Genomic DNA, 70804 nt, shown 5'->3' on the forward strand with positions numbered 1-70804 from the left:
GTGCTGGACAGGGCACTTCCCCGGGCCTGGTGGCAGGTGTAAGGTCCACGGTGGCACCTAGTTCAGGGCCTCGTGTCCGATGTCTGGCCCTTCTAAGTGCCCACTGTGAGCCAGCGCCAAGGGTCCCCGTGACCGGCCCCTCCCAGGGTCACGCTCAACGCTGCCCAAGGCCCCGGGAGGTGCAGTCGGTTCCTGCTGGCTGCTGGAAGGAAGGAAGGGACCACGCGGTGGGGGTGGGCAGCGGGGCGGGGGACGGGGCAGAGCCGGGCTGCCCCCTCTGCTCCTCACCTACGGGCTGGGTGGCCGGGGCCGATCACTTACCTCCTCTGGGAACTGGAAGCGCATCGCCTACCGCCCGGGGCTGCTGCGGGGTTAGAGGAGCCCCTGCGTGTGACATGCAGCTCGGGGCTGGCGGCGTACAGGCTCAGCAACCTGGGAGCCAGGGCCCTGCCTCTCGGCCACCTCCCAGGACCCATGCCGTCCACAAGGGACCAGGACAGCGGATGGCCCACCGCCACCCCGCAGGAACCTGGAGACCACCCCTTGTGTGCAGCCCCCCTCTCGGGGGTCCTCGCCTCCCTTCTCGGCGGGCCCGACGGGACACCCCGGAGCCCAACCACACCGGGAGTTTCAGGAATTTGCAGAAGGTCCCACGCGGGTGGGGACGGGCCCCGGGGGGCCAGGGTGCTCCCTGGAGCAGGGTGCCCTGCCTCCCGCTTTCCCAGCCAGGAGGCCTGCGATTCCCACATTACCACATGAATGGGGCACAAGCCCCGCTGCCCACTCGAGCAAACGATTTGGCTAGCAAATTGACATAATTACGAGCGACAGGGAAACGCGCGCCCCCTCCCCCGCGGCCCCCCAGCGGCAGCCCCCGCCGGGCTCCTCCCCGGCTTTGTGGGCCCGGGCGCTCCGAGCTGATTAGAAACCTTGTGGCCTTCTCAAGAGCCCTAAGTGATTGGTCCCCTTAATCTGATTACAATTTGCAGAGCCCCTCCAGTCGCCTCTGAAGGGCTGCTCTCAAGCACCCTGCTCGATGGAGCTCACGCGTCCACACACACACACTTGGCACCCACTTGGGCCTGCTGGAGGGGGCTGCGCCACTCGCTCGGTCTGGGAGCCTCAGGGACCCCCAGCCCTCCCAAACCTCAGACACACACAGGGGACACACGCTGCCCCCAGCACACCGGGCCACCCCCCTTCCGAGTGCCCCTGCAGACACAGCACCCAGGCCGTGGGCACACGCACACGGGTGTGAAACCACACGGGTGTGAAACCACAAAACACACGTCCCCCGGGCACCCTGGACCAGTCTGTGCCCTCGCTCTCATCCGCGGCCTCGGGAGTTTCCGGGGCTCCTCGGGCGCAGCTCTGGGCGGGGCATCAGGCCCCGGCAGGTGGCCTGGCCACAGCTCAGTGGCTCCAGGGAAGTCAGCTCCAGGGGTCACTGGCCTCAGCCCTCTACGTCCACTCGGACTGAGCCGCAACGGCCCCTTGTCCCCTCCTTGTTCCGGGCTCTCATGGGTCCGGAGCAGAGGTCCCTAGGGACAGCGGCTCAGGGTGGCACCAAAGCCAGGGCAGAAGGGGCCAGAAGAGGATGCAGAGAGGAGCGTGGGGTCAGAGGGGCGCTGCCCTTATGAGCCACCACCCGCCCCCAGGGGAGAAAGTCAGCCGGCCCGCGGGGAAGGGGGTGTGCACAGGGCCCTCCAGGGAGGGTGCTCTCCACCCAGGAAGCCCGTGCCTCTCGCCCACCAGACCTTCCTATCTGGACCCGGCCGGGGCCACGAGCCGGTGTAGGCAGCACGCAGCAGCAGCTCAGACCTGGGCACAGGGGCACCTGGGCTCGTCTCACCTGAGCTCCACCTGTAACTCCACTGTGACCCTGGGCAGGCGACTAGCCCCTCTGGGCCTCAGTTTCCCCACATCATTTGGGCATGACGCAGGCCCTCCGTGAGCTGGGGGGTGGTTGAATGCCGTGCCGAGCACTCAGCTGAGTGCGCCAGCCTCCACGCGGGGAGCTCCTGGGGTCCAGCCATCACCCATGGGGCCGGGCCAGCCCCCTGCAGGAGAGAAGCTCAGGCTCTGCAGGCACCGAGCGCCTTCCCAGCTGGGTTTCCCACCCTGGAACCAGTGGGCCACCTTTGAGGCCCGCCGCCTGATCCCGGTTCCGGAGCCCATAAGGGAGACAGGGGCGCGGGCCCTGGCGAGGGGCTGGGGCTGGGCTCCCAGGCAGACACCGCCAGGTCCCCGCCCTGGGTGCCCGCCCTGCGCAGCCCCCAGGCCCTGGATCTCTGATGGGGAGGGGCCCGCTCCCAAACCCTCCCGGCCTGGGTGCGGCGCTGGGTGCGTGATGGTTGGCGCGATCCGGGTGAGGGGGGGGCTCCCCGCGCGGGTTCCAGGCCCTCAGGGGCGTGCCCAGCCCGGAGGGAGGCTGGGGCGGGGAGGGATCAGCTGAAATCAAAGCCGCGGCTCCTCTCCCCGCCACGCCGCACCCCTGCCGAGCCGCGCGCACCTCCTCTTTTGTCACAATGTTTTTCAATCCGGTGAAGCAAACTGTCCAATTAGAGCCGGGGCCTCTGGCTTCCATCTTTGCCGACGTTTAATTAACATGCTCCTCTTGGCAGCTGCTGACAAGTTCCAGAAACAGGTTGTAAAGGGTTTTTGTCTTTACCCAGCATGGAAAATGAGGGGTGTTACATCGCGGGAACATGAATAGGTTGCATTTCAGCTCCCTCCTCCTCGCCCCCCTCCTCTGGTAAAGGAAATGAGGCTGAGTGTGTGTGTGTGTGTGTGTGTGTGTGTGTGCACTGCAGGGTTGGCAGGCAGGGCGAGGGGGATGGAGGCAGGAGAGACCTTCTCCTGCCCTCACCTCCACAAAGGCTCTGGATTCTGCTGCTGCTTCTCCAGTTGTTACACTTTGCTTCACTTCTCTTCTAGCCCTAGCAAACCTCACCACCTTAATTCCTGCCCATGGGCCACTGCTCATGTAGTGCCTCTGCCATCCTTCTGGTAAACTCCTATTCAGCCTCCAAAACCCTGCTGGGGTGGCCCCACTTTAGGCCCTGAATGCTTTTCCAGCCACTCTTGTCAGAGTCCAGAGTGGTTATTGGGTGCCCCCTAACTAGACTGCAAGCCCCCCCGAGTAGGAACTGTCTGTCTCTCCGCCCACAGTGGTGGCAGGCAGGGCAGAGGAGTCCAGCAAGTGGGGAGATCGAAAGTGAAGTCTTCTCCCACTCTGGAGGGAGTGCAGGGCTGGCTTGGCAGGGAGGGGGAGGAAAGGGCTGGGGGGCTGAAGGTGCCCTCCCTGGCCCCACCCTGCCGGAGTGCCCTTATAATTGGGAGGGGCCCGTTCAGGCAAGGAAAGGTCATGTGGAAACATCCCAGCCCAGGAGCTGAGCCCTGCCCGGGGTCCCGGGCTGGCGGCAGGCTCTGGGATCCCGGCTCTTCCTCTTTGGCCTGGGATGGTCTGCCTTGCAGGGAGGGCTGCAGCTTGGGTTTGGGGGGGCGGGGAAGGTGTCAGACCTGAGGCAGGAGGTCAGGTCTCCTGGGTCCTTCTCTCTCACCACCCAGCCCTGTCGGAGCATTCACAGCCATGCTACAAAGAACACCACGGCTGTTTATTCACAGAGGGCACCGCCTGCAGGACGCAGCGAGGTCTGGGGGCCGGGAGGTGCTGGCTTAGGGGCAGGCAGCAACTGGCAGCCCAGGTGTCCCCTCCGAGGGCTCGGGTCCCTCTCTGGGCTCCCGCCTCACTCGTGGCCTTCTGGTCTCAGGACGTGGCCACCAGAGCCCCTTTGGCAGGCCTTCTGCGGCCAGCAGCTGGGCGGATGCCCACTCTGTCTGCGGCTCTTCCTTCTCCAGGCCCCTCGGATGAAGGGAAGGCGAGGCACGGAGGCGCCGTGGGCTTGGGCCAGCAGGCGGCGCTTGCTCTGGGGTCCCCAGCCCGGGCAGCACCAGCTCCACGTTTCCTTTCCTGGAAGGGGTGAACATTAGAAGCTTTTCTCTTGCCTCCACCCCCAACATCCTGCCGCATCACTCGGTTTCCTGCCTCAGACCCAGCTGCTTCCAAGCTCTGGCTTCCAAGGGGGACAAAGAGCCATGCGAGCAAAGCTATGGGTTCAGACGCCCCTTCGCCCAGTTGCCAGCTGTGTAGTCTTGAAAGGTGGGACCCTCTCTGAGCCTTACCCTCCTCATCTCCTAGAAGGAGGGAGTAACTGCACCTGCCTTGCAGAGTTTTGGGAGGATGTGACGAGGAAGCACGAGAAAGGGAGATCCACAGAGGAGCTCAGGAAATGTTAGTTGATGGACAAAGGGAGATGGGAAGAAGGAAGCTGGATGCCAGCACGGAACCAGGCCTGTCCCCTCCACTTTCACAGATGAGGAAATCCAGGCTCAGCCTCTGGGCGAGCAAGCAGGCAGCGCCGGGCTCTGCCGGGCTTCCTCCGAGTTCGTTCTTCCAGGCCAGTGCGCATGCGTGGGACTCCGAGGCCCCCTCCCGCCAACCCCAGGGTGCCCCCGCCCCCCAGGAAGGAGGAGTGGAAGCTCCCTTCGTGTTTTTCAGTTCTCGATGCCTTGTCCCTTTGGTGGCACCCGATTCCCAGAGGTGGGTCCCCGCCTTGGAGACCCTCTCAGCCACCCCACCGTGGACAAGCCCCACCCATGCTCACGTGCCGCTCAGCAGCCCCAGGAGCTCAGGAGGCCGAGGGCTTGAGGGTAGGGTCCTCGTGGTGGTAGAGAGCGTGCTCCTGGTCCTTGGGCACCTGCAGAGAGGAGACAGCTAAGAGGGCCCTGCCCAGGCATCCCCGGTGGGACGAGAGCAGCCCTTGGCAAGCCAGGAGCGGCAAGTGGTGTGTAGCGGGCGCCACCCTGTGGTCACTGTGCAGATCGCATGTCGTCCTTCGCGATGTATCAGGCCCTTACTTCGCACTAGGTCTTGACTTGGGTGCTGGGCATGGCAAGGACCCAGAGTCCTCGCCGCACTAGAGCAACAGGGAGCTGTTCAGGTAAAACACGCAGTGGCAGTAAGAGTTGTAAATGCACATAAGGGACTGATAACCCGGCCTGGGGGATCTCAGGAGGATATACGGAATCCATTCTCTCTTTTTTTTTTTTTTTGAGGTACAGGGGCTTGGAGATTGAATCCGGGACCTCGTATGTGGGGAAACTGGTGCTCAACCACGGAGCCACATCCGCTTCCCTGAGTTGCTTTTGTCTTTTGTTTTGCTTGTTTTCTCCGGAGGCACCAGGAACTGGACCCCGGATCTTCCTCGTGGGAGGCAGGAGCTCAACAGCTTGAGCCACATCTGCTCCCCTGAATCCATTCTTGACAGATGAGGTGTGAGTCAGGGGAGAGCGATCTCCAGGCCTAAGGAGGAGACCGAGCCAGGTCCGGAGGTAAAAGGCAGCACGGCAGGCTTGCTGTACTGCAGGCAGGGGAACGTGCAGGGCAGGCAGGGGCAGGAGCTGGAGTGGATTGGCTCTGCCTTGACCTCAAGATTTAGACTTGGTCCTAAAGATGGCCTTTAACTGGGGTTCTCTGGGAACATCGGTCTCATCCTTCTCCTCCAGGAAGCCACCTCGTCCCCCAGATAAACCACCCTAGAGGCTGGGGGCTGCGGGGATGGCCTGATGGAATATTCTTGCTCCCAGCCAAGTACTGCTGCAGGATGAAAGCTGAGAGAAGGTGTGAACTTTGAATAAATTATACAGAACTAAGAGTGAACTTCTGCATGTGGGAACTGGTAACATTTTGGAGTTTATTTCATTAGCATTAAATATGTGTTGTTCTCATTGTGGTGTCTAAAAGCATTTAAGTTCTGACTTTAAATATAGAATGAAAGCAATTATGCTGCTGTAAAAGAAGAGAAAATTTATTAAGAGTGTAATAGCACAGAACAATTTTAGTGATAGAGGGCTAAAGAGAAAGCGCAGGAGACAGGCTCGGGTGTATAATATAATTGCAACAGTGTAAGAAAAATCTGTCTATAAAAGACTAGAGGGAAGAGGATTTGGCTCAACTGATAGAGCATTCCCCTACCACAGGGGAGGTCCAGGGTTCGAACCCGGGGCCTCCTAGCCCATGTGCTGAGGTGGCCCACGCGCAGTGCTGCTGCGTGCAAGGAGTGCAGTGCCACAAAGGGATGCCCCTGTGTAGGGGTGTCCCACATGCAAGGAGAGCCACCTCGCGTGGAAAAAAAAAAGTGCAGCCTGCCCAGGAGTGGTGCCACACACATGGAAGCTGACAACTGCAAGATGACGCAACAAAAAGAGAGACACAAGCAGACGCAGCAAGATGACGCAACAGGAAGAGACACAGATTGCCAGTGCCGCTGACAAGAATACAAGCGGACACAGAAGAACACACAGTGAATGGACACAGAGCAGACAACAGGGCTGGGGCGGGGAAGGGGAAGGGGAAGGGGAGAGAAATAAATAAAAATAAATCTTTAAAAAAAAAAAGAGGGGAAGCGGACTTGGCCCAGTGGTTAGGGCGTCCGTCTACCACATGGGAGGTCCGCGGTTCAAACCCCGGGCCTCCCTAACCTGTGTGGAGCTGGCCCATGCGCAGCGCTGATGCGTGCAAGGAGTGCCCTGCCACGCAGGGGTGTCCCCGTGTAGGGGAGCCCACGCACAAGGAGTGCGCCCCATAAGGAGAGCCGCCCAGCGCGAACGAAAGTGCAGCCTGCCCAGGAATGGCGCTGCACACACAGAGAGCTGACACAAGATGACGCAACAAAAAGAAACACAGATTCCCATGCCTCTGACAACAACAGAAGCGGACAAAAACAAGAACACACAGCAAAGAGACAGAGAACAGACAACTGGGGCGGGGGGAAGGGGAGAGAAATAAATAAATAAATCTTAAAAAAAAAAAAAGAGAGACACACAGATTCCCTGTGCCACCAAGAATGCAAGCAGACACAGAAGCACAGAAGAATACACAGCGAATGGACACAAGAGAGCAGACAACAGGGGACTGGGGCGGGGGGGGGAGAGAAAAAAAAAAGACTAGAAGGAAATATACCAAAAATGTTAATAGAGTCTGAATTTGGGTGTGGGACTTCTTTCTATTTTTCTCTATTTCCATATTTTCTTTAATGAGCTTCTATTCATTTTATAATTTAAAAAGTAAAATGAGTGAATTTAAGACACTTCTTAATTATTTACATGAAATTGGTTTATAGGAGATATTAGTTAAAATTATCCTGAAAACTTCTGGTATGGTTTTGAAATTACAGGGCCAAACGAAAGGCCGTGGTGGGTGGTCCCTCTTCCAGGGGGCCACAGTCAGGGGCTTTTGTCACCCTTTTGACGAGGTGGCAGTGCAGGAGGCAAGAGGCCTCGGCCACCCTCTGTCATCCAGTGTACCTGCCTGCTGTACCTCCAATGATTCATGATGATGGAGACCTGGCCGAGATCACAGAAAGCCCAAATGTGGCATGTTTTTAAAGAATCAAGCTTGGTGACATTCCACTACTTTCAGCAAAAGCCAACTAGACAAACACTCCCCAGTTTCTGTGCCAGACACACCAGGGAGCTTGCTCCCATGCAGAGTCCCAGGCCCGACTGAATTAGAATCTCCAGGGTGGCGCCCAGGAAGCTGCATTTTAACAAAGTCTCCAGGAGGTTCTTCTGGAGACTGAAGTTGAGCACTTCTTTGTCGTTCTTCACCCAGGCTGTACGTTAGAATCACCCAGGAAGCTGAACGGAATGCTCATGCCCAGGCCCTGTTCCTGAGCAATTAAACCCACAGCCTAGGGGCCAAAGCCTGGGCCTTGGGATGCTTTTAAAGCCTCCCAGATGAGTCCAGTGTCCATCCAGGGTTGGAAACTTCTGGCCCAGGGCAGTGGCCATCAGAATCAGCTGGAGGACTTGTGAAATCCCAAGTTCCTTTCCTGAGTTGTGGATCAAGTGGTCTGGGGTGGGCCCAAGAATCTGCATATTTAACAAGTTCCGGGAGCTGCTGCTGCTGCTGCTGGGCCGGGGACACACTTTGGGAATCACTGGTCTAGAATAAAGCAGGCTAAGGCTTTCAGGGACACAAAGAAAGGCCAGCGGCCGCCCTGACTGTGACCGCTTCTGTGAGCCCTGCGGGAGACCTGTGCACATCACTCCCTCCAGTCCTGGGATCCCCAGGACAGGGGAGGGGACAGCCTGCGCCCCGCCCCAGCGAAGGCGCAGCCTGACCCAGGCTCGGGCACCTTCCCTGCCCGCCACCCCCAGCTCGTGGCAGGGCCCCAGCCTGGCCAGGGAGGTGGGCGGGGTGAGAGGCGCTCCCCGGGAGGAGGGACGTGTCCTAGGACTCACCTCCCAGTAGATCTCGTCCTCGAAGCAGTTCTCATCCGCGGGCTGTCCCCACAGTGGCAACTTCAAAATGAGTCCTAAACAGAGGCGGAAGTCGCGGGAGGCCGGCCTGACCCGCGTTTCCTCGCCGTCCACCCCGGCGTTTCCCTCTCGTGGGAAGCCCCCTGCCGCGCGCCTCCGGCCCAGCCCCGTGGCCGGAGCGCAGAGGCGGAGGGGCTCCCGCCAGCTCCAGACTGACCCCTGGCACCCATCCCGGTCACCCCGGCCAGCCCCACTCACCCACGATGCCACCGCCCACCAGGGCCATGGCCAGGGACACGAAAATGCCGGCCGCCTGGAACCCGCCCTGCGTGCTTGGGGTCCAGGTGGCCTTGGAACCTTCAAAGTCAAAGGCATGGACGAGCCTGGGGTGGAGAGAGGGCAGGTCAGGGCCCCACCGGAAGGCCGAGTACCCGCGCGCTCCCTCCCCACGAAGGCGAGCAGGCACCAGGGCCGCAGCTCCTATCGACCTGGGCCTCGCTCAGTTTTTCCATCTGCAAAATGGGGGCGCAGGCTGGATTGCCCCGTCTCTAGGCCTACTATGGAGGGACAGAGGTTGGAGAGAGGACTGTGGGACAACGGTGGAGGGTGGGGAAGGAAGGGGACAGGGGCGTCTTCTTGGATCCCCGAGGAACGGCAGGAGGGACACACGGGGAGGGGGGAGCCCCCCACGTACCCTTCCTGCCCGTACACGTCGGTGGTGGCGCAGGCCGCTGTCACCGCGCCCACGATGCCGCCGATGATGCCGGGCATGCCGTGCAGGTTGTGGATGCCACACGTGTCCTGGATGCGCAGCCGGGACTCCAGGAAGGGCTGGAGGGAGAGGGGAGCCTGCTGGGGCCCGGGGCCGTGGCGGCGGGGGGGCCGGGACCCCAGATTCTCCAGCCTCCTCCCTGGGAGCTCCCCACGGTCAGGAATAGGGCTCCCCCGCCCAGGCTTCTCCGGCCCCGGGGCCCTCACCGTCAGGTACACAAAGCCGAGAGTGGAGATGACGCCGCAGAGGGAGCCGACGATGAGGGAGCCGTAGGGGGTGAGCATCATCTCGGCGGCGGTGCCCACGGCCACCCCGCCCGCCAGCGTGGCGTTCTGGACGTGCACCTGCGGGGGGCAGGGCGGGCGGGGTGAGTCAGGCCTCCCACCCCGCAGCCCCGCCCGGCCGGGGGCAGCTGGCCCGCGCGGGAGGGGACGGCCGGGACCTGGGGGTGGGGGGTGGGGGCCCAGCCTGGGCTGGGGACGGCCGCCCCCCGCCACCTCGTGGGGCTGCTTGCTTTGCTCAGCCTCCGGGACGGTTATTCTCTGCAGGCTATGGGCGAGGAGAGTGGCGTGCAGGGAGGTTGAATGACCTGCTTACGCCCACGCGGCCACTGCCCGTCCTTCCCCCTATTCCAGGCTCCTCCCCAGGATGGGTGCTGGACGCGCCCAGGGGCGCCTGTGTCCCCGTCTCTGTGAAGTCTGTGTTCAGGGCACCAGGGGGCTCGTGGGAGAGTCCTTGTGGGCCCCTGGCCACGAGCTGGCCCCGGGTGGCGGGACAGGGAGTCGGCGCTGCTCCTTCCTCTTACAGAAAACCTACCAGGACGCGCGGGCCTGGCCCCTGGCCCACGGCAGAAAGGGCTGGCCCCGGGGGGGTGACGTGAAGGGCGCTGTGCGCTAGCAGACCCCTCAGGACCTCCGTGGCTGCCCCCTCTGAGGGGCGGGATGGGCAGGTGGGGCAGCTCCAGGAAGCCCAGGGCCAGGACGCCGGCTTGGCAGAGGGAGGCGGCCCCTGGCTCCCCGGGGCATAGCCCCAGCGGTCGCCCGTGCCCGGGGGTGGGGAGAGGAGGGGGCGCTCCGCGGAGACCCCGGACTCAGAACCCCTGAGAGGCGGGTTCCGGGCACGTCGTCCCTCCCTGGGGTGAGAGTCCTGGCCGCGCGCCCCTCGGGGAGGTGGGCACAGGCCCCCGGGTCCCCGCCCCCCGCCCTGCCTTCCCCGCTCACCATGTCCAGCTTGCCCTTCCTCTGCAGGGCACTGGACAGTGCCACCGACGTGAGCACGCAGGCGGCCAGGGAGCAGTAGGTGTTGATGGCGGCTCGGTGCTGGGCGTCCCCGTGGTTGGACACCGCCGAGTTGAAGCTGGGCCAGTACGCCCAGAGGAAGAGGGTGCCTGGGCCGGAGCAGAGGGGGCCGGGGCCCGGGGGACGGGACGTTAGACGGGCGCAGCACAGGTCCTGGGCTCCAGCGGCTTCCCCCTCGGCAGCTTCACCCATGCTGGGGGCCCTTCCTGGAGGACCCTCCTGCCCCCAACTCCCATCTGCCCCAGGAGTCCTCCCCCGACCCCCGTAGCTGGGCCAGTGCCCCTCCTCTCTGCACTACAGCCCCACGCAGGACAATCTTTTCCTCCACGACACGGTCAGGAGCTTCTTGAGGACAGGACTGGGCTTTAAGAGGCCAGACTGGGTGGTCCACATGTGTTCTCTGACACGAGCAAAGGGACACAGGAAGTAGGAAAGCACACCTTGCCCTAGCCCTGGGGATGGAAGGGACGGCATGGCCAGTTCCTGGTTACCGCTGGGTCTGTCCTGGGGCATTCTGGGGAAACCGCAGGATGGGTGACCTACTTCTCCCACCCCACAGGGAAGGGGGCAGACATCTGGGATCCTGGAAGTGTCACTGTAATCATGGCAGCGTGCATTCATCATAGCAGCCCTCACCCCTCATTGTAATCCTCACCAATCATGGCCACCCTCACCCATCTTGGCCCCCCTCACCACCATCATGGCCCCTGTCACCCACCATCATGGCCATCCTCATCCATCATGGCCACCTTAACCCATCAGGGCCACCCTCACCTATCATGGCCACTCTTACCCATCATGTGACCCTTACCCATCATGGCAACCCTCTCCCATCATGGCCACCCTCACCCATCATGGTTACCCTCACCCATCATGGCCATGCTCACCCAACGTGGTCACCCTTACCCATCATGGCTGCCCTCACCCATCATCATGGCCACTCTCACCCATCATGGCCGCCTTCACCCATTGTGGCCACTGTCACCCACCATCATGGCCATCCTCATCCATCATGGCCACCTTCACCCATCATGGCAACCCTCTCCCATCATGGCCACCCTCACCCATCATGGCTGCCCTCACCCACCATCATGGCCATCCTCACCCATCATGGCCGCCTTCACCCATTGTGGCCACTGTCACCCACCATCATGGCTACCCTCACCCATCATGGCCATGCTCACCCAACGTGGTCACCCTTACCCATCATGGCTGCCCTCACCCATCATCATGGCCATCCTCACCCATCATGGCCGCCTTCACCCATCATAGCCACCCTCACCCACCATCATCGCCACCCTCACCCATCATCGCCACCCTCACCCATCACGGCCACCCTCACCCACCATGGTGGCCCTTAATCATGATGTCAGCTCTCACCAATCATGGCAAAGAGGTCCGAGTGGTACACAGAACTCTGCCTCTCCTTGCTCTGCTCTAGGTTGGGTCGGTAGAGGATCCAGGTCACTGTGAGCCCAAAGTAGGCGCCAAACGTGTGGATGGTCATGGAGCCCCCTGCATCCTTCACCTGCAACGCAAGGGACCTGTCACTCTGCCTCCCTGCCTCCTTCTCCTCCTTCTCCTCACAGCGCACGCGCGTGCGCGCACACACAGGTCCAGCTGTCTCTAACTCCATGGGCTCCAGCAGCACCCCCACAGACCAGTCACCTGGGAAGGGAAAGAAAGTGGGGACCCCTGAACCCAGGCCGTAAGCCTGTCAGCAAAACGGCAGGGCTGCACTTAGCCACCTCGTCACATCCTCCTCCAGCAGGTGGGATTGTCCCCGGATGGGGAAACCCAAGCTCGGAGAATCACACAGCTGGAAGCGGTGAGGCAGAGCTAGGACCCCGGGAGCTAGGCCCCCCTCTTAGCTAGTCCCTGGTTCCCACCTTGTCTTCATTGCTGGGGAACTCTCTCCTGCCCTTTGGGTCCCTCTTGCCACATTTCTTTCCACACAACCACCGCAGGTCACACCACCTTGCTCACCATCCGCTGTGTCCTGCCATCCTCCTTGACCTCCAACTTCCTAGCCCACCACCCCCTCCTGTCCTCTCCTCCGCTGCCCCCCAAAACAGAGCAGCCAGCCCTTCCTGTGCCTCCTGCCCTACCCCACGCCAAGCTGTTCACTTGACTTCAAGTCTCAAGCTCCTCCAAAGTTGGAGGGATCCTGGTGGCTTGTCAGGGCCAGAATGAGGACCAAACTAGAAAATGTGTGGAAAGCACCTGGCCAGTGCCCGGCGTTCCGCAGGTGCGCGATTCATGTTTGCTTACCACCCCCCCTTCCCACTCTGAACCGGCCTCAGAGGGAATGCCAGTCAGAACCATGGACTCACCCCTTACTGTTGATTGGGACACCCAGCCAGAGAGCTAAGTGTGTCATCCACGATCACAGAGCTAGTTGTTGGCAGAGCTGGGTTTCTTGATCCCAGCCCCGCTCTACCAGCTGTGTGACCTTGGGTGCACCACTTAACCTCTCTGATCCTCAGCTTTCTCATCTGTAAAAAAGGAGGTAAAAATGGTTCCTATCTCGGAGATGAGCATTACCTGAGGTAACCCACGTAACACGTTCAGAGCAGGGCTTGGCAAAGGCCAAGGTGTTGGTGATGACTAGAGGATTTAAACTTGCCTCCAATAGCGGCTGAAAGATTGTCATGTACGAAAAGAATTTCTGTAGCAGATCAGGAAGGGTTTTTGAGGATCAAAGGAGGCTTCTCTGCCTCTTAACATACCCCAAGAAACAACCTTCCCTGCACGTTTCAGATGTCAACGCATGGGCCCCCGGCTACCCTCCCACCTAGCCTGGCTTCCTTCTCCCTGCGTCTCCCACCCCAGCCAGTTCCGAGGTCTTATTATTCCACCTCCTTAGTTTCTCGAATCATCCACTTCCTTCTCGTTGCACGAACCCATTCCCAGTCCCATTATCTCCCACAAGGATGGCTGGACCCTGCCTCCCAGCTGTTCTCCTCACTACGGCCAAAGTGAGATTTCCATTCCATATGCCTGACCGTGCCACTCCCCTGCCTACGACCCTCCGTAGCTCCCCAGTGCCCTCCTTAACACAGCTGGCAGGAGTCTGGACGATCCACGTTCTTCCCCTGACCCAGCCGCCCCTCCCCCACTCCCCCCACCTCTTTTTTTTTTTTTTAAAACAACTTTCATTTCCTCATTTTAAATTTTTAAAATTGTTTTCATTTATTGTTTTTAAAGAAGCTTTAGATGTCATCAATGTCACTTCAAAAATATAGGGGTTTCCCATATACCTCGCCCCCACTCCTTCCCACACTTTTCCACGTAGCAGGCTCTTTCATTAATGTGGTACATTTGTTCACACTGATGAGCATGCATTGAAGCACTGTGACTAATCATGGTCTCTGGTTTATACCGTGGTTCACACTTGGCACCACGCACCTTTATAGGTTTTCTCAAAATGCGTAATAGCCGTCCCCCCACCTCTTAGCACCAGCCCTCTCCAGCCAGGCTGAGGCTCCCGGCCAGCCGCTTCCCTCCTCTTCGCACTCACGTCCCCTCTGCTCCGGATGCCCCTGGCTAGCTCCTCGCGACCTCCAGCCCTGGCCCCTCTTCTTCCAGGAAGCCTCGCTGACCTGCCGGGCTGGTTCAGGCACCCTCCTCGGGGCCGCTCAGCCTTTAAGCACCCCTTGTCCCGCTGCAGGGCCACGGTCTCTTTACTGTTGCTGGCTCCCTCACTGGACCGTGAGCTCCGCGGGGACTAAGTGTGGCTCCTGCTCATCTCTGTAGCCTGGGGTGGTGCCTGACATGCAGCCAGACTCCTCGGCTCATTCACTTGACAAATACTTGCTGAGCACCTCTGAGTCACTGGGCTGGGTGCTAGGGATAGAGATAGTCCAGTCAGAGGAGGTTTCCTGCCCTTATCAGAGAAGAATAAGTTTCATGAAGACATGAAAGCAAGGCAGTGTGATAGATGGTTGGTGGGAGGGTAGGAGATGGAGAGCAACACAGCATAGGGAGGGCTTCCCTTCAAGGGCTTCCCTTGAAGAGGCACTACTTGAGCTGAGCCTTGAATAATGAGAAGGGCCATCGAATCGGCCAACTCCAAGGGGCGTCATTCCTGCCATCGTCCATGTGAATGGTGCCCCTGGAGTTGTTCAGTGCACAACCTGTGCAGCTGTACATGGCTATCCTGGCCACTTCTCTGTTATCCTTCCTTACAGATTTGCCCCTAAATACCCTGGGTCCTTTTCTCGGCAGGGCAATCTGGGGATGCGGTGTCTGTGCAAGAGTGAGTGGAGGAGTATCCCACTCCTCCCATCTGGTGTGTAGGAAGGAGAAAGGAGGAGAACACCAACAAACAAGGAGCCCGTTGCTCTGCCCAGGCACTGGCCCCTTTGCTAAGTGGACCCTTATCCCTGCCTGGCATATGTCATTACTGCCCCTTTAGAGATGAGGAAACTGAGAGTTAAGTGACTTGCCAAGGTCCAAACTGAACCCAAGCTGGAAGCTGACACATCTCCCCAGCCTCCTCTTTTACCCTCCAGCTGTCACCCCAAGTGCCGGCCCCCCCCCCCATTTCTGAGCCCTGCTCACCTGCAGCAGATTGAGGAGAATGAACTCGTTCACGGAGAAAAGCGTCACTTGGAAGAGAGTCATGAGCAGCAGCTGCACGGGGCTGACTTTGCCCAGGATGGCCCCGAAGGCCACGCACACGGAGCCCACGCAGAAGTCCGCATTGATGAGGCTGCGGGCAGACAGGCCAGGGCAGGGCTGAGGCGTGGGCAAGAGGCGGCACTCCCGGCCCTGGGTGTGAATCTGCCCTTTGGGCCCCTGTGGATCTGGGGTCTTGGCTTTACCTTCCGGAACCTCAGTTTCATTATCTGTGATAATGGGTACATACGTCTTAGGGCTGCTGCAAGGATGACAGGAAAGGACACATGCCAAGTGTCTAGCACAGCAGTGGCACCGATCAGACGCCACACACTTCCACTGCAGCCCCTATCTTGTCCTCCCTTTCCCCCCGCCCCCTGCAGGCAGCTTGTGCTCTAACCCAAGTGAGAGCTGGGTCTGGCTGTCATTATCGACATGTCCCATATTTGGAGGCCTGCCCTTCCCCCATCTTCTTCTTCTTTTTTTTTCCAATTCATTTAATGGCAACTGGTAATCACAAATTTTCCCTTCTTTGGAAATAGCTCTGCAAAATTAATACTGGTTATTTTCAAAGTTATTGTAGTTGCTTTATCTCTTAGGGTTGGCCAAAGATACCTTAAGTTAGTCATTTCCCATACAGGATGGTCATATCATAAATCAGGCTTGGTTTATCACCAGCATTCTCAAAACCAGCCCAAGGGAGAAAAACGAGGTCTGGGGACATGTGCATGGTTTCTAATACAGCGAATGCTTAGCCTACCCTGATTATCACAAAATCAGGACAGTGAGACTATTCGCAGCCCCCTGTCTTCTAACTGTCCTTCCAGAACCTCTCCCACTGCTACCTCTTTCAGGAAGCCTTCCCTGATGTCTCCAATGAGGCGTGGTCTCTTTTCTCCACCCTGTACCTCTCCTGCCAGCCGCAGGTTTCTTGCTTGGGTTTGAGCTATTGTGACCTTCCTTTTGTCTTACTCGGGAGAGGCCTGTGTCCAGGAAACAGAGATGCCTTCCTGCAGGAGGTAGGGCTGGGTGGAGGGACGGGCAGCAAATGGAGAGCATGAGGATAAAGGAGTGCCCAGGCCGGCCTCACACCTGCACCCCGGAAGCCCAGCCCGACTGGCAGAGGGGTAACGGCGGGGCAGAGCGCCAGGAGCGCGCCATGTGGCCCAAGGAGCTCCTGCTCTGCCACGTGCCCGCGGCACCTCACCTGCGCCTCCCTGCCTCTGCCAGCAGCAAAGCCGTCCTGCCCGGCTCCGGAGCAGACTGCAGCGGGGCGCCTGCGGCCCTGGGAGTTAACGGGGTGCGAGTAAGGACAGAGGGGGCCATTCCCCAGGGTGTGGCGCCCAGAGGAGCCCGGTTGCTCAGTCGGGGATGAGAGGTAAGAAGGCGGTCTGTGGAATGGGGGCGGGGCACCGAGACCCCTGCACAGCCAGCAGGAGCCCCGTTCACTGCTGTGACCCCGGGCGGGGGCCTGGCTGCACGGGCCAGGCGGTGCCAAGGGCCAGTACTGGCTGCGCCTCCTGGCATCTCCTTCTCCCCGAGCCCGTGGGGAGCGGCTGTTATAACCCCGGCCTGGAGATGGGCAGTGGAGGCCAAGAGAGGCCCCGAGCCCACAGGGCCGCCTGAAGCCCCGCCTGATGCAGGTGCCTGGCACACAGGAGAGGCAGGGGGAAGAGAGGCGCCCCACACCTTGCGCCATCGGCACTTTAGAGACGGGGCTCTGTCGTTGCTGAAAATCAAATCCCCAAAAGCCAATTTGCTAAAACTCATTTTTTTTTTTTTAGGAGGTTCCAGGGACTGAAACTGGGACCTCATACGTGTCAAGCAGGAGCTCAACCACTGAGCTACACCTATGCTACTAAAACTTACTTTTCAAGAGGATGTTTTGCAAATAATCCGTTCACCAAAAACTTGTTAATTCACAAAGATGATAATGATCCCTTTTGAAGTTTTTTTTTCAGTTAGCACAGTTTTATTTTTCAGCTAGCCACAGCTATTTTGCTGTGGTGGCCAATGAAGTATGTGACAGTCTTTTCATACTTTGGGTATGGCTTCGGGAATGAGAATTTCTTTCTTTTTTTTTTTTTAACTTCAGGGGGATACACATGTCAAAGTTTTTATATGCAAAATGACTGATTTATTGCTTCTAACTACATTTTTTATGTAGTTGACTACCTTTCCTGTCTCTTTCAATTCATGGATTCGTTATCTGACTTGAGTGAATTAATATTTTGCAAATACAATATTGGGCATGTGTTTTAATTTTCAGACACCTGGCCTACACCACCTGGCCGGTGTCAGGTATGTGACAGTGGGATTTGCTCTTTTAATGTGTCATTGTTAATTTGCCTTGAGGTCCTTTCGTGAACTTGATTTCTGAGCTGGCTGGTGAATGTTCATTTTCATCAATGATAATGGTCCCAAATCAAAAACTTTTTTTTCTTTAGCTAAACTTGACACAAGCCTACAAAAACAGAAGACAATCTAAATGGATTTAAAGAACCTCCAATAAACTAGAACTCCACTGAAACTAGGGAAACTTTCCCAAAAGCTGCCTATCTTGTCCCATGCAACAAAAAAACTGCTATAGGTTTTACGTGTTGCCACGGGATAAATTGTTTGATAAGTTGACCGACTGCTTTGTTCGTTGGATTTTGGATTTTCCCATCTGGTGGTGGTGTTTGGGGGAGAGCGTGTTGAGGCTGGAAGGGGTCACCTCAGAAAAGAGGGGGAAACTGTGCTACGTGATGGGAACGGGGCTTGTGGCATGTATCCGACCAGGAGGTTGTGGCCGAGAAAACGTGATTATTCATAGACGGACCCCGGTGAGAAGAGATGAGGGTGGGATGCCCCCCGCCTTGGAGGGCGCGGCAGGGAGGGGCTGCAGCCATGACCCTGGAGCTCTGCCTCACGGCTCTTTCCAACGCCTGTTCGCTGGGAGCGGGCGAGGCCGGGGCCGCGTGCCTGGACGCCCCTCCCGGCGTCCCCTCCCCCGCTAGCCCGGGGCTGTGGTGTCAGGGCGCAGGCCTGGGCACTTCAACTTCTGGAGGGAAAGAAGTCTGGCCTGGTGTCCCTGCGTCCTTTGAGGAAGGGAGAATCACCCCTGCACCTGGCACTATTGAAATTCCCACCCCGAGGGTCGCAGATCAGGAGGCAGTGTGCATGTGCGCGTGCGCGCAGGCGGGGGTCGCAGGGGGCGTGTCCGAAATGGGTGGAGAGCGGCCCGCCCCCGCTCGAGGCCCCGCCCCCGCAACAGCCCCCGCCCCGCTCGAGGCCCCGCCCCCGTCAAGGCCCCGCCCGGCCCCGCCCCCGTCAAGGCCCCACCCCGGCCCCGCCCCCGGCCCGCCCTCACTTCTCCACGCCGAGGAGGATGTAGCCCTGGTGGAAGGAGTGGAACCAGCCCTGCATGAGCAGCGCCCACTGGATGCCGAAGGCCGCCAGCAGGAAGTTGAAGGCCACCGAGCCGAAGCCGTAGCGCTGCAGGAAGGTCATGAGGAAGCCGAAGCCCACGAAGATCATCATGTGCACGTCCTGGAAGCCTGCGGGGAGAGCGCATTTTCCCCTAAGGGCCAAGGGCAGAGGGGTGGGCTGCGGGAGGCTCGAGGAGGCGGCCGCCACCTCCGGGCCATAGCTCCCAGACGTCCGAGCACCCCCCTCGGGAGATGACACTGCCCTCTGCTCCGCGGGAGACGCTGCTCCTTCAGGGTGGGGTGGGCAACTGGGCATTGGAAATCGGGGCCAGGCAGGGGCTTACACCCAGGGTCCAGGGCCCAGCCTTCTGGGGCCATGACACTTTGCTCTCAACTCCATTTCTTTGCCATAGAAAGGGCCCACCTGCCCAGGAGGCCGCTGGCCTGGCCGAGCACGAGGACTGGTCACCTCAGGAGCATCCCCACCTCCCCTTGCCAGGACACTTTCCAGCATCACTGGCACCTTCGTGTGACCCCAGCTCCAACTCTGGGAAAGTTACTTTCTGTGTGTCTCCGTGCTTTCTGTGCTGCTTCCCTCACAGACGCGGGGATTCAATATGACGTGTATGTAGAGCACCCAGCAGTGTCTGTCCCATAACAGAGGCTCAAGACGGGTGGGTGCTGTGATTTATTAGCACGTAGGCAGGGCCCTGGCCTAATTCTGGTTTTGGATCCAATTCTTGTATCACCTCACCGTGTGGCCTTGGCAAGCCACGGTCCCTTTCAGAGCCTTGATTTTTCTCACAGATAAAACTAAGAGACTGGATTGGGATGATCTTAACTGTTCTAACATTGCATGGTTCTGGTATCTAAGAAAATAACAGGAGGGAAAGAAAGGGCTTGGAGAAGCAAAGAGAGTTACCGAAGTTCCTGCAGGTGTTACGGGCCACAGGGCCAGACTGAAATCTCCCCCCACTGGCCAAATCTGGGACACTTTGAGTACCAAAATAATTACATATTGTAATGAATTAAATCCACTGGGGAAAAAATAGGAACTCATGAGCCCATACAAATAATAAGTAGGTAAATAAGTAATGAGGTAGCAGAGAGTGCTCTTGTTATAGTAGAATGCTGAGAGCCGACTGCTACTGGGAAGGGAGTACTGGAGTTGGGAAATCATCATTTTGTAACCGTCACAGTAAATACTGCATCAGTGGATGCTAAATCCAGGGAGAAACTTTGATAGGGAACAGGATATTTACTTTGTCATAGGCTGCTTATTAATTGCAAGGGAGGAAAAAAAACAATAATTAGTGGAGAAATTGGGCAACATCCTGACTGAGAGATCAAAATGAATGTGATCAATGAGGGACAGATGGACATCACGTGATGTCCATCACGTGGACAGATGTGAGGCCCTGGAATGTACACAGTGGTATTCCAGTTGTGTACACATAATCTCAATCTAATTATGAGGGACCATCAGACAAACACAAAATGAGAAACGTTCCATTTGAAAAAGGGCTAAAGGAATAGCCTTTAAAAATATTGATGCCATAAAAGACAAAGAAAGGTTGTGGAAGTGATCCAGACTGAAGGAGGCTGAGGAAACATGGCAACTAAATGTAACACCGACATCTGGATTGGATTATGTTGTGGAGGGGAAAATGCTATAGAGGTCATTAATGGGTCACGTGACAAGACTGGATCTGAACAGCAGACGAAGGTACCATATCAATGTGAATGCAGGAAGTTCATTACTGTGGCTCTGGAAGTGAATACCCCACGATCCCTACTCCTAGGATACATACACTGGATTGCTTAGGAGTAGCAGACCAAGTTACATATGCAACTGACCCTCGGATGGGTAGATGTGTGTTGTGAGAGAGAATGCAAAGAGCTGATCTGGGTGAAGAGTATATAGTGTCCTTTGTACTGCATTTGTTTTCTGACTTTTTGTAAATCTGAAATTATTTCCAAATAACAAGTTAAAACAAATAATAGGGGAGTGATTGTTAATGGGCACAGATTTCGGTTTGGTGTGGTGGAAAATGTTTGGTAACAGATGGTGCTGATGGTAGCACAATAGGGTAAATGTAATGAATGCCACTGAACGGTACACTTAAAAATGGGTGGAGTAGCACATTTTATGTCTATATGTGTCCACAATTTTAAAAATAGGAAGGAAAAAGATCAGGGCTTGCCAGGGGGTGGGTGGAGTAGAGATGAAGGGGTGGAGCATCGGGGATTTTTAGGGCAGTGAAATCATTCTGTCTGATGCTGTAACGGTGGATACATGACATTGTGTCTTTGTCAGAACCCACAGACCCACAGAAGCCACCCAAAGAGTGCATGACAATGGAAACTATGGACTTCAGATAATAATAATATAGTAATACTGGTACATCAACTGTAATAACTTTACCACACTAATGCAAGAAATTAATAATAGGGGAAACTCAGGAAGTGCATTTGGCTCAACTGATCGAGCATCTGCCTACCACATGGGAGGTCCAGGGTTCAAACCCTAGGCCTCCTGACCTGTGTGGAGCTGGCCCACATGCAGTGCTGATGCGCGCAAGGAGTGCCCTGCCACGCAGGGGTGTCCCCCGTGTAGGGGAGCCCCATGCACAAGGAGTGCGCCCCATAAGGAGAGCCGCCCGGTGCGAAAGAAAAAGTGCAGCCTGCCCAGGAGTGGCGCCGCACACACGGAGAGGTGACGCAGCAAGATGACACAACAAAAAGAGACACAGATTCCCGGTGCTGTTGACAAGAATACAAGTGGACACAGAGGAACACACAGTGAATGGACCCAGAGAGCAGACAACCGGGGTGGGGGGCGGGAAGGGGAGAGAAATAAATAAAAAATAAATCTTTAAAAATATATATATATGTATAATAGGGAAAGTGGGAGTGGGGGTATATGGGAACGCTGTACTATCTGCTCAATTGTCTGTAAGCCGAAAACTGCTCTAAAAAATAAAGTCAATTTAAATAAAATAAAAAATCAGGAAGAGGGAACAGCAGGGCCCACCAGGCCCGGCCAGACCCCACCACCCGTCTCCTCTTCTTTCCCGACTCCCGCCCTCGCACCTGTGCTCCCGCCGCGCTGGCCTCCCTTCTGCTCCTCAGCCCACTCCAGCGCCTCTGCCTGCAGCGGGCCCTCCTCCTGCAGTGCTGTCCCCCCGAGCGGCCAACAACTTCTCTTCCTTCAGAGCTTGGGAAAATGTCGCCGCATCAGAGCTGTCTTCCTGACCACCCAGTTTGAAGCGGGTTCTCTCCCGCACGACACCCCTTCCTTTATAGTTCTTATTACAATTTGCAGTTATGTATTTATTTGCTCGTCTAGCCTGTAGACTCTTACAACACACCAAGAAGGCAGGGCCATGCCCGTTGTGGTATCCCCAGCACCTACGGGAATGCCAAGGTAGGCTCTCAGTGGACATCCAGGAATGCGGGGACACCTGTCATTGCTGTGTCACCGAGGCAGCACCCATGCGTGCCGGGGAGCAGCAGTCCAGGGGGTCCCGGGGGAGGGGTCAGTAGGTGGGGCTGCAGCCTTGCTCCAGTCCAACACCTTCTACCCCGGGGTTCTGGTCCATCTCCCCTCCAAGCTTCCCCGAGGCCTGGACCACCTGGAGCAGGCAAGGGGGCCGGCCTCGCTGCGGGGTAGGGGCGGGGGGCATCTGGGGCTAATCTGTGTTTAGCTTCTGTCTCAGGAGACCTGCACTGAGGGGACACAGAACGAGCGGCCCCTCGGCTTAGGTGTCACAATGTGTGCTGCCGATTTCGGGTACTATCGTGTTTCCAGCTGTCATGGGGGACACTGAGCTCACAGGTGTGGGGCACCATGGATGGCCTTACGGTTACTCTGAGGGAGAAGTGACAGGTGACAGACTGGAGGGGAGGCGTGGGAGAGGCGGCGGCCACTTCAGAAGCTGGGAGTGGGGGGTGGCAGGACGGCAGGGCTGCTGATGCGCCCGGGGGGAGTGGAAGGGGGCAGCTGGGCTGGGAGGGAGGTGCTGATGGGGGTCGGGCCAGCACGGGAGGACCTGAGCGAGGGGGTGCGCTTGGAGCTGCCACCCCAGACCGGGGAGGTCTGTAAATAGAGCTCTGAGATGGAATGTGGGAATGACGAGAGGGGAGACAGAAACAGCACAGGCTGGGCCTTGGAGTGAGCAGGCGAGACAGGGACCGCCTGACTGAGCGGCGGGACACAACCCAGGAAATGGCCCCATCGCAGAAGCCGGGGCGGGGCCTTCCAGGACAGGGCTGTCCTATGGGAGAAGCCTGCAGGCCGAGGAGTAGCTGAAGAGAGCCGCTCCCTTTGGCAGCCAGTCCTGACTTCCCCTCCTGCCTCCCTGCCTGTCCCTCTCTAGCCAGTCCTTGTCCTTGCTTGGGGGTCTTTCTTGGACCCTGGGGGTGTCTCTTTCTTTTTCTCTGCTCTCTCAGGTACACAGACGCCAGCTTCCTTCTCCATGGGGACCTCTGAGTTGTCGTTTCTTCACTGGCAAAGCAGAGCACCAGGGTTCTACGAGACAATCCGGGTGAAGCCCTGGCTCCACGGGGCCCGGCTCTTCTGCGAATCCTCCATCTTCCCGGCTTCTCTCGGGACTCCAGCCACCAAGCCTCTTCTCTTTCAAGCCTTACCAGGTGCTCTGCATTGAGGCTGGCGATCTGCTGAGGGTCGGTGGATTTGGTGGGAACCACACCTCTTCCCCCACCCCTCCAGGCTGGGGCGACTCAAGAAGCTCTGCCCAGAGCCTGCTCCCTCAAAAAAAAAAAAAATCTTTTTTTAGGCGGTATCGGGGATTGAACCCAGGACCTTGCACATGCGAAGCTGCACCTGCTCCTCCCTCAAAACTAGAGGTCCCTGATTGGCATTGGTTTCCAGCGACGCGAGCTGCCGCCAGGGGGCGCGAGGACACAGTTTTTTTCACTCTCCTTTCCTAGCCCGCCCCCACCCCTGCCCAGTCTCCTCCCTTCCTAGCTTCCTCCTGGGCTACTGCTGCACCCTCCCCTCTGCTTGAAGGGGTGGCACCCTGGTGGGGGGGGGGCGGCGAGGGAGCCAGGGGCTGGGGCGTGGCCCTGTCCCACTCTCTGTGGGCCAGCCCAGCACAGGCTAAACTGTTACTTTCCTTACGACCTATTGGCCGGGCCCCGGATTCCCTTGAAGATCCCACACCTCAGTCCCGATCACAGAACCCCAACATGAAAAGCTCGTGGGCAGATGGTCAGGACATGGCCACGACCCGCCGGGAGCGCCGAGCCCATCTCCAGCCGTGCTGCACGGTAACACTGACATAATAAACGCCCCGTCTGCCGGAGCACGGGAGCACGTGAAAAGCACTTTGCCACTGGGGAGAGCCCCAGCCAATTTAAACCCGTAATAGCTTAAACTCATATTCGGGGAGATTCCCACGGTCATGTCTCTACCAGGATGCTGGGCCTCCACGTAAATAGGTGCAGTGGCAGAAGGTCTGCTCCCTGCCGGGAAGCGGCATTACTGAGCTCCCACTTTATGCCACGAGATACGTGATGTACCAGCCCCTTGTCACCTTGGGTCTTCCCAGAGATCCTGTACAATAAATACGACTCCCAGTTTACAGATGAGCATGTGGAGGCTCACAGTGGTGAGGCAGTTGGCTCCCTCCCTTCTGCGATGGACCAAGGTCTATTTAATTCCAAGGTCAACCACTAGGTGGCGCTGCCCCCTGCTGGCTGGAAAGCTCGTCTTTTACAAAAAGGAGCAGAATGCAGGTGCCCAGAGGCACAGAGTCAGCCCAGCTACGGCGGCCTCAGGAAAACGCCCTTCAAGTGTTCCTGCCCTGGGTCACCTCCTGGAAACGTGTCTCGCTCCTCCCTTGGTCGTCCCAGGAAGCTGCTGGAGCCCATACCCTGGTGGCTCCTTGGGCTCCTGTCCTCGGCCCCTCAGGCCCGGGGAGCACCAACCTATGGTATACAAGTTCAGTAGCTGGTGCAGGCAGCGTGGGCCTGAGAGGGCCCTGCCAGGGCGCGTCCCCAGCTGGCTCTGTGCCTACTGCCTGCCCAGGGGCCCACGTCTGGGGGGCTGGCCTCTGGCCCCCCCCCGGAGGCCCAGCCCGAGCTAGCTGGAGCTGCACTCCTCTGGAAACCAGAGATGCCCGGCGGGCTCCTCTAATATCTTGGGTAGGAATGAAGTCTGCACAGGTGCCCATGGCCTTGGGCCAAGAAGCAGGAAGGTACCAGAGGGCCTGCCCTCACCATCCCCCACCCTGGGAGTCACCGCCCCGGCCAGGAGCCAAGGCTCGGGGGCCAACGTACTCTTTAACCCCCAGCCACGGCCACCTTGAGCTGGTGGGCCTGACGTGAGTGGGCAGGGCAAGAGCGAGACTAGAGAGAGTGGTCCAGGAGTGGGGGCTCAGACCCCCAGGGCTCCTGCCCTGGCTCCCTGGTTTCCTAGCTGAGTGACCTTTGCTAGAACGTGTCCTCTGGCCTGTTTCCTCGCCTGTAAATGGGGGGTCACAGCGGTACCTTCCTCTTAGGGTGGTGACAAGGACTGAAGAAAGGAAGGCATGTTTGGCTGGAGGGGTAAGGCCTGGCTAAGGCTAAGTGAGCTCTCTTTCGCTGCCTCTACTTCCCATCCTCAACGAGGACTCCTGAGGCCAAAGTTCTGTCGCTTCCAGTTCAGATGGCCAAGAGCTCCCCAGGGCTCACCGGAGAAAGTCAAGGCCCTCCTTGGTGGCTGGCACTGTCTCTCCATCCCTTTCACAAATCCTACTCTGGGGCCACACTGAGCCACACACCTCCCTTCAGTGGGACCATCAGCTGCCCGCCTCTCCTTCCTCATCTTCCCACTACTTTCCAAAAGAGTTGTCACAGATCTCTAAGGACAGCAACTTCTGCTCAGAGTCCTTGATCTCTCCCAGCCCTAGGATGGCAGAGTGCACCTCTCTGCTCTCAGCTAATCTGGGAGCACCTATGGGCCGGAGACCCATAGGTCAACTCTGCCTGTGGGACCCTGGTTTGCTGGGACACTCTCGGTTTACCCATTTTCTGGCAAATTGCTAATAGCATTTCCTTTCAGACACCAAATGTCCTATGTGGATGATAAATTGTATAGTTGCCATACAGATAAGTGCTTGTTGGACAGCTAAATGAGGGTGGAATGTGAAGGAAGGAACGGAAAGGTCTGCGTGGAGAGACTGGGGAGAGGAGCTGGGGAGAGGGCAGGCCTGCACCCCGTGGTGAGGTCTGGAGCTCCTAGCGCCGGGTGCCGAGGCCCTCCACGGGACACACCGAGGACCTGTGGATGCTGGTGGAAGGCCTCACCCCTGCTGCACAGGGGATGAGCAGGAGCCCGGGGGGAAGAGTGGAGCAGGCAAAGAAGGCTCCCGAGCTTACCCGCCCCACGGTTTGCCTGTCAACCCCCCAACCAAGAAGAGTAAAGGTGGGTGGTGTGGGTCCTGAATTCCAAGGCCACCGCTGTCAGCGTCTCTTAAAATATGGACCAAATAGGAGTGGTCTCTCCAGTGCATGGAGAAGATTTCTGTCCCCTCCTTGCTCCCAGGCACCGTATTTCCATTAATGTGGCCCATGATTGCTCTAGCTTTCCGGCAGACACTGAATATGGCTGGCTCCCAACCCAGCCTGCAGGCCTCTGCCCCCACTCCCCAAACTCAGTCTTTTTTAACCGGGACCACCGTTCTGAACGTGTGCAGTTGTTTATTGGACTTAAGTTAAAAGCCCTTTCTGGAGGTGGAGACCCCCCTGTTAATGAGGGTACACAAGCTACGACCAGAATACCAGTTGGTACCAATTGGAGATGAGCTCTGGGGTCCCATTTGAAACCGAGCCCACCACCCTGTGAACAGGCAGAGTTATAAGAACCCTCAGGGGAAAATCAGAAGGCACGGGGTGTGGACCCAGCCCTGGGCTGGGAGGCAGGAGGCCCGCGGGCTGCAGCGACCTTCCTCACTCGCCCTCGCCAAGGCAGGGGGGGGGCCTGGCCTCCTGACCCACCGCAACAGGTGGCTGGCGGGACAAGCCCTGGACGTCACACCTGCCTCCTCATCCGGGAGACCTGGCACGGCCGGACACGGGAGCCAGGTCACCTGGCTGGCCGGTGGTCCAGGTAGAACTGGGGTCTTCCGAGGACCTGGAGGGGGGCATGGCCCTGGGGCGGGGCGCGCTGGAGCCTCAGGCAGCAGGTGCAGGTGAGCTTCCCCAGGTGCTCCCGGCACTGCTCGCCTGACCCTTTCTCCCGCATGCTCCCCAGAGGCTGGCGGGGCAGCGTCTCCGCCCGGCCTCCTGCCGGGAGCAGCCGCCAGGCAGGGCCCGGGGCCAGGCGCGGAGGCAGAGGGGGTGGGCGACGGGGCGCCGGCGGGCGGGACTTACTCGGGTAGCGATAGTAGAAGTCATTCTCCACGTCGCTGGAGATGTTCCTGCGCCTCTTCTCCTCCGCCCAGTGGGCGTCGGCCTCGGGGTCGTAGCGCACGAAGACCCCGAAGAGGACCACCAAGGCCCCCTGCAGGAGCAGGCAGGCGAGCGGCAGGCGCCAGCGGAGGTTGGTGTTCCAGGCCATGGCGCGGGGCGCGGGGCGCGGGCCGAGGGCGAGGCGAGGGCCCCGAGCCTTAAGAGGCTCCCGAGGGCCGGGGCGGGGCCGGGGGGCGGGACACCAGCCCGCGAGGGGACCCGGCGGCCGCGCTCGCCTGGCCTGGGGCTTGGCTGCTCCCCGCGCGGGGCCGGGCCGGCGGGAGTGGGCGGGGACGCGCGCCCCAGCCTGGGTCCCGGCGAGACCTGCCTCCCTTTTCTGTTCCAGCGCACGGAGGGAGAAAAAGCGGGTTCGATTGCCTTCCACGAGATAGAGGAAGGGATTCCCAGACGTAAGAGCAGGAAAACGAGTCGTTTTTCTGATTTTACCAAAGTAACAGACTGTGAAACTCACGGAGCAGAAGAGACGAGACAGATGCACGGTGGCACCCCAGATTGGGTCCTGGAACGCAAAGAGGACTTTAATGGAAAAACGGATGAAATCCATACAAAGTCTGGGGCGTAGTGCCTAGTAAGGTACATTTTGGTTTCTCAGCTGTGCCGGATGCGCCATCATAACGTAAGATGTTGACAGGAGGGGAAGCTGGGTGCAGGGTTATACGGGAACTTTCTCTGCTATCTTTGCCACTTTTCTGTAAATGTAAAATAATTCCAAAATAAAAACCTTAATTAAATAAAAAACCTATGTATAAAGGAATGTGAACAGTCTGAGAGTTCCTTGCAAGTTCGTTGATTGCCGAGAGAGAGAGAGATTTGGGAAAATTCAGAAGAGCACAAGGAAGAAGATAAAAATCACCTCTAAGCCCTGAACCCAGAGATAGCACTGTTTAATATTTTGGTGAATATCCTTCAGTCTTTTTCTAGCATGACACATGCATATATATGTATGTGTAGAGTTTCATCCTATACTTCTGGTTTATAACCTGCTTTATTCACTTACCACTTTGTAAACATCTTCTCATCTTCTTCTACAAGACCATTTTTAGTGGCATAGTGTGCCGTGCCTCATCCAGCCATTCCCCTCCTGTTAGGCATTCAAGGTCTTTCTGATTTTTTGGAGTTACAAGCAATGCGGTTATGCACATCCAGATGCTGCAGCAAGTTCCTAGAGGTGGAATTGTTTGGACACACATCACTAGATTTAGCCCTCGCAAGATTCTGCCAAAGAAAACATACATCCCCCGAGCCAGGCGTGGGAGTGACTTCCCAGCACCCTTGGCAGTGCTGGACTTCTAGAAATCTTCTCCAGGTCAAGTCTCATAGACATTAAAGTCACCAACATGTGAGGCTGGGCACCCGATCGTGTAGTTTGGAACTCCAGCTCAGCCCCACTGCTCTGCCGTGGTACACCAGGGTGCCCCTGCTTCCCGGCACGAGAGGCACCCTGCCTTGAGACCCCGCTGTGGCCAGAACTTTTAGGTGCATTCGTATTCTCAACCAAAGCCTCGCAAGGTGGCCGCGGTAGCCACATCCTGCAGGTGAAACTGAGCTGGACTGGCTAAGGAACTTGCTCTGGATTCGAGCCCTAGGCTTTCTGACCTCAAAGGCTGCAGTCTTTCCACCACATCACGTTTGTCCCAAGCTGGAAGGGCGTATGCTTTCAGGTATGCCACTCACGGTTGGGGAGAAAGACATCAGAGTACATGAAGGGGGAAGCGGATGTGGCTCAACTGATAGAGCATCTGCCTACCACATGGGAGGTCCAGGGTTCAAACCCAGAGCCTCCTGACCCATGTGATCTGGCCCATACGCAGTGCTGATGCGCGCAAGGAGTGCCCTGCCACATGGGGGCATCCCCTGTGTAGGGGAGCCCCACGCGCAAGGAGCGTGCCCCTCAAGGAGAGCCACCCCACACAAAAAAAGTGCAGCCTGCCCAGGAGTGGCGCTGCACACACGGAGAGCTGACGCAGCAAGATGACACAACAAAAAGAGACACAGATTCCCGGTGCTGTTGACAAGAATGCAAGTGGACACAGAAGAACACACAGCGAATGGACAGAGAGCAGACAATGGGGGGAAGGGGAGAGAAATTTTTAAAAATAATAAATAAATAAATAACAAAGTACATGGAGAGGGGAATGAATGGAGGGCAGGTAGCAAGGGCCGGGGGTGGGGGCTCCCGCAAGCGGGTCGTGGGCCTCTCGGCTTCACAGTGGGATGGTACAGTTTAGGAGGGGCAGTGGGGGGCAGGGTCCCTGATGCCTGGACCGGAAGGGGGCAGTTAGGTGTGCCCACTTGGCCCTTGGGGTGCCAAGCTCACTGTGAGGATTGTCCTCCTGTCCTGCCTAGCCCAGACCTCCTCCCGCATCTCCCAGCACCCCCATGGGGCTGGGACCTGGACCTGGAGGAGACCCACCGTGTCCAGCTCCTCCAGGGGAGGGACACTGGCCTGGGGAGTCCAGAGGAGGCTCAGCGGGACAGACCCGGAGCCCACAGCCAAGCACAGCCTCACGGCCAGCACCGGAGGGTCATTTGGCCTTGACCTCTACTGAGGGCCTCAAGTGTGGCCTGAAGATGCCAGTGAGGGAGTTCAGAACATCAAAGAGACACAAAGCTGACGGGAGGCCCTGTCATCAGATGGCTTATTCTCAGGTTCCATTTCTGGGCCACTTAACTCCTCTAGGTCATCACGAATTACCATCAAAGACAAATTCTGTCAATATCTCGTGAACGGCAGGAATGATTGTATTGCGTTAATGTACTTGGTAGCAAAAGCTGATTTATTTAACACACTATGTCAATGTACTGTAAGGCTGACCTCATTTTGGCATTCCTTCTCTTTTTAATATGCCAGGAAGGAGCTGGGTCTCCCTTGACCTCAGTGAGCCCCAAGGAACCTCTTCCAGCCCCGCAGTCTCCCCCCGACCCTTTTCCAGGTGGCAGGACCAGCTGTCAGGGGGTCTGCAGTGAAGGGCTCGGGTGGCCCTACCCTGGGGCTGCACAGGAAGCAGAAGCAAACCGGGACCGGAAGTCCTCTGCTCCTTGAGCATCAGGGTGGCCCTGGGCTGGTTTCCAGCCTCCTCGAGCCTCCACGCTCTCATCTGTGAAATGGGATCCTAAGGCCCTGTGCGGGTCGGGGTGAGAATTCCAAGCTACAAGGCAGCGAAGAGCCCAGCGCGGCGCCTGCCCCGTGGCAGGCACTCAGGTCATGCTTGCTTGTTCCTCATTCCCTGGGGAAAAAAAGAAAAGAGTACGTGTCCCTTGAGAGTCTAATTCAAGCCTGAAGATTTAGGGGTGCAAGTGTGGGGCCAGTGTCTGCCTCCTTGGGCTGGGTGGCCCTGGGTAAATCCCTAACCTCTCTGGGCTGAAGCCCTCACTCGTGAAAGGAGGGGGATGAATGGGTGCTCTCCAAAGGCGCCGCAAGTAGCCCTCTGCCCCCGGGAGCCCCTCCTCGGCACCCCGTTTCTTGCTTCCTGTACTTGCAGTCCCTGCCTACTTGGGCAAGCTGGATGGAATCACGTCTCGGCTTCCTCCAGGCTTTCCCAGGACCTGAGTCACCCCAGGAAGGCCTCACCCTTGACCCTGGGTGACTGCACCCGGATCTGCGCGGTCACATCCCACGTGGGGTTTGCAGGCTCCCCTCTTCTGCTCCCTTGTCCCCTCCCTGCAGCCTCCTGCCGTCCCGCAGGCTACAGACCAGGCTTCCCTCTCCCAGCGCCCCCCCGGCCTCGTGGCTGGCGGTGCCTCTGGGGGGCCTGGGTGGGACACCCCTGTGTGTGGCTCGGCCTCCCCCCGCAGTGGGGCCCCCTCTTAGTACCCTCTGCACAGGCAGCAGCAGCGACGGCACCAACCAGCATTAGCTCTTCAGACCCTACTGCACAGTCCTTTGTGGGTGGACGGGGCTGGGGCACAGGGGCCTCTGGAGTCAGCCGTCCCCCGGGGACCACCAGCTCCCTCGAGGCAGGGGAAGATCTGGTTGATAGTGCCCTGCCCTGTCCTCAGCCCACTGTGGGCTCAGAGCAGGCACCCGAGAGCGTCTTAGAAGGATGGAGGACGAAGGAAAGAATATAGTCTTTGAACACCTGCTGTGTGCCAGGCCCTGCTCTGGGACATAACAGTGAACAAAAGGGGTAAAAAGTCCCTGTCCTCATGGAGCTCCCATTCTAGGGGGGGGGCAAATAGTAAACATTATAGACAAGTACATGGTATGCTGGAGGGGATGAGTGCCACGGAGAGGCAAACGGGAGTGGGAGCCAGACGGGTGAGTGTGGCTTGACAGGGTGGCCAGGAAAGGCTAAAAGCGGGGGGGGGGGGGGGGGGGTGGTGAAAGAGGAGGGAGGGAGGGAGTGGGGGAGGGAAGGAGGAAAGAAGGAAGGAAAGAAGGAGGGAGGAAAGAGGAAGGAAGGAAAGAAAGAACGAGAGAGGGAGCAAGGGAAGGAGGCAGGCAGGCTCTTGTGCCTGCTCCAGTGCCCGCCCCCCTGGTTTGGGGTCGTGGTCCCAGCTGCCCACGCCCTTCTGAATGCCCCAGGACCCGGCCCCCTTTCTGCACTGCTGAGTTCTTTCTCCCGGAGCTGCCGGCCGTTTGCTTTCTGGTGCCTCTTGTAGACTCAGTGGGCGCTGCTCCCAGGAGGCAAGGAAACAGGTCCAGTCCCGGCACATTTTCTCTCCGGCCAACACGAGGCCAGGCTAGGAGGCCCCCCGCCTTGGGCGAGGTCGAGGCCCTCTGCACAACCCCCACCCGTCCCTTGGTGGGGGGGGTGGCGGCCAGGGCTGGGAGGAGGGTGTCGGCAGGATGGCGGGAGACCTCTTATCCACTTTTCTCTCGCCCCAGTCTCCATGCCCTTCTTCTTAGTACAGGCTTGTTTGCGGCTCTCTTCCGTTTTGGAATGCCAGCCTCCTGATGGGAGCTGCTCTTCATTTTCCTAATGAATGGATGGATGAACAAATGGACTTTCAGTTTACTCAGTCATTCGAAGCAGGTACTGAGCACCTATTGCATACACAGCTCTGAACTAGACCTCAAAAGCAATGCAAACTAGGGAGCTGAGGGAGCGCAAGAAAATGATCGCCTCTCTTTCACTCCAGAAGGTCCCAGGATCGGTTCCCAGAGCCGCCTAATGAGAATGTGAGCAGACGCTAAAGAACACACAGCGAATGGACACAGAACAGACAAGAGAGGGAGGGAGAGAAATAAATTAAAAATACATATAAAAAAAAGCTGTGCAAAGACACTCACCCCTCTCCCGCCAGCTTTGTGCTATACCAGAGGAGGCCCAGAGAACTTGCTCCGGTGGCCAAAGGAGAATCAAGCACTTCTGCACGTGCTGAGGAGCTTGAGGGCACTTGGGTGATCATGGTGGGCTTCGTGGAGGAGGTGAACTTTCATGCAGGATTTGCAGGACAGATAAAAGGGAGACATTTCCCCCCGTGCCCCTCGCTGTTTCTGACCCGGGGGAGAGTTCAGTCCCTATTAAACGATTCCAGGCTACGTTCCCAAGCCAGGTACTTCAGCTGACCACCACCAGACTGGAATTCTGCGCTTGTCCCCCGAGACCTGGGTTCAAGAAACCAGATGCCTGGGTTGACTGGGCTGGGCAGGGGTTTAACCCCAGGAGGAGGCAGCTACTTCCTCCTGAAACGTGCATGTCGCGATGACGGGTGGGCAGGCCTGGAGAGGCAGGGTGTGGCAGCCCCTTGGGCAGGCAGGAGTGGGCTGCGGTCTGGGGGCGTCTTTCTGCTTCGAGGTGGGGTCTCGTCTCTGGGAGTGGGGGCCGGGGGTGGGCGGGCATGCAGGGGTGGGCGCCTCTGCCGCCCTCTTCTCTGCCCATCCCTGGGGGCGGAGCTCCACCAGCTCCTTTGGCTTCTCTGGCGTGGGTCCCACAGGCAGCCCGAGGTGATGGCGAGGGCATGAGGCAGAGAGTCAGAAATTCCTGGGGCTGGTTCCAGTTCCACGGATGTCGTCAGCACACACGACCTCTCTGAGCCTGAATTCCTCCTGCGTCTGCACGTCTGTTCTGCTCACCTCCCGGGCTGCTTGTGAGCTCAAAGGAGGAGAGCAGGCCACTTAGCGCCTGGAGCCAGAAATTCCCAAGAGCCCAGGATCAAGTCCCTGTCCAGCCACTCCCCAGCTAGGTGATCTTGGGCAAGCTGCTTAACCCCTCTGGGCCTCTGTCTCCCCCTCTGTAAAATGGGGGTGACAGTAGTACCCGCATCACAGGATGGTTGTGAGGTGATGCTTTTTACACAGAGCCGAGTAGGTCAAGTAAGTGCTTGACGAAGTGGTAGCTCTTATTATTTGCATCTGAAAATGAATGGGAGAGGCCCTTGTGAATTGAAAAGGACACATGTATAATTGGAGGTTGCTTTTATGGTCATGAATAATAGCATGCCTCTCTGAAAAGTCTGCAAAGGGCAGTCCAGGAGAGCAAGCTCCCAGGTTCTCTCCAGGGCGCTGGAAAGCACTCTGGCCACATCCCCACTTCCTTCTGTCCTCAAAGCCAGACACCACCACTGCCAGCGTTCAAGGGGAAAGCTTCAGTATGGCCAGTTGTGGAGTGAGTGGCGAGGATGCAGGTCTCTCTGCAAACCCCTCTACGGCCAGATCCCTGGGAAGCGTGCGTGGCTCAACTGATAGAGCGTCTGCCTACCATATGGAGGGGCCAGGGTTCAAGCCCAGGGCCTCCTTGACCCGTGTGGCGAGCTGGCCCTCGCACAGCGCTGCCATATGCAAGGAGTGCCGTGCCACACAGGGGTGTCCCCTGTGTAGGAGAACCCCACGTGCAAGGAATGTGCCCCATAAGGAGAGTCACTCCGTGTGAAAAAAGCGCAGCCCGCCCAGATGTGGCGCCACACACATGGAGAGCTGAAACAGCAAGATGACGCAACAAAAAAGAGATGCAGATTCCCAGTGCCACCTGACAATGCAAGTGGACGCAGAAGAACACACAGCGAGTGGACACAGAGAGCAGACAACAGTGGGGAAGGGGAGAGAAATAAATAAAATAAATCTTTAAAAAATAATAATAATAATATCACTAATAGTGGCAGAAAAGGAAATGACGTGTCCCCAATGGGCTGCTCTGAGAAAGCTCCAGAATCTCGTCTGTGCCATTCCTACCAAAATGCACAAACTGTATCTAATCCTGCGGAAGCATCAGACAAACCCAGATTGAGGGGTATTCTGTGAAACAACTGGCCTGGATTCTTAAAAAATGTAGGTGTCACAAGTGACCAAAAAAAACCCAAAAAACAAAAAACAAAAAGGCAACGGGGGGAGTGGTCTAGGTCAAGGACCTCTAAAGAGGCATGACAAATGTGCAGTGATCTGATCCTTGACTGACTCCTAGGGCAAAATAAAAAGGTCTAAAAGCGTGGTTGGAAAAATGGGGAAATCTAATAAGGATGGCATGTTAGATAACAGTTAGATACAGTCCGATCACTGTATTGTGGTTGTAGAGGAGAATGTCCTTGCTCAGAGGAGAGAACTGGTGAAGCATTTGGGAGTGAAATGTCAATGACTCGGAAAATGGTGTGTGCGTGCGCACACACAGAGGTGACGGCAAAGGCTGTGAAACCAGGTGCGGGCTGTATGTATGTCCGTTATATTATCGCTGCAACTTTTCTGTAGATTTGGAAACGTGTAAAATAAAGAGTTGGGAGAAAAAGCCCTGCTGGGGCGGTAGCTGGAGTCTCCAATACCTACTAGGAAAAGTGTGTCTTCCCAATGCCTGGGCCAGGGTACTCCCCGGCTCACCCTCTGCCCACTTGACCCCTGGCTCTGGGTTCCCTAAAGCACAGCTCTCCGAGTCCAGAGTGGCCCCTTCTGCCCCAGCTGGCCCAGACGCTATGGGGTCCCCCAAATCAGCCACTGAAGGGTTAACAGAAATCTGCTAGGGATGCACTCCTTCCCCCGCCCCCTGAGGTCCCACAGTCACTGCACTGACTGTGAGATATTTTCACCACCTCCCCTGCGTGCTCTCCATCATCCCATAAACACTGGTTCATGAGTCAGGTCTCATGCCACCTCAGCCCGTTCCTGAGCTGATTCAGGAGAGAGACACCCAAACATCGACTAATACGGCGTGAGAGGCGTGAGGCGTGACGGAGGCCTGCCCACGGTGCCCTGCGCGGGTAGGGCATGGTTGGCTCTACCCGTGAAGGAGTCTCGGAGAAGGCAAGCAAACTGGGTCTTGAAGGTGAATAGAAATATCTTACCGGAGGAAAGGGTGAAGGGAACCTCAGGAAGAAGGATGGGCATGAGTGAAGACACAGAGGTCATTCAGAGGGCATGGCAAGAAAATATTTTAACTTATATTTATATTCACTTTTAGTCTCAAACATTTACGTTTTCTGCTTTTGTGTATATTTGATAATGCACATAATATATTAATATAGCAATAGATGTGTATGGTTTATTTATTTATTTATTTTAAAAGATTTATTTTTTAAAAATTTATTTCACTACCCCCCCCTCGTTGTCTGCTCTCTGTGTCCATTCGCTGTGTGTTCTTCTGTGACCGCTTCTATCCTTATCAGTGGCACCAGGAATCTGTGTTTCTTCTTCTTGTGTCAGCTCTCCATGTGTGTGGCACCATTCCTGGGCAGGCTGCACTTTCTTTCGCGCTGGGCGGCTCTCCTTATGGGTGCACTCCTTGCGCGTGGGGCTCCCCTACGCGGGGGACACCCCTGCGTGGCAGGGCACTCCTTGCGCGCATCAGCACTGCGCATGGGCCAGCTCCACACGGGTCAAGGAGGCCCGGGGTTTGAACCACGGACCTCCCATGTGGTAGGCGGATGCCCTATCCATTGGGCCAAGTCTGCTTCCCTGGTTTATTTTTTAACATAATGTATCTTGAGATGGACAAACCCATATTTTTTACTGATGCATGATCCAAAATGATTCCAACTCCAACTGATATTTGCACACCCATGTTCACTGCAGTGTTGTTCACAATTGCCAAAAGGTGGAAGCAACCCAAGTGTCCATCAACAGATGAAGGGATAAACATTGAATCAGCCCTTTAGGACAGCGATGGCCAGTGGCAGGCAGGATGCGGCTGCTTGAGCCCAGCCACACTCATTAGGAAGAAGTGGAAATTCAAGAACCGTTGGCACCTTTGATATCCTTGGACCTTCTGTTTCCTTCCCATCTCTACCTATATTCAATGGAATATTATTCAGCCGTAAAAAGGAAGGAATTCCGATACATGCTCCAACACGGATGAACCTTGAAAACACCTGTTGAGTCAAATAAGCCAGACACAAAAGGACAAATATTGTATGAAATAATTGGAACAGGCAAATTCATAGTCAGAAATTAGAATATAGGTTACCAGGGGTGGGGTGGGGAGCGGGGAGATATTGCCTTGGGATGAAGGAAAAGTTTTGGATGATGGTGATGGGAGAACAACATTGTGAATGCAATTTACACCATTGAACTGTACATCTGAAATGGCTAAATGGGAACTTTTAGGTCACATATGTTTCCCAAATAAAAATTTAAAAGCCTGTAGAGCTGTACAACACTGTGAGCCCTAATATAAACTATGGGTTGGAGCTACTAATAGAATTGTAATAACATTGTTTCATCAATTGTAACCAAGGTAGCACACTAATGCAAAATGTCAATAAGAGGGTAAAACTGGGGGTGGTGGTGCCATATATGGGGACTCTGTATTTTCTGCATGACTTTTCTATAACCCTACAACTGCACTACTAATGAAAGATTATAAATTGTTTGAGGACATGTTGTGTTTGAGGGGCCAGTGGGCATCCAAGAGATAACGTGTAAGCCTGGATCTTACAGGTTATGGGGGGAGGCAGCCTCAGGTGTTGGGGGAGAGAAGGCAGGTGAGGAAAAGGGGACTGAGATTGCAGCGAGTACACAGGAACAGGGGTGGGTGGAGAGGGAGCAGGCGGGCGCCTCACTCTAGAATCACCTGGGTGGCTTCTAAATCGTGCTCACCTCCCAGAGATTCTGATGTAAGGATCTCCAAGTGATTCCAAATGCAACCAGAGTTGCATCACCGCCTTAAATCAGAGTTCTTCAAGCTTCTGTGCTTGTGTACCCCTAGAAGAATTCTGGAAGATCACATATACCCTTTCACATTTTTAAGTTGACGTCTAACTTTTTGATCATAGTTTTAGTAGCTACAAAAGATGCAATTTCCCAAATGTTGTACATATTTTCTTCAGAACCTCAGCGTTGCAGATTTGGCTCATTTAATTTATGGAAAATGTCTGCCATATAAGCTAATTGACAAAGGCAGAATTCATTTTCAAAACAGTCAGCCCAATTAGACGTACTATCTGCCAAAAGAAAATCTGAATTCATTTCTCAGTTCAAATAAATGTGTTAATACATAGCTTCGTGACAACCATCTCACTTCTGCATTCTAATTCTAAGCGACATTGCTAGACAATGCACAGAGCTTTGTCACCTAGAATTTGTCCCTTAGATGAATAAAGTGCTGCCCCTTTCAATATTTATAGCCAGTGCTCTCCGTGCTGTGCCATATTAATAGAAGTGTGTACTCTCTAATTGCTCCTTTATTTGGGTCCAGTGGTTTGTACACATCTGGATCATGCACCATAGTCAGATAGGGGTTGGGTTAAGAGGTCTCATTTGAAAAGGTAAATGAGGTGGGAAGGAAAACTGGCTTGACGCCTACTAAAGGACATATCGATCCATTTTAGAAAAGAGGACATAGAGAAATTGAGGATCTGGAAATTGATACCTTTAAAACTATTTGTCCCCCCCTCAATTATAGATGGAGCGGGCATCATCATGCCCAAATCCTCAAGACTGGGGAATGAACAATGGACTAGCGTAGAACAATTATTATTTTACCATAGACTTATTGTTAATCTAGCAATAGAGGAACGTTTTTCACTGATGTGGAGGCAGTGGCCATTGGAGGTTCTGAGGGGAAAGAGAGGGAAGAATAGGTGGGATATGGGGACATTTTCAGGATATTGGAGTTGTCCTGGATGACGTTACAATGACAGACACAGGCCATTATAGAGTTTGTCATAACTAACAAAATTACACGGGACAGAGTATAAACCATAATGTAAACTATAATCCACCTTAGTGGCACTGCTTCAACATGTGTTCATCAGTTGTAACAAATGTACCGCACTAATAATGAAGGATGTTGATATAGGAATCCCCTATATTTTTTAGGTAACATTTATGTGATCAAAAGTTCCTTTCAAATAAATAACTAAATAAAACTATTTGCAGTACAGAGCGGTTGTAGCTCAGTAGTGAGTACCTGCTTCACATATACAAGGTCTGGGTTCAATCCCTAGTACCTCCTAAAAAAAAAAACAACCAAAAAAAACCCTATTTGTGATGGATCTATACATACATGATCACCTGATTTACAACAAAGGCGCCTATGCAATTCTGTGAGGGAAAGGATCACCTTCTTTATGGATAGTCACAGGGGAAGAAATGGACTCTGACCCATTCTTCACACCCTAGACATTAGTTGAACATAGATCATAGACCAAAATGTGAAAAGCAAACCAACAAAGCTCCTGGAAGAAAATATCTGGGAGATCTTCATGACCAAGCAAAGACTTCTAAGCAGGACATAAAAGGGATTTGCTATAAATTTAAAAATCACTAAATTGTACTTCATTAAATAAAAACCTTTGTTTATCAAAAGATGCCATTAGTGAGTGAAAATGAGAAGGTATGAGAACATCTTCATAATACCTATATCTAATGAAGGACTCATATCCTCAGTATATAAAGAACTGTTATAAATCAATAAGAAAAAGACAATCATCCCAATAAAAATGTGGATAAAAGACTTGGATAGGTACTTCACTAAAGAGGCTATCTAAATGACCAGGAAGCATATGAAAAAAGCATGCAACATCATTAGTCATCAGGGAAATGCAAAATAAAACTTCAGTGAGATTCTATGATACCTCATCAGAATGGCTAAAATAAAAAAGACTGACAATACCAAGAGTTGTTGAGGATATGGAAGAATCAGAGCGCTTGCACATTGCTGGTGGGAGAATAATTTGGTAAATTCACTTTGGAAAATTGCTTGGCAGTATCTTCCAAAACTAAACCTTATCCTATATCCTAGTAATTCCACTCCAGGATATATATATCCGGGGGGGGGGGGGGGGGGGCTAGTATTTGTGGTTCACCCAGTGTGCAGGCAATAAAAGAATTTAGAACATTAATAAAAATGACTAAGGGGAGCGGATATGGCTCAAGAGATTGAGCTCCCGCCTACCACATGGGAGGTCCCTGGTTCCGTGCCCAGTGCCTCCTGAAGAAGAAAGCAAACTGGCATGGCAGGCAGGTGTGGCAAGTTGCCACAAAGAGGGACACAAGAACAAAAACATAATGAGAGAAGCAACAGAGCAGGAAGCAGAGGTTCGCAGTGACTCCTGAAGAGGACGAGCAGAACGGCGAGCTGATACGGGCAGGCGCGGCAAGCTGACTCAACAAGAGACATGGGGGAAAAAACACAACGAGAGACAGAGCAAAGCAGAGAACTCGGGTGGTTCAAGTGATTGTCCCCTCCCTCTCATAGTGGAGGGCCCGGGTTCAGGGCCCGGTACCTCCTAAAGAATCAAGGAAGATGAACAGACATAGCAAGTGTAAACAATGAGGGGGTGGGAGAAATAAATAAGTAAATAAAATAAATCTTTTTTAAAAAAGACTAAAATTCGCTGCTTTTTATTATCACCATGCACCAGCAATTCTAAGCAACGTCAGGGATAAAATATTCTTCCCCCTAAAGCATCTAAGCTTCCTATGAGCACATTTACAGTATTTATCCTTTCATAAGCATTGCATTGTACATGAAGTTAATTTGGAGAACTCCCAGTTATAAATGGGTCCCCAACACACAGACTCTCTATGCATTGATTTCCACCCCCGCAGCTTGCTTGTTGTCTGCTCTCTGTGTCCATTCACTGAGCGCTCTTCTGTGTGTGTGTTTTTTTACTTTCTCCCTTTTTGTTGAGTCACCTTGCTGAGTTGACCGCCTGCAGCGCTTGCAGGCGGGGCGGCGCTCTGCAGCGTGCGGGCGAGCCTGCCTTCACAAGGAGCCCCCGGGATGCGAACCCAGGGCCTCCCATATGGTAGACGGGAGCCCAACTGATCCAGCCACAGCCGCTTCTCTCTATGCATTGAATTTGAGAGTAATTTCCTAAGGGTTTGGAATCACTCAAACTCTTTCAGGCCACAGTTTCTGTCTCCAATCCCTGGGTATTACATATTCCTGCACTTAAATAGTATATTTGAAATAAGCAATGGGGGAAGTGGACTTGGCCCAATGGATAGGGCGTCTGCCTACCACATGGGAGGTCCACGGTTCAAACCCAGGGCCTCCTTGACCCGTGTGGAGCTGGCCTATGCGCAGTGCTGATGCACGCAAGGAGTGCCCTGCCATGCAGAGGTGTCCCCGGCATCGGGGAGCCCCATGAGCAAGGAGTGCGCCCCGTAAGGAGAGCTGCCCAGTGTGAAAGAAAGTGCAGCCTGCCCAAAAATGGCGCCACACAAACAGAGAGCTGACACAACAAGATGACGCAACAAAAAGAAACACAGATTCCGGGTGCCGCTGATAAGGATAGAAGCGGTCACAGAAGAAAGAACACACAGTGAATGGACACAGAGAGCAGACAACTGGGGGTGGGAGGGAGGGGAGAGAAATAAGTGAAAAAAAAAAAAAAAGAAATAAGCAATGGTAGTACAGTTAGCCAAAGAAACAGAATTTGTTACTTCAGTTCTGTCATTTTATGTGATCACTTGGAGTTTTTGTGCTTAAAACAATGAAACAGCAAAACTTGTGGTATAAGTTTTTGCCTCTGGAAAAAAAATTAATGTACATAAAAAGTACTAGACCTTTTTTAGGGTGTGGTCATTAATTTTTTTTTCCTAACATGATTATAGATACTTGAAGTTCAATAAAATAAAAATGTCAGTGTTCCTTTTCTTGTCATTATTATTATTTATTTCATTGTATTATCATTGCCAAAAAATAATTTTATTGAGTAGGGGACTGGGAGCATTAAAAATGATCCATTTCAGATGTCAGAAATTCTAGGGTGCCACTAAATAGAAGAATTGAATGCATATGTCCCCCAAGAGACATATACAAGAATGTTCATAACAGCTTTATTTGTAAAAGACCTAAACTGGAAAATACTCAAGTGTACATCTCTTGGAGAAAGGATAAATAAATCATAAATTATTCATATGGAGGAATACTATACAGCAATAAAAAAGGAATGAACTATTTAAACATGCAACCACATGTATGAATCTCACAAACACAATGTTGAGCCAAAGAGGCAAGGCACAAAATAGTACACACTGTACGAGTCCATTTACAGAAAGTTCAAGGACAGGCAAATGCAATTGATGGTGAAAGAAGTTATGAAAATGGTGACCTCGGGGAGAAGGAGACAGTTATTGATTGGGGATGGTGGTTACTCAGATGTATACATTTATAAAATTTCATCCAGTCATATAGTCAAGATTAAGGCATCTCAGTGTATGTAAATTATTCCTCAATAAAAAAGAAAAATTATATAAGCTCTTCCAGGGCAGAAATTTTTGTCTGTTTTGCTCAGAGCCCAGAAAAGTACATGGCACATGGTTACATGTAGTAAATACTGAATGAATGAATGAATGGACAGATGAATGAATGAAGTCTTGCTCTTATCACACTGTCATGTATGTCTTGCAAGATTATGTTTACTTAAGTGTTGTAGAATTTGAGAGAGGTTCGATTATTTGTGTATAGAAAGGCCAGGACTCAGGAATGATTTTGAGAAGGAAAAATGGTTTATTGATGGCCGGCCAGACTCGGGAGCTTTCTGTTTCAAACCTGAGCCCCGAACAAGATTTTTTAGCTCTTTTTATACAGAGAGGAAAGGCCAAATGGTCCTTTTGTTTCAGTTCTCAATAGGCTTGAATTAGCATATATCTTCCACATCCTAGGTAAGCTTTTAGCATGGACTTCATACATTCTAGATAAGCTTTTAGCACATTTGGTTTGCATTTTCCCTGAATATTTAAGGTTTATAGAGTTTGCATTGATAAACTGTTTCCTGGGACTGGAGTCGTTGCCATGGTTACCAAGGGCAGGGCTGCAGCCTCTCACCATCCCACACCCACCAGTCAGGACAGACAGCTTAGGTTAAGGTTTTCTCCGAAGAGACAGAGCCTCCCAGCCATAGCCCACATCATAAGTATCTTCCTTAATTGGTTTCTGGCCTGGTGGAGGGGCAGTAGCAGTAAGGTTGGTCTGTGTTCTGGACTAGTGTAGCCTGAAGATCTAGGAAGGTCAGGTGGGGTGGAGAAGTGAAGGAGATGGAGAAGAGAAGAGAAGGTCTGAGGATATCAAAGGCGCCAATGGTTCTGGAATTTCCACTTCTTCCTAATGGGCGTGGTTGGGCTCAATCCGCCCTGTCTTCCCGGCTGATTCAATATCTCCCACTGAACCGAGAGTGCGTTGTGGGCAGGGATAGTGTATTAATTAACTATTGCTGCATAACAAATACCCCAAAACCTATATGGCATAAAATAACAAGAATCATTTTTTGTCTCTCACAAGTTTTGTGGGCTTAGCTAGGCAATTCTCCCTCATGCCTTCCATGTAGATGCAGGCATACGTCAGCTGGGGCCGCCCTCATCTGAAGGCTTGACTGGGGCTGGAGGATCCACTTGTTTTTTAATATATTTTTTATTTTTTAAAAAGATGCTTGTATTACACAAAATGTTATACAAAAAATATAATGGATTCCCATGTGCCCCACTCCCCATACCTCCCACCCTTCCCCACATTAACAACTTCTTTCCTTAGTGTGGTACATTCATTGCAATTGATAACCCCATTTGGAGTATCGCCGCTAAGCATGGATTATAGTTTACATTGTAGTTTACGCTAGGATCCACTTTAAGTGGCTGGGAAGTTGGTTCTGGCTGTTGGCTGGGGGCCTCAGTTCCTCTCCACGCGGCCTCTCCACCGGACTTCTTGGGTAGATTGACGACATGACAGCTGGTGAGAGGGTTAACTTCTTGTGTCAACCTGGCTAGGTTATGGTGTCCTGCTGTTTCATCAAGCAAGCACTAGCCTGCTTGTTACTGGGAGGATATTTTGTGGATTTAAATCATTAGTGGCTTTTCCAAATCAGCTTCCCTGATGGATGTTCCTATCTGATATACTGAGAAGGAAGTGGCTTCCTTCTCCCAATCCAGTCTATCCTTTTTTTAAAATTAAGGTATAAAAAACATTTTGTCTTTTTCATTACACAACAATGCATATTTATTTGTTCTCCTTTCTTTAAAATGTTTCAAAGGATTACATCTAGGGCTGATCGTATCTACAATCAACAAAGGATATTACCTTCAGCAATGAGAGAAGTCTCAACCAATCAGTTGAAGGCTCTAAAGAAAGAACCTAGGACTGCAGCAGCCTGAAAGAATTTCTACCTCTACTTCACCCGGCAGCTTCTCCTGGGGAATTCACCTAAGCTTTCATCAGAGTTCTCAGTTTGTGGCCCGCCCTGTGGATTCTGACTTGTCAATCCTGTGATAAACCTCATAACATTTACATACGAATGTGTGTGTGTGGGTGTATATATATATACAGCTTGCCAGCTCTATTTCCCTGTAGAACCCTGACTAATACAGCTGGATTTCCCCAGAAGGAGTGATCCAAGAGAGCAGGGCGGAAACACAAAGGCTTTTATGACCTTGTCTTCGGCTACGGCTATTGCGTGGTCATAAGGCAGACCCTGACTCAGCATGAGCGTGTGTATCAGGAAGCACCGCTCCCTGGGCGGCGTCTTGGGGACTGGCTGACCACAGATGGTGTCTTGTTTAGCTCTGTATTCTCTGCCCCTGACAGAGAGCCTAAGGCCTTTGCCACCAATTGCTAGAGGAGCACAGAGTGATAGGCTTGTCCATTTGGCGGTCTCCCAGGAATCACCATGCTGGATGTCCCTCTCAGGAAGAGAGGACCCATGTTCTTTAGCCTACAGACTCATGCAGCCCTCCTGTCTGGGGTTGGGTTGGGGGGGGGGCCGGCGGTGTTGAAGGAATCAGGGCACAGGCCACCTTCTTCCCCTAAGAACAGAGCAGATGCCCAAGGGGGGCCACAGCTTGCCCTGCAACCAGGCCCAGCAGCCAGGGAAAGACTGGAGATGAGTCCCACGGTGCCCCACAATCAGCTCCTTTCTGGGCTGAGCTGACTTGGGCATGAAGGAAGACTCTAAAACCATGGCTTGGGCACATGCCGGGGAAGCTGCTTGCCTGGGATGAGCTGGAGGTTCCAAGTCCAAGGAGAGAGCAAAGGTCAAACAGATGCCTGTACGGCATGGTTCCCCCCTCCCCTCAACCCCCCTTTTAGGACTTTAAGGTGGGCCTTGGAAGAGAGTCTTCAGAAAGCACTCACTCCAAGGGCTTGGGGATGGCCCATGGTAGTAACAGAACAAGGGAAGGACAGATTGCCCAATGTCCTCCTCTAGGAATCTGTTCCCTTGGGTGGCTAAGGGGTTCTGGCCTCTGAGAGCTGGACCATGGCACCCCCACGAGTGGACCAAGTTGTACCAACACCCTTCTGCCGCCACCCATGGGAGACAGGCATCCCCAATCTCAGCCCACACTCCTTAGGCCCAACTCCTCCAGCCCAGAGTCCTTCTGTCCCTCCTGGCTCTAGTGGGACGTCTGTCCAGGCAGCCCTTTAAGACTCTGCTCAATTCTGGCAAGAGACACCTCCCCATCAGATGGAAGATCCCTCTCTCTTTACTTACGCTCTTCCAAATCAACTTCCCTGCTGGATGCTCCTTTCTGACGACCTCTCGTGGCTACCCTCTCCCAATCCAGTCTGTTCTTCTTTTAAATAAAAACACTTTATTTTTTATTATACAACAATGCTTATTTATTTGTTCTCCTTTCTTTAAATGTTTGAATGGCCTCTCTCCCTGTCCTTGCTCCAAACCTCTCATCCTGGTCTCCAGTACCCACATCTAGCCTTCAAGGTTAACTCAGCCTGAAACTGGCCCCTGCAAAGTTCAGCTTCATTTGGGACATCTTTTTAAAACATTTACCAGGAGAAATCTGGAAAGGGCAGTAGATTTGCTCACAGCAACCTTTAATGTTCCATATGGGCTAGTAACCTCTCAGCAGGATTTTCATCCAATTATGGTCCAAAAAATGGATTAGGGTGCCCATGAGGGGTTCTTGGCAGAAGAGAAAGCTCCCCAAACACGGTCCTGCTCCTTCACACCTTGGCTTAAAGCAGGCACCAAAGGTTTACCAAAGTCAGAGAGACAGACCCAATCACAGCTTTCTAGAAGATGAAGACTTGTTCTCCAGAGAAAGGAGACCAGTTTTCCCATCTCGTAAAAACCTTGCAGATAAAGCAAAAGACACTGGATTAAATGCAGCAGGAAGGCTCTGGGCTCTAACTAAGGCAGAAGTGCCAGGTTGGTGGGGAGACCTCCAGAAACGGGCCTGGCCCCACAGGGGCAGCTGGGTGGGCGAGCCCCTTCCCAGGAGGTCCTCAGCCTGTAGGTAGACCCCGGGCCCACTGCATTCCCGGGGTGAGCTGAGCCGAGCCCTGCAGTCGGTCCTCCTCGGGCCAGGGGGCGGGTTTACCAGGCTACCCGGCCTCGACCCCTGGGCCCGAAGAGGGCAGTGACCTGCGATGGTCAGGGAGCCTGCCCCAGCCAGGGAAGGCTTCTGGGCAGGGCTGGGTCTGTGGATCAGGGGGGCAGGTGGAGAAGCCACAGCAGGAGCCGATTCACCCACAGGACTGGACACTCGTCCACCTTCTTTCCTGACCAACTCTTGCTCATCCTTTGGGATTCAGCCCTGGCATCACCTCCTCCAGGAGGCCCTCCACCCGGGCTTTGGGGGACCGCAGGGAACTCGGGCTCAGCTGCTTCCCTTTCCAGACCGCAGGGCCCTTGAGAGGGACTGTGGGTGGTTCATGAGGGTGTGCCTCATGCCTGGCAGGCGCTTGGGAGATAGGGAGGAAAGGAAGAGGGACGGGAGGAAAAGAAAGATGGAGGAAAAGGCACAGAGAGGGAAGAAGACAGGAGGGTGGAGAAGGAGGGGGAAAGGGAGCATGCAAAGGAGATTGGGAGGGAAGAAAGCAGGAAAAGGAAGGAGAAAGGGAGGGGGGAGGGAGGGAAGAAGGAATGAAGAAAGATGGAAGGCAGAGGGAGAGGAGCCCCCGAACCCAGGGCTCAAAGAGATGCCCGAGGCTGGCCCCTGGCTGTGTCGACAGCAGCCCTGCCGGCTCGGGGCGGCTGGCGCTTGGGCTGTGCACTGTTTCCCACCCCACTCAGGCCGGCTCGGAGAGGGTCAGCGCAGGCTGACAAGTGCCGGGCACCAGGGCTTGGGGTTTGACAGCCTGTGACGAGCACAGGCTGGCAGGTGCGGGCAGACAGCTGCGGGCATCAGGGCAGGCCCAAGCCATAGAGGTGCTTGAGAAAATTCCTGCTGGAGCCACTTGCTGTTCACTTCTGCTTGACTCATAACTTCTGAGCTGTGTTCTTAGAGGAAAATGTGCTTTCATGGCATGGAATGTTTTTCACAAAATGACAATAGCATTATTGATTACAAAGGAAAGAAAGCTCATTACAATAAACATAAACAAAAGAAAGGAGACGAAAATTATCTGAAATTCCAGAGAATGAGAAGATGCCACAGACTGGAAGAAAATATCTGCAAGTGAAGGGACTTGTGTCCAGAATATACAAACTCAGAACTGAATAATAAGAAAACAATCTGATTTTTAAAAATGGGCAAAGGATTTGAAGAGACATTTCACTGAAGATGACATACAGGGAAGTGGCTGTGGCTCAATCAGACGAGCTCCCGTCTACTATATGGGAGGCCCTGGGTTTGTGTCCCAGGGCCTTCCTGTGAAGGCAGGCTGGTCTGTGTGCTGCAGAGAGCTGGCACAGCAAGATGATGCAACAAAGGGAGACAAGCAGATACAGAAAAAATGTGCAGTGAATGAACACAGAGAAGAGACAGTGAAGAATGGAACAAGCCCCAAGGGTGGGGATAAATAAATAAATAAATAAATCTTCAAAAGAAAAGATGACATACAGATAACAAATAAGCACACGAAAAGATTTTTAACATCATCAAGTATTAGAGAAATACAAATTAAAACCACTATGAGATTCTACTATATACCTATTAGAATGGCTAATTTAAAAAATAAATAAAACTGGCAATGCCAAGTCCTGAGGAAAATTCAGAGCAACTGAAATTCTCATAGATTAATGCAAAACAGTACAGCCAGGGAAACGGACTTTGGCCCAGTGGTTAGGGCGTCCGTCTACCATATGGGAGGTCCGCGGTTCAAACCCCGGGCCTCCTTGACCCGTGTGGAGCTGGCCATGCGCAGCGCTGATGCGCGCAAGGAGTGCCGTGCCACGCAAGGGTGTCCCCCGCGTGGGGGAGCCCCACGCGCAAGGAGTGCGCCCGTGAGGAAAGCCGCCCAGCGTGAAAAGAAAGAGCAGCCTGCCCAGGAATGGCGCCGCCCACACTTCCCGTGCCGCTGACGACAACAGAAGCGGACAAAGAAACAAGACGCAGCAAATAGACACCAAGAACAGACAACCAGGGGAGGGGGGGGAATTAAATAAATAAATAAATCTTTAAAAAAAAAAAAAAAACAGTACAGCCATATGGGAAAATAGTTTAGTAGTTTCTTATAAAGTTAAGCGTACACTTACCATTCAACCTAACAATCTTATTCCTAAATATTTACCCAAATGAATTGGAAAACCTATGTTCATACAAAAACCTGGAAGTGAACATTTACAGTGGATTTATTCATAATCATTCCAAACTGGAACCACCCCAGATGTCCTCAGCCTAAGACAATGACTGCTTTAAGAGGCAAGGTTTCGGGGTCACTCGATTTGCTTTCTTATCTTACCCCACAGAAAGTTGTACACTCTCAGAAATAAGGAAGTCAACAGGGTAAAAGGGGAGGAAGCCTGCGTTCACAGAGTCCTGTCACCGGCCGGATCCTTTCCATGCACCGCCTCTTATAACCCTCGTGATTCTGAGCTGGGGACAGTTATTCTCATGCTGAGGGTGGAGCGAGGCAAGGCTTCAGCTCGGTACGCACTAGGCGGCGAAGTGGGCGCTCTTTCGACTAGAGCAAGGCCCCCGAAAATAAGACCAAAGGAGCAAGAGCCGGGCAAGAAGGTTTAACTGAACAGCCGGAAGCTCTGTACTCATTTTCCAGGAATTCAAGTGTCCACATCGCTCACCCCACGAATTAGTTAAGTGACAGGCGGAGTCTGCCCTCGATGGGGTGGAGCCGAGAAGCGAGGGTTCACACAGAACCTTCCAGTTTGGAGGGTGACGGAGCAGTTTCCTTCCCAGATGCTCTCACACCAATAAATCACCTCTTTCTGTGCTCCATTTTGTAAGGACAGTCCAAGCCCTCCAGGGCTTTGACTTTGAGGTGGAGAAATCCGAGGCATTAGCTTTAAGATGGAGACATGTGCGATGCAGTGACCCGCCCCTGCTCTTACCACTCCTGCTGCCAGCCAGGCACCTCCCAGAATTATCTCTAATCCTGCACGATTGACATCCTTAGCTCCTGTGACAGTTGGAGAAACAGAGGCGGGTGATTCATATATCTGTCCCAAGGCTAAAGAAGGGTCAACTTGAAGCTTGAGCCGGGCGGAGAGGGGCAGGGTGGACCGACAGACGGTGAGTCCCGCTGGCACAGAGCCATGAGGCAGGGACTTGGGCCCTGGCCTGGCGACCCTTTGAGGAGAAGAAAAGCTAGCAGAATGCGGGGTCCCCAGAGGACAGGAGGACAGTGTGGTCACAGACCTGTGGGTGGGGAGGTAGCTGCAGGGAGGGGTGGTCTCACACTATTAGCTGCTCACCCAGGAGGGGTCCTCTGATCCAATCTGCTCAATTCAGGGAGGAAAGGGACTTGTTCAAGGTCCCCTGCTCGTCAGCAGTGGGGCCAGCCAAGGGTTCACATCCCTGACTCCTGGGCCAGTCTGCTTTCTGTGTCACCTCCCTGCAGAGCTGGGGGACAGACTCAGGCTAGGAAAGGGGAGCCTTCCTTTAATTCATCATCCAAACCAGGACAGTTTTGAGAGTGAAAGGAGAGGTTATTAACAATTACCCCTGGACGCCAGGTGAAAACAGGACCGCCCTGGGCTGCTGGGACAGATGGGCACCCCAGCATGACAGCTGAATGCCACCTACCTGCCCACTGGGAGAGCTTCTTTGTAGCCTTGTGGCTGAAGGGACCTGAGAACCTTTTATCACCTGTCCTATCAGGTGAGGGGCCAGAGGACCAAGCAGCCCCGAGAGTCTGACCTTCCAGGGGCTTTCAGGGAGCCAGAATCAGCTCCTCCATAGCTGGCCTCCCCCCACCCCGGGGGAGATGTGTACACATAAACAGAGGCCCCATTTGTACCGGCCCCACCTACCAGGGGACAAGGGCCCTGCCCAAGCCGGCGCAGCTCTGGTTGCAGGTGCTTCCCTCTGGGGGATCCTGCTGAACCAGAGCTCTCCTCACCAAGCAGCCGTGACCATGGGCCCTCCTGTGAGGGTGCAGCGGGGCAAGGTAGCCAGGTCACAGCAGAAACTTCTAGGATGGGAAGAGCACACCCAGGTGGTATGGTCCAGGTGTGCTGTTTCCTTCCCTCTCCCTCAGAATCATGAGCTTCTCGAACTTGAACGTGCACCTGAATCACCTGGGGATCATGGTAAAATGCAGATGCTGCTTCGGCAGGTCCAGGGTGGAGGTGCTGCATTTCTCGCAAGTCCCAGGTGACGCCAGTACTGTTGGTCCAGGGACCACTAGCTCTCTTGTCTTCCAGAAACTTCCCTGCCTTCAGGTGGCTGCTCCTTCTTTAGAGCTCAGTGTAAATGGCCCCTTCTCAGGCACCCTTCCTGACTACCATCTACATCATGTCCCTCCTGTTGCAGCACGCTGCTCACTTCCTTCAGAGCAGTAATCGTAACTTGTCATTTTTTTTTTTAATGTTGGTTACAGAGCATGGTAAACTGTCACAGAATGTCCCGAACGGATCATGCCCCTCCATATCCACACCCTTATGAAGCCTCTTTCCACACTGACGCTGAGCCTGGCTGTGTGATTTGCCTGGGCCCCTGGTACACTACCAGGATGACACACTCAAAGTACAAAAAGTACTTGTGCAGTGAGTTAGCCCTCTTGGAACACTGCTGTCAAGTGAAGAAGCCTAGGCTAGCCTGCTGGAGGCCCCTGGTTCTGCCACCAACCAGCATCCCAGGTGACCTAGGAATGAGGTCACCTCAGACTCCCCATTCCCAATTGAGGCACGAGAGGTCTGCAGCCACAAGTGAGTCTAGAAGAATCACCCAGCTGAACCCAGCCTAAACTGCTGATCCATACAATGATGAGCAAATACAATGGTGGTTTTTCTAAATCACTGAGTTTTGGGATGATTTGTTACACAGCGATAGATGACTGATACACTCATTTAATGTCTCCATATTAGGGCTGGGACTAGGTCTGTTTTGTGTGCTACCTTATGCCTAGTGCCTAACACAGAACCTGGTGTTATAGGTACTTGATGTATATTTGACTACATGAGTGAATGAACTAACCTGGATTTGTCTGATTCTGAAGTCTTTGAGTTTCTGTTTCACCACCCTGTTCCCAGACAAACTGCCCACCCTGGCTCTGTGGGGCGAAGGATAACCACATGATCTAGCCTAGGCCAATCAGTGCTTTTCAGTCCCTTCCTCAGTGATTGGTTGAGGGATGAATGTGTGACTTAACTTGATCCAATCAGATCGAAACTCAGACTTATACTGAGAATGCTGGGAAAAATACCTTCTCTTCCCAGTCAACATAAAGGAGAAAACACTTAGTGAAGATTTTCAAAATATTTATTAATGGTGTATCAGGGCACTGGCTGATCGGAATGGACCAGTAGAGGAAGTAAGGACTTAAAGGTCCCCTGCTGTGTTGGGTATTAACTCTTTAGTTGCATTTGGGGAAGTCCAGGGTGGCTGGGCAGTACTTGGAGGGCTTGGGAAAGTGGCACTTGACCAATGAGTACGGAAATATTTCATATTACAATAAGTGGTATCAACTCACCAGTGTGTCCACGTCATGCTGGCAGCCCTGTGTAGAGTACTGGGAGCTGCTGGGCCTGTTTGAGCATGAAGATGACACCTACCTCAGTAGCAAACAAAAGAGGATGTAATACAGAAAAACAAGGACATAAATTTGACCCAGGAATGAAGCAACTATAAAAAGACACACCCTATCATATTCTCACTTACTTTTTTTTTTTTTGAATTGAGGTAAAATTCACATGACAATAACTCACTGCTTTAACCATTTTTTTAAAGAAAAACTTTATTTCAACTTCAAAAAATAAAATAACAGACAAAAAGCAGCTCAAAAAAAACAAAAAACAAAAAACAAAACAGAACAAAAAGAACAAAAAAAGAAAAAGAAAAAGAAAAAGAAAAAGAAGAAGAAAAAGAAAAGCAGCTCAACAAATTATGGGGAGCATTACTTTAAAAAGAGACTGCCAAAGGCACATTTATCTTATTTAATCCTAAAAACAAACTCAGTTGTTTCTACAGTGTTCTGAAAGATGAATAAACGAACAAAGATTGGTTAAATGCCATGACCAAGGTCTCCTTGTTAATGAAGGAAATGGCACATGGGAGGGGAAGTATGTGGGAATTCCCTATATTCTTTATGTAACATTTAAGTAATCTAAAGCTTCTTTAAAAATAAAAATAAAATACTTTAAAAAAATGAACAAAGGACTTGAATAAACAAAGAAGATATGGAAATGGCCAATTAGTCCATGTAATAAAATAAAGAACATAATTAGTCTTTAGGGAAATACATCAAAACCACAATGAAATAGTCACTTCATACCCACTAGGATGGGTATTTAAAACAAAACAACAACAAACAGAAAATGACAAGGTTGGTGAGGATGTGGAGAAGTTAGAACATTCATGCATTGCTGGTAGAAATACAAAATGGTACAACCACTATAGAAAATGGCTTGGTGGTTCCTCAAAATATATATATATTTTTAAAGATTTATTTTTATTTATTTAATTCCCCTCCCCTCCCCCGGTTGTCTGTTTTCTGTGTCTTTTTGCTGCGTCTTGTTTCTTTGTCCGCTTCTGTTGTCGTCAGCGGCACAGGAAGTGTGGATGGTGCCATTCCTTGGCAGGCTGCTCCCTCCTTCGCGCTGGGCGGCTCTCCTTATGGGTGCACTCCTTGCGCGTGGGGCTCCCTTACGCGGGGGACACCCCTGTGTAGCAGGGCACTCCTTGCGCACATCAGCACTGCGCATGGGCCAGCTCCACACGGGTCAAGGAGGCCCGGGGCTTGAACTGCAGACCTCCCATGTGGTAGACGGACGCCCTAACCACTGGGCCAAAGTCCGTTTCCCATTCCTCAAAATATTGAACAAAGAATTACCATATGACTCAGCAGTACCACTCCCCAAAGTATTGAAAACAGGAGCTTAAACTACAACTTGTATGTGAATGTTCAAGGCAGCCTTAATCACAAGGGCCAAATGGTGGGAACAACCCAAATGTCTATCAGCTGACAGACGGATAAAGAAAATGTGGTATGTCCATACAGTAGAATATTTTTCAACTCTAAGAAGGATGAAATACTGAAACGTGCTACAATGCGGATGAACCTGGAAACCATTATGCTAAGTGAAAGAAGCCAGACATAAAAGGCCACATATTATGTGATTCCATGTATATGAAATATTCAGATTAGGCAAATCCATAGAGACAGAAAATAAATTTGTGGTTGCCAGGGACTGGGAGCAGGGAGCAATGGAGCGTGGGTATGAGGCTTCCTTTTGTGGTGATAAAAATATTTTGGAACTAGAAGTCATGGTTGCACACACGAATGTACTAAATACGCACTTAAAAATGGTTACTATAGTGATTTCACTGATGGTTAAATACAGTGGTTTCGGTGGTAGATGAGGGCTGTGGTTGATAACCCAAATCCAAGAATGGTCCTCTATTATAAGTTGTTAAGAATATGGTGATACACGGGAAAAATACAACTAACGTAATTTACAGACTATAGTTAATACTATTGCAATATTTTTGTAGCAAAGGCAAAGAAAGTTCTATATCAATGCTCAAGGTAAAAAAAAGAATATGGGACCCGTTTTATGAGCTATGAATATAATCAAGCATTTTTCTTCCATTTCCTTCGTAAGTACAACCATCGTTCCCAAGAGCCTGGCATAATGGTCTGCCTCCTTCTCTAGGCACTGCCCTTGTACTCAGGGGTGCCTGTCATTCTGTTAGAGAATGTAGCAGGACTCCCCAGGAGGGGAAGTCAATATCCTTTTGGTTATTTTGTGGGTCTCCACCCACAGAGACAACACCCCATGACCACGTGAACATATTCAAACACCTTAGGGGTATGCCCCAGGTGCACTCCTCCCCACACATCCCCCCATCACTGACACCCGCACCAGTCATCCTCCCCAGCCACAGCTGTGACCCTTCTGTGATCCAAAACCTCCCCCAGGCGGCGGACTTGGCCCAGTGGTTAGGGCGTCCGTCTACCACATGCGAGGTCCACGGTTCAAATCCTGGGCCTCCTTGACCCATGTGGAGCTGGCCCATGCGCAGTGCTGATGCGCGCAAGGAGTGCCGCGCCACCCTGGGGTGTCCCCCATGTAGGGGAGCCCCATGTGCAAGGAGTGCGCCCCTTAAGGAGAGCCGCCCAGCAGGAAAGAAAGTGCAGCCTGCCCAGGAATGGCGCCACACACAGGGAGAGCTGACAAAACAAGATGACGCAACAGAAAGAAACACAGATTCCCATGCTGCTGACAACAACAGAAGCGGACAAAGAAGACGCAGCAAATAGACACAGAGAACAGACAACTGGGGTGGGGGGAGGGGAGAGAAATAAATAAATAAATAAATCTTTAAAAAATATATATATATATGGAAAAACAAATTGTTTAAAAAAAAGTGAAAAGAAAACGTACAGAACTGGAGAAAGTTGCAAATTATATACCTAATAAGGGTTTAACGCCCAGAATAGATAAATAAGTCCCACAACTCACAAACAAAAAGACAAACCACCCAATTAAAAAATGGACAAAGGACTTGAATAAATATTTATCCAGAGATAAACAAATGTGTGTGGTGGGATGGAAGAATATTTACATTCGAGGGACCTCAAGAGCATAAAGAGTCAAGACAGCAGACACGTGTGAGAAAGAGCTTACTTAACAATCTGAGCCTCTCTCTCATTTGGGTTCTGCCAAGAAGAAGCAATACGTCTTCTGAGCAAATCAGTGGAGTTCCCCCTGAGACAGTCATTTAGTGTTAAATTCAGAGTCCCTGGAACTGGGAAGCACTTAATACAACATGTTATTCATTTAATATATAAAATGTTTGTCAGTGGAACGTTGTACTACAATGTATGACAGGTTCTTCTGTCAGAAAATCAAGACTGCTGATGTAGTTCTCTTTACTGTGAAAGTTAAAAAAAAAAGTGGCTCTTGTGGATTCAAACTCATAAACACAGCACAAAGCTTAGACTCGACACTAATCTTAGACTGCTTTAAGACTTTTCTCAACCAGATCTGATAAAAATAATAACCAACCAAACAAAAAATGATGGCATGAGCACTCCTCTCAGTCGGCGTCGAACGGGCTGAAAACTGAGGAAACTGAATGGGGAATCTATGGGGTGCTCTTGAGGCAAGCATTCTGGGTGGACTGGGCAGGATCTAACAGGAAGGGAATGAAAGGAAAAGGGAGTCAGGGAGGAGGGACTCTCCGAGCACCAAGATGTGCAGATTAAAACTACCCTCTAACCATGGACTGGTCTTCAGGGCAGCCCATCTGAAGCACCCCAGGCCCTGGAAGAAGATTTCAACTCTTCCAGCCCCCCTGTGACTTACATTGGCTGGACCCCTTGCTCCCACCTTAAGGTGGGTCTTGCCATGTGCCACATCCTGAAGAAACACTAATCTTCCCTTGAATGCCGTGATGAGCTCCTTGTATCTTTCTTGAGGCTTTCCTGGGAATTTGGAAGGGGCAGCAAAGAAAAACTCGTATTAGCTAAGATTAGCCCCAATCCTCCTACCCATCTTTCCTCCCAGAGAACGAGTTCTCAGGGCAGCTTAGCGCCTTGGGTCTCATTCTTCATCAGCTTCGAAGCAGTCGTTCTCAGATGTGGTGCCCAGGACATCAGCTCCAGCATCACCCAGGAGCCTTGCTGGAAATGCAAATTCAGTGCTCAGAGATGTATTCACCAAATGCAATGAATGTTTCATAATGATGGAGGAGATTGTTGTTATGGGGGGAGGAGTGGGGGGAGGGGATGGGGGTATATGGGGATCTCATATTTTTTTAATGTAATATTAAAAAATAAAGACAAAAATAAAAATTTTTTAAAAAGCAAAAAAAAAGAAAGAAATTAAGACAGAAAAAAAAAAAGAAATGCAAATTCATGGGAAGCGGATGTGGCTCAAGTGATAGGCCTTCCCCTTACCATAAGGGAGGACCTGGGTTTGATCCGTGGGGCTTCCTGGTGAAAAAGAAGAAGAGAAAGCGTGCCCACGTGGCAAGCCAGTGCCCTCACTAGTGCCTGCGTGGTGAGCCAGCACCCTGTGCAAGTGAGTCACGCAGCAAGATGATGACGCATCAAAAGAGAGACAAGGGGAGAGTCAAGGTGAAGCGCAGCAGAGACCAGGAACTGAGGTGGTATAATTGACAGGGAACCTTCTCCCCACCAGAGGTCTCCAGGATTGAATCAGAGGTCTCCAGGATCAAATCCTGGTGAATCCTAGAGGAGAGAAAATGAGAAGAGAAGACAACACAGACAGCAAATCAGCAGGGCAGGAGGAGGGGAAGGGGGGAAAATAGATAAATAAATCTTAAAAAAAAAAAAAAAGAAATGCAAATTCTGGAGGCCCCAGAGATGCCCATGTCCTAGTCCCCTGAACCTGTGCCGTATGTTACCTTACATGGCAAAAGGGACCTTGCCTACGTAATTCAGTTAAGGATCTTGAGTTGGGGTGGGAGGACGAAACGCCGAGGATCCTTGTGAGTGCAATAGGGAGGCAGGAGCGATGGAGGAGGAGGTGTGGTGACAGGAGCAGACCAGGGTGTGCAGGCAGCCTCTGGAAGCTGGAACCATGAAGAGACGGATTCCCAACCCCGCCCTTGAGGGCAGGGACACAGCAGCCCTGTGCCACCTTGAGGCGAGCTCCGTGAGACTCCTTTCTGACGTCTTTCCTTGAGAGCTGTAGGATAATAAATTTGTGTTGTTGAAATCACTAAGTTTGTGATAGTTCTTAAAGCAGCCGTAGGAAACCAGTACTGGCCTCACCCCAGACCCACTGAGTCAGAGAAGCTGCAGGCGGGGCCCAGCACCCTGTGTTAAGGAGCTGTTTAGGAGATGCAGAGCACCCTCAAGTTTGGAACTGCTGCTCTCAAACAGTGGTTTTTTGTTTTTTTTATTAAAACTGGTAAAAATATATATTTAAAATAAAAATTATTTTATTCTCAGATGGATATATTACAATTTATATTTGCATATTCCTATAAGGTTAGCTTTTTTCTATTTTGTTTCTCTTTTTTTAGTTTCATAGTTTTCTAGTTTTTCATTACATTAGTATAATGAGGTTATTTATATATAACTATTGTTAGGTAATTCATATTTCTTTCTCAGGATATGTTTTTTTTTTTCCAAGTGGTTTTTTCTTTTTCAAAGGAGCTTTATTTATTTATTCATTTTTTTAGAGCAAAACATCTTATTATTAAAATAAAAACCTTTGTATAAAAGCATTACAGATCAAAAGCTTTATTTACATGTATTTTTTTTTAATTTTTTTAAATTTTTTTATTTTTATTGACTTTGTAATAATATTACATTAAAAATATATATGTGAGGTCCCATTCAACCCCACCCCCCCATCCCCCCTCTCCCCCCCCAACAACACTCGTTCCCATCATCATGACACATCCATTGGATTTGGTAAGTACATCTTTGGGCACCTCTGTACCTCATAGACAATGGTCCACATCATGGCCCATACTCTCCTCCATTCCATCCAGTGGGCCCTGTGAGGATCCACGATGTCCGGTGATCACCCCCGAGGCGCCATCCAGGGCAGCTCCACGTCCCAAATACGCCCCCACCTCTCATCTCTTCCTGCCCTTCCCCATACCCATCGTCCACCATGTCCACTTTTCCCAATCCAATGCCACCTCTTCTATGTGGACATTGGATTGGTTGTGTCCATTGCACCTCTATGTCGAGAGGAGGCTCAGATTCCACATGGATGCTGGCTGCCATCCTCCCATTTTCAGTTGTAATCACTCTAGGCTCCATGGTGTGGTGATTGTCCTTCTTCAACTCCATCTTAGCTGAGTGTGGTAAGTCCAATAAATCAGATTGTAGGTGCTGGAGTCTGTTGAGGCTCAGGACCTGGCTATCACATTATCAGTCCAGAGATTCAAATCCCCTAACTATATCTTAAACCCCAACGTTAACTGCACCTCCAGCAGATTAGTTATTTACATGTATTGATTCATGGTCCAATTAGGCGTCAAACACTGAACCTGCACAGCAACAAGCCACACATGCAAAGTAAAATAGACACACAAACACTTTTGATTTGACCTCTATCAAACAATTTGATTAATGAACAAATAAAAGGGGATGGGTAGGTAACATGAATACTGCCCACCAAGTAAACTGGCAGTGTTGTCAAGTTACAAACTTATGAAAGTCACCCATCTCCAAAAAGGCATTTTTCATTGTTATAAAAAGAACTTAAAACTTGAAGATGAACCCTGTGCCTAGCTTATAATTTCTTCAAGAAAGCAAAAATTGCAAAGCACTGTAGATTAGTATTAGTATCAATTTTGTACACACAACAGTCCAAGAATTATCTTGACAAATATCCCATAGGAACTGAAATAAACTTGTTAAGAAGTACAATTATACTGAAGTTTTATACAAAGAATTTCAAATTAGTTGACTCCTGAAGTTTTGACATCCTTATTTCCCAGGATGTGTTTCCTACAATTTCAAAGGAGCTTTAGATTACATAAATGTTACATAGAAACTATAAGGGATTTCCGTATACTTACCCCTTCCTAAAAATATTTTAATGCATGTAAAAGCCAAAGAAATGGTCTCTTGATTATTAAAAAGAGAACCTAAAAATTGAGAAGAGATTAACAATCCAAAAAAAAAAAAAAAAGACAACAGATTTTCACACAGTTCACACAGAAATCTCTCTTAAACGTAAAAAAAAAAAGATCTACATCACTCAATAAAAAAGAGCAAAAAATAAATTACACCAATATTCCATTTATCTTCTGTTTGATTGGCAAAAATCCAAAACTGGGCAACTCATTCAATAGAGAAACAAGCCCTTTCATTTATTCCTTGTGGGAGTCCAACATTGGACAAATCATTTGGAGGACAGTTTGACAACACCTATCAAAACTGTGGGTGTATATACCTTTAAATTCTGCAATTCCATCCCTTAGAATTCATCCTACAGGTATGCTTACCTACATGCAAAAATATTACGTACAAGTTTATTCATTGTAGTTTGTCTTAACATAGATGGGAAACAATTCATGCATCCATCCTTTTGGGGCCGACTAAATAAAGAGACATTATATGTATATTAATATGGGCACAGTGCAGATGAAAACAAATCACAGCGCAGGGGCTCTGCCTTTTCCGGGGACCCACAAACATTTCCTGTGCTCAGGACCAGCTGTGTTAGTCTGGCAGGATAACACTCAATCCCCTGGTAGATAGGGGACTGCTGGTACGGTCGAGCACAGGTCAGTGTTTACTGGAGACAACCTGATCGAGGTGGACGTGTTTTACGGCCTCGGGCTCACGCTCCAGTGGTGTATCTGCCCCTGGGTGCCCCGTAGCGCGCGCGTGCGTGCACACACACACGAGAGAGGGCGCTGCAGGTAGAGCACTTCTCTCCAACACTGGTCCTTAACCTCCATCACACGTACCTGGGAGTTTCCAAAAAAGGTGACTGTCGGCTCCATCCCAGGTAGAAATTTAGATTTAATTGGTCTGGGGCAGGACTCAGGCATGTCATTTGCAAAAGCTCTGGGGATGAGTCTAGCGTGGGGTCTCAGGATCACACCCCTCCTTCCTGTGGGGCCCTCGCTCCCCTCCTCTCTCCCAGACGTGCAGGTTCTCTCCCATCTCGGCTGAACCCCTGTGGAAACTTCTTCCTGACGCGGTGGGTGGGGGGGGGGGGGGTGAGGTTTCCAATCTTTCTAATTAAAAAAAGAAAAAAGCTTTCTCTATAGCCGTAGCAAACCCAACCACTCCAAAGCAGAGCACAGCTTGAGTGCCCCACTCCTAGAAGCTGGGGTCTTGGAAAGCATCTGGTCCAGCCAGAGCCTTTCCAGTTGGGAAACAGACTCAGAAAGAGGAAGCGACTAGGACAAGTATATCCAACGAGCAGGGGAGGCTCTGAGCCTCCGGCAAGACCCTCGCCCACTGATCTGAAGTCTGCGGCCGTCCTTTCACCTCCCCACTCACTCCACTCCCACCCTGTGTCCTGGAAAGTGGAGAACTCCAAACAAGGACTGTGCTCTTTAAAAAAAAATCCACATTTTCAGGCAAGGCAGAAGAGGACGTGAGCAGCCAGTGAGCAGAAGCTGGAACCCGCTGGAGGTGACCTTGAGCTGGCGCTGGATGGCATGGCATGGCCAGAGAGATTCCGATGGCCCTAGATAAGGGAGACCTGCGGGGGAGGGCGGGCAGCCAGCTGAGACCGCGGGCAGCGGGAGAGCAGCCACCCTGGTCCCCAGCCACCTGCCAAGGTCCCGGGCGTGGGAGAGAGGGGGAGGGCAGGAGAGGGGCAGTGGTTAGACCTGGGGTGAGGACCCCGGGCCAAGCGTGGCAGGAACCACACTGGGGCCACCCTGCCCAACACCCGCAGGCGCCCCCCACCCCGGGAGGAAGGGGGAACTATAGGCGCTCATCAGCCAGGCTGCAAAGCTGGAAGTTTGTGGAGGCGCTGAGTCTTAAAAGCACGGGCATATTTGGAATCACGCAGAGGCAGATTCAAATCCCAACTCTACCACTGCCAGTTGCGACCCAGACCAAGTCCCTGAGCCTCTCTGAGCACGTTTCCCCTTCTGTAAAAGGGGTGCCTGGGAGGCTGCTGGGAAAATGTGTAAAACACACATGCATTTATCTGCACGCGGGGCTTAGAATTCGGAAGGCAGTGAGTGCAGCGCTCAGGCACGTGGGTTCAAGCCCCGGCTCTGCCCCTTTCTACCTGGCAGTGAGCTTTCTGCGCCTCTTCCCTCTTCTGGACAAAGAGGGTGATAGTAACGCCCTCCTAGTAGGGCTGCTCCGAGGAGCAAGTGAATGAATAGATGTGAAATGCTTAGGACAGGGGCTGGCTCCAGGAGCGCTCCCAGAGGTCACCTTAATTATGGCTGTGGATATCTGTGCTGCTCAAGTTGCCCCAAACTGAGGGTCTGAAAGTTAAACTGTGACGGATATGAAAGTTAAACTGCAAAATCAACATTAGCAAATGTTTTGTTAAATGTCTTTAAAACACAATATTATTTCAGCTTTATCAACGGTATTCACAAGCATTTAATAACAGTTGAAATCTATTTGTATGTTAGATTTTCTTATTCTACAAGAATTTAAATAAGTAATCATGTCTGAAAGATCAGAGCCAATCAGAATTTAAATAACTTATACCAATAACTTCAAATGTAAAATTATAAAAAAACATGTAGCGTAGCATCGAGATTGAGTTGAAAACATGCAAAAATATTAGATGTGTTTAGGGAATCTATACAAAGTTTAAGGAGGGGAGAGCCCTCAGAGAGGAGCACAAAAAATGTTTCAACACTCTTGGTAACATTTTATTTCTTAAACTGGGTGATGAGTATGCAGGGTGTTTTTTTATTATCTCATTTTTTTAAGCATATGAAATGTTTTGTAATAAATTTAAAAATCTGTTTTGTAGCAAAAAAGAGAGAAAGAAATGTTCCCAAATAATTTCAAATTATTTTGTGCAAGATTGTATTTAATGCATGGGTCTTGAAGTTGTGGGGTTTTAGAGTGCTCCTGCATAAAATGCAGGATTCCCATATACCACCCAATTATTAACACCTTACATTGGTGTGGAACATTTCTTACAACCTACAAAAGCACATTTTTATAATTGTACTATTAACTATAGTCCATGGTTTAACTTAGGGTTCACTGGGTAGTGTAGTTCCATGTATTATTTCAGATTTTTTATTCTGTTACCATTTATACTCCCCCACATTTCCCTTTTCAATGACGTTCGATATTTATGCCAGTGCTGTTGATTCCATTCATGATGTTGTGCTCCCGTCACTACCACCCACTACGGAAACATTTCCAGCATTCCCACTAGGAACTCTGTATATTTTAAGCCTCAACTTCCCATTCCCTAGCCCCACCGGATGCGGGGGTCTTCTCATATAGTCTATCTAATGTCGGGTGGGGCATCTGGAAGGACAAGTCCCCAAGGCCGACAATGGAGCGGAAGGCCCTGCCTCTACCAGCAGTCATCCCGGACCCAGGCCCCTTACCTGGGCTCCGGTGGGGGGGCCTGCAGCAGAGCGAAGAGCCGGCCGCCCACCGCGGACCCTCGCAGGGCTTGCACCTCCTCATGACCCACACCCCGGGCTAGACCGTGTAGGACTGTCTGTTTCTCCCCACGTGCTAAGGAGGGAGGGGTAGGTAGGTACGTGGGATTGTGAGAAAGCCAGCCAGTGCCAGAAAAGGAGGACTCAGGTGTAGGACAGGGGGTCACTCCCACAGCCAGGTTCCAGGTGGGCCCAGCTGTGTGTGGCCAGGTGCTGGCTCTGCCCCCACCTGCTGGGAGCAGAATGTCCTGCCTGACACCTGCCAGTTATAGAGAGATGCTGATAAGGCACATGCAGTGAACTGTAAGACATCAAGGCCAGGGCTTGACGGACAGAGAGTGGAGGTGAGGAGAGGGGAAGGGTTGCAGAGGTGAAAGGGGATGGATCTGTTCATGTGCAGTGTGTGTAAACAGACTCTGCAGAGTGGCACCGAGTCCCACCGGGGCCCAGCTTGCTGGGGCTCCCTGGAGAGGGAAGGGGTCTCAAGAGAGAATCTGGGAAAGGACTTCCTGCCCCAAGGGAAGATGCCAGTGGTGTGTGGCCACGCCTCTGCCTGGCATTCGTTTGGGGCCTCGCACGGAGCCTTTCCTGCTTGAGATTAGAAGCCAGGTTGAACAGATTTGGCTCAATGGATAGAGTGTCCGCCTACCACATGGGAGGTCCAGGGTTCAAATCCCGGGCCTCCTGACCCGTGTGGTGAGAGGCCTACATGCAATGCTGATGTGTGCAAGGAGTGCCATGCCATGCAGGGGTGTCCCCTCGCATAGGGGAGCCCCACGTGCAAGAAGTACACCCCATAAGGAGAGCCGCCCCGTGTGAAAAAAGCACAGCCTGCCCAGGAGTGGCACCGCACACATGGAGAGCTGATGCAGCAAGATGATGCAACAAAAAGAGACACAGATTCCTGGTGCCACTGATAAGAATATAAGCGGACACAGAAGAACACACAGTGAATGGACACAGAGAGCAGACAACTGGGCGGGGGGAAGATAAAAATAAATAAATCTTTAAAAAAAAAAAGAAGCAGGAGGGTCCAAGAAGGAGGTCAACAGGCACTTGACCCCTGGTCCATCCACTCCAGGGCGTGAATAGCAAAGATTTCTCCCAAACTCAAGTCAACAGATACAGGTCAAGAGGGCTAGTGCTGGGAGCCGAGGGCTGAGGGAAGGGGGCAGGGAGCCCAGAGCCCTGGCTGAAGCCAGTCCTTGGTAGGGAGACCCCGGGGGCCTTTGGGCAGCCCATGCAGTCGAGGGTCTAAAGGCCACTGGAGAGAGAAGAGCAACACACAGATTGGAAGGAGTGTAAATACACTGAATACCTGAACTACTGCAAAATCTTACTTAGCGGGGGAAACAGGAAACCGCCTCTTCAAAATCCAGGCGAGGACCGCAGAGCCCGCTCACACCCTCTCCTGAGCATTGTTCCTGAGGCCTGGGTCCACCTCTAAGACAAGATAACGAAGGTAAAGGACTGAGGACTGGCAAGGAAGAAGAGAAACCATCGTTGCAGGTGATGGGCTTTGTCAGCATGGAAAAAAACAAAAGACGCTACACACCAATTATTAGAAACAATATGAGAGTTCGGTAAGCTGGCTGACTGAAAGCAAGTGAATCATCATTTAATTGACCTTGAATGCACATGTAAGCTGTACATTATAATAATAGTTACCCTTTCCTGAGTTAACATTCTCCAGGTACCATGTGCTCTACATGAGCTTTGTGCCAAGGGCTTTCTGTGGATTAGCTTGAGTCACATGACTGCTGTAGCCGCAGAGGGAAGTTGGTGGTCGCGATATTGAGGGCCAGGATGCGAGACTCTTCTGAGAAGGAAGGTTTATTTCCACCGGCCGGGCCCGGCGGACTTCCGTCCAAAAGTAGCTGAGCCCGGAGCAAGATTTCCAGGTCCTTTTTATACAGAGGTCTTAGGGGCAGGGGGCCAAGCAGCGCTTTTGGTGTGGAAAGGGCTTTCTTTGGTAGTTTCATAGGGTTTAGGGTTTTGTTTGAATTCCAGGGAAGCCTGGATTAATATACCACCCACAGTCCAGGGAAGCTTGGATTAATACATCACCCACATTCTGTCTGGGTGTAAGTTCGAATACACATTCAGTCTACATCCTTCCTGAATGTTCAAGGCCTATAGAGTCTATATCACTTAATCGGCTTTCCAGAAACTAGGCAAACTTGGATACAGAATTCGATAACTTGAATTCATGCACAGGCCGTATTACAGCAACGCTGTGCGGTGGGTGCTGCCACCACCTACATTTTAAGGATGAGGAAGCAGAGGGTGAGGGTCGTCAAGCGAGTCTCCACAGTCACCCAGCTGGTGGGTGGCCGAGGGGACACCGCAGAGCACGCCCCCTTAACCACTACACTGTCCTACATCCTCAAGTGTTCGATCTCTTTCGGGCGGGATGTGAGGCCCTTCCTGCATTTTGCACACATCACAAAAGCTCCCCAAATTACGGTGTGAGCAGAGAGAGAAGAGGGAAGCCCCCAAAAGGATTGAACCTGAGTTTCCCTCCACCTACTGAGATCATGTTCAATCTGATTTCAAGGAAATAAGGAAATGTCAGCTGTGGGTGCAAGGTCCACACATCCTTTGTCTTATGTGATCCTCATCATAATCTGTGTCTCCATTTTACTGAAAGTAAAGGTCCTAGAAGTTCAGGAAGTTGTTCAGTGCCTCCCAGCTGCGCAGTGGCAGAGCCCGCGTTCCCTCCCAAGCTCACCTCCTAATCCCATATCTGTCCTTAGACTATTTCCAAGGAGCCAGAGGGAACCACAGAGCGATGTGGTTAAGTGCAAGCCCGGGGCAAACACGGGGTAGGAAGGGATCAGCTACGGAGGGGCAGAGAGGTTCCTGGAGGATGTGGCCTTAAATCTGAATTTTCAAGGATGAACAGCAATGAGCCAGGAGTAAAGAGCAGGGAAGAAAGCCCCAGAGGCGAGTGGGAAAAAAAGCAGGCTTTGTCATTGCGAATGGTTCAGACAAGCTGGGACAGAGACACTACTGAGGATGAGCTTTCCTTACCTCCCACTGCCTCCACCCCTGGAGGCAGCGCCAGCGGGGTGCCCGGCTTTGTGCCTTTAGTAGCGCTATCAGATGGCAGAGGAGTTTTGTCTGGGGTCGGCTCTCCCTGAGCCCTCTGGCCCCCTTCTCTTCTCCATTCCAGCGTTTTTTCAGGGCTGAGATGGGCTGAGTGAAGTCGCAGTGTTGCCTGGCCCGGCCTCCCCCTCTGATCTGGGCCACTGCATTCCCAAGGGGCCAAGCTGGCCCAGCCGCACCGTTCACGTAGGCGCTGTCTCGAACGTCAGGGTGGAAGAGAATCCCTGGGGATGGTGTAAAGATGCAGATTCTGACTTGGCAGGTCTGGGATGGGGCCTGGGATTGTGCAATCCTCATAGGATTTCAGGTGATGTCGGCGCTGCTGGCCTGCGGACCCCGCTTCGAGGGGCATCGTCTAGGGAACTAGTTAATCCAGCTCCGACCGTGTGCGGCCAGGCATGGTATTAGCTACTTTCTACACATTTTCTAATTTAATAATTACAAGGGCCCTAGGAAATGGACCTTGTCATTTTTGCTTTTTGGAACGGGGAACTGAGGTTCAGAAAGATGAACTGTTCACAAAGTTAGTAAGGGGCAGAGCGAGCCTTTGAACTTGGGTCTGACTCCTCCAGTGCTCATACTGGGCCTACCGGTCAGAGCCGTGCAGCTCCTTCCCGGTCGGCCAGAGATGCCAATTAAAACAAATGGCTTTCCCTCTGCGGAATGCTGCTCTGCCCAAACTGTGTAGGACTGGGGAAGAGCCAAAAATTAAAAAATGACGCCCACCCAGGCCAAAGCCACCCGCACCGTTCCTGCAATGAAAACACAGACAAGTTCCGAACACTGGAGCCACCCAAGACCCGACAGCTGAAATCCAAACATGTTTCACGAGGCAGGACATGGCAGGGTAATCAGGTATCATCCACGGCCTGGCTGCACTTCCCAGGGGGCCGAGGTTGTAGGGTTGCAGAGGGAATTGGTAAGAATCAAGGCTGGGCCTGTAACCTTCGGCCCAGCTCCCTGTAGCTGGGATTCACTGGAAAAGGAGCATGCGTGTGGTGGGTTAGAGCTCTGAATAATCCTCCTAATGAAAAACGAAAAAGCTGAACGCTAAATAAAAGATCAAATAAAACGTCCTTTAAAAATTGCGTCAGTTGACGGATGCAAAGTGAGAAGTCCTCAGATCCAAAATCTGGGGGAAAGGAAGCCCCAAAACTGGCCGGTACTCGGAGGGTTTCTGTGGAACGCTGGAGACCTTGAGCTTGCATTTAACTTTGATGGCTGCCTCAGGTGGGAGGTCGGGAAATAAATCTTAGGGTCCAACCAGTGGTATGCTGGTAAACGTTTAACAAATGGCTTTCTGGGGTGGGGTGGGGGGAAATAAATGCATATATCATACATAAATTTTACTGATATAAAGGATGTGTAATTTACAGATAATAATAAAATATACAACACACCCTTTCTTATAAGTTGCATATATACAATTGATTCTCATAGATTACTTTTGTTGATTTTTGATGAACAGTTGTGATCTGTAGCAATTCATCACAGTTCTAACATCACTGTAGGCTGACATTTGTCTACATTAAAGAGGAAGATGAAATGAGACAATAAAGACATATGTGGGAACTTTATTTATTAGTCAGTAATGTGTCAGCTTCTACTCTGGATCAGATAATTTTTGAATACTGTGAGTATATTTCCTTGATTTGTGTCTGTGTGCTCTTTACAATGTAATGGCTAGAGACACAACATACTTTTAAGTTTAATCTGAATTACTAACATTTATTTCCCTCTACTTTCTTAAGCCTAGACAGTCAACAAAACAATTCAAACCTTGATACGTAGTATTTGCTAATTTTCGTGGTATAAAAATTCCCACTATGGTTGATTTTAAGCTACCAACAGGAACATCACTGAACATGGATTTGGGAAGAGGTGCACAGTAGTCATTACATAGGATTTCCAACGTTGCATAGGCCACTCTAAAGAGTGACCAAGGAGATAGATGCGAGAACCAAACTGACTTTCAATATAAAAACTGAAATAAAAAACTCAGTGGGTGGCCTTGAGAAGCATGGAAATCTGGAATGTGGGGCATACTTCAAGATCAATCTCCAGGTTTCATAAAAAAGTTAAGATCAGAAAAAAGGAGGGGAGTGGATATTGTTGGAAAGAGTTTATCCTTATTGTAAATGTTGCACCTGTTCTATTGTAGATGTTGCAGTTGTTCCCTATTATTGTAGATGATATTGCAGTTCAGATAGCAAACTGCTGCTTTGGAATTCCCAACAAATATGATGCGGGAACTAGGGTTTAGGTCTCAGCTCCAGAAACTGTGGGTCCCCTGGTCCCATCTTTATCTCCTCTCTTGTGTATCTCTCTCTCTGTCCTTTATTTCATGAAGTTCTGCATTGCCTTCCCTTCAAGCCAAACTGTCGCTGAGCTGACCGCAGCAGGATATAGCTCAAGTGGTTGAGCTCCTGCTTCTCATGTACAAGGTCCTGTTTTCAATTCTTGATACCTCCTAAAAAAAAAAAGGGAAGGGGTGGGAAGGAGGGACTATCCTAGATTAAAAAATACTTAAGCGGGAAGCGGACTTGGCCCAATGGACTGGGTTCAAACCCGGGCCTCCTTGACCCCTGTGCAGCTGGCCCATGCACAGTGCTGATGCGCGCAAGGAGTGCCCTGCCATGCAGGGCTGTCCTCCGCATAGGGGAGCCCCATACGCAAGGAGTGCGCCCCGTAAGGAGAGCCGCCCAGCGCGAAAGAAAGTGCAGCCTGACCAAGAATGGTGCCGCACACACGGAGAGCTGACACAACAAGATGACACAACAAAAAGAAACAGATTCCCAGTGCCGCTGATAAGGATAGAAGTGATCACAGAAGAACACACAGCGAATGGACACAGAGAGCAGACAATGGTGGGGTTGGGGGGGGAAGGGGAGAGAAATAAATAAAAAATAAATCTTAAAAAAAACAAAAATTAAGCAATAGAACAATCAAATGCAATGTGTGGTCCTTGATTGGATCCTGGTTTGAAAATTAGCTGTAAAAGTATTTTGGGGACAATTGGAAAACTTGAATGGACTGGGTATTAGACAATATTAAGGAATTATTGTTAATTTTATGTTTTATTAGGTATGATAACAATATTGAATTATTTAGGAGAGCATTCTTATTTTCAGAGATATAGGTTAAAGGGCTTAATAGTGAAGGATCATGATGCCTCTTGCTTATGTTAAGGTGGTTCTGCAAAAAAAAATGTGAAAGTAAAATGAAACAAATATGGCAAAATGTTAAAATGCTTGCATTTAAGTCACAGCCGTGTAGATGTTTATTATAGAATTCTTTCTTCTATATTGTATGTTTGAAATTTTCCATAATTAGAACAGTTTAAAAAAAAAGCTGAATGGTTTAAATGAGTGTCAGCAAATTTTTTCTGCAAAAAGTCAGATACTAAATGTTTTATACCTCTATTGCATAGAGTTGTCTTCTTTACAATCCTTTAAAATTTTTAAAAACTTCTTAGCTTGAGGATTGTACAAAAACAGGCCATGGACCAGATTTGGCCCCCAGGCTATATAGTCTTCCAAACTGGTCCGAACAGAAGATGGATATAGTTGAAGAATTAGTGAATGGAAGATAGAACTGAAGTAAATACCCAGCATACAGCCCAAACAGGTGATAAGATGAAAAGAAACATTAAAAAAGAGTGTGTTGAGCTTAAAGTATATAAAATCATTTCTCTCCAGAAGGACATAACTGAGAGAATAGGGAAGAGGTAATATGCAGAAAGATGATGGCTGAGAATATTCTAGACTTGTTTATATAGGTGTTCCATTTATTATTTTTCTTTAAACTGTGCAAATGCATTTCATATACTCTTGGATGTATATTTTATAATTGCAACTTTTGTTTTTAAGAAAGAAGGAAAAGGTAGTCATAAAGAATGTTGAAACATCAAACTCTGCAAAGGACTTGGGTGGTTTCTGCTGGGCACTCAGCTTCAGCATCAACTCTATAGCTCAGGATAATCTAAATCCAGCCTAGTTTGCTGTCGTTTTCCCTCCCTCCCCTCCCCTCCCCTCCCCCCCTCCCCCCTCCCCTCCCCTCCCCCCTCCCCCCTCCCCTCCCCTCCCCCCCTCCCCTCCTTACCCCCTCCCCCACCCTGCTGTTTTTGCTGTCTGTGTCCATTCTCTGTGTGTTCTTCAGTACCTTTTTCTCTCTTTTTTTGGCTTCTCATCTTTCTCCTCTAGGATTCACTGGGATTCGATCCTGGAGACCTCTGAGGTGGAGAGAGGTTCCCTGTCAATTGCGCCACCTCAGTTCCTGGTCTCCGCTGTGCTTCTCCTTGACTCTCCCCTTTGTCTCTCTTTTGTTGCGTCATCATCTTGCTGCCCGACCCACTTGTGTGGGCACTGGCTCAGCGCGTGGGCACTCGGCTCGCCACACAGGCACTGGCCCACTGCACGGGCACGCTTTCACGTCTTCTTTTTCACCAGGAGGCCCCAGGGATCGAACCCGGGTCCTCCCATAGGGTAGGCGGAGCCCCCATCACCCAAGCCACATCCACTTCCCTGTCCTCTTCCCTTGATGGAGAACGTGTCTTCTCCACTCTCTGTCCCTCAGTTCAGGGCTTCTTCACCTTTTTTGTTCCACAGACCCCTTGGCCAGTCAGGTGAAAACCACAGACCCCTTACTAAGTCCACACTACACTGTGTATTATTTAATAAATAGATCACACCCGCACCAACACGCCCCCACAAGAAAAATGTTTTTTTGAGTTTCAATTCAAGTTCATGGACCCCTGGTTAAGAACCCCCGATCTGGTTCCTTATCCACTGGTTTTTTTGTCTCTCTCCCACTTTTATTTTATTTTGTTTTTTAGATGATGCCCGTGAGCTGGCTAATAGCCTACAAGTGTCGGTTCCAGGCTGGTGTTTTCTGGTGACCTCTGCCATCCCCTGGCTTTCGGAGGATTTCCAGCCTCCTTGTGGGGCTGGGCCCCTTCAGTCCTGTACTCATGACAGACTCTGACTCTGGTGTGCAGCTAACAGACCACTGAGATGATGAGGCATCTAATCATCACCACGACCCTTCGTTTGTTCTGTGTGAACACTCCTTAGGCATTTTTTAAAAAGATTTATTTGTTTATTTATTTCTCCCCCCCACCCCAGTTGTCTGCTCTTTGTGTCCACTCACTGTGTGTTCTGTGACTGCATCTATCCTTATCAAGGGCACGGGGAATCTGTGTTTCTTTTTGTTGCATCATCTTGTTGTGTCAGCTCTCCGTGTGGGCGGCGCCATTCCTGGGCAGGCTGCACTTTCTTTCGCGTTGCGTGGCTCTCCTTACAGGGCGCACTCCTTGCTCATGGGGCTCCCCTACGGGGGGAACACCCCTGTGTGGCACGGCATTCCTTGCGCACATCAGCACTGCGCATGGGCCAGCTCCACACGGGTCAAGGAGGCCCGGGGTTTGAACCCTGGACCTCCCATGTGGTAGGTGGATGCCCTATCCATTGCGCCAAGTCCGCTTCCCTCCACTCCTTAGACATTATCTCATTTAATCCTCACAACAACTCCTGAGCTGAGTAAAATATGATTTCTCATTTAGAGATAAGGAAAGCAAGGCTTAGAGCGGTTAATGAGGCTGCCACCTCATCAGAGGAGGGCAGAGCCTACCTGGATGTCAGGTTCATCTTGCTCCTCATGGCGGCTTGTCCAGGGAACTGAACACGAAGAGCCAAGGCACGAGTTCATCCTGTGTTCGCAGAAAGCCCACCCAAGTACAAGTCTACAGAGTTGCTTTCCACTCTTCTTCTCACCCTTATGGACTAAATAGGCAGTGGGGAGCATGTGAATGAGGTGGTGTGACTTTGGGCAAATCACTTAACCTATCTGTGCCTCAGTTTCCTAATCTGTTAAAAGAAGATAATAAGAGCACTTACTGGGAAATGGACTTTGGCCCAGTGGTTAGGGCGTCCGTCTACCACATGGGAGGTCCGCGGTTCAAGCCCCGGGCCTCCTTGACCAGTGTGGAGCTGGCCCATGCGCAGTGCTGATGCGCGCAAGGAGTGCATCCCGTAAGGAGAGCCGCCCAGCACAAAAGAAAGTGCAGCCTGCCTAAGAA

General features: G+C 51.9%; 1 protein-coding gene and 1 non-coding gene across 2 annotated transcripts; both read right to left on the reverse strand.

Annotated features, from left to right (window-relative positions):
* Positions 1–2581: 2581 nt before the first annotated feature.
* On the reverse strand, positions 2582–27002 carry RHCG (Rh family C glycoprotein). The gene is made up of 11 exons (XM_058294679.1): positions 26802–27002; positions 18368–18554; positions 14959–15109; positions 11776–11923; positions 10318–10484; positions 9304–9441; positions 9020–9156; positions 8584–8708; positions 8308–8381; positions 4668–4760; positions 2582–3973 (listed from the first exon to the last, which is right to left on the reverse strand). Exons 1-10 carry the CDS (start codon positions 26986–26988, stop codon positions 4692–4694), a joined length of 1383 nt encoding a protein of 460 aa, XP_058150662.1. The 5' UTR covers positions 26989–27002; the 3' UTR covers positions 2582–3973; positions 4668–4691.
* LOC111763351 (small nucleolar RNA SNORA72) lies at positions 15682–15815 on the reverse strand. The gene has a single exon (XR_002796234.1). It is a non-coding gene; the product is annotated as a small nucleolar RNA SNORA72 (small nucleolar RNA).
* Positions 27003–70804: the final 43802 nt, after the last annotated feature.

This window comes from Dasypus novemcinctus, chromosome 3 (genome assembly GCF_030445035.2).
Source record: "Dasypus novemcinctus isolate mDasNov1 chromosome 3, mDasNov1.1.hap2, whole genome shotgun sequence".
Classification (NCBI taxonomy): domain Eukaryota; kingdom Metazoa; phylum Chordata; class Mammalia; order Cingulata; family Dasypodidae; genus Dasypus; species Dasypus novemcinctus.

What these genes read in the sequence shown, in the direction of transcription:
- RHCG (XM_058294679.1), bottom strand. Translation starts at nt 26,988, where the DNA reads ATGGCCTGGAACACCAACCTCCGCTGGCGCCTGCCGCTCGCCTGCCTG. An exon ending in GGAAGGGCAAGCTGGACATG is followed by an intron (nt 9,442 to 10,317) that starts GTGAGCGGGGAA and finishes TGCCCCCCGCAG; the next exon opens with GTGCACGTCCAGAACGCCAC. An exon ending in AGGACGAGATCTACTGGGAG is followed by an intron (nt 4,761 to 8,307) that starts GTGAGTCCTAGG and finishes TCCTCTCTGCAG; the next exon opens with GTGCCCAAGGACCAGGAGCA.